The sequence below is a fragment of the Monodelphis domestica genome, chromosome 4 (genome assembly GCF_027887165.1).
Source record: "Monodelphis domestica isolate mMonDom1 chromosome 4, mMonDom1.pri, whole genome shotgun sequence".
Lineage (NCBI taxonomy): Eukaryota > Metazoa > Chordata > Mammalia > Didelphimorphia > Didelphidae > Monodelphis > Monodelphis domestica.
This window is the reverse complement of record NC_077230.1, coordinates 173,198,660-173,270,748: the sequence shown is the minus strand read 5'-3', so window position 1 is coordinate 173,270,748 and position 72,089 is coordinate 173,198,660. Positions and strand designations below refer to the sequence as shown.

At 35.4% G+C, this 72,089-nt stretch overlaps 1 protein-coding gene across 1 annotated transcript; it reads left to right on the top strand.

The window, feature by feature from the left end:
- Positions 1 to 18,994: 18,994 nt before the first annotated feature.
- Positions 18,995 to 62,668, top strand: LOC100022969 (putative sodium-coupled neutral amino acid transporter 11; the record flags this gene model as incomplete). Its single annotated transcript, XM_007494923.3, has 7 exons — positions 18,995 to 19,111; positions 23,134 to 23,213; positions 43,003 to 43,073; positions 43,593 to 43,754; positions 46,344 to 46,456; positions 51,444 to 51,575; positions 62,018 to 62,668. Coding segments are annotated over 7 exons (969 nt in total), but the record flags the coding sequence as incomplete, so codon positions are not given.
- Positions 62,669 to 72,089: the final 9,421 nt, after the last annotated feature.

Genomic DNA, 72,089 nt, shown 5'->3' with positions numbered 1-72,089 from the left:
CACACCACTTCCTTACTCCATTGCAAAGTGCTGCTCTCAAATGTACACTCATCACTGCCTTTTGCTGGCAGAATAGCAAATGAAGCATGTGGTGAAGACTAAACTGAGGATAGGATTAAGGGGAGAAAGGAACCTTCAAACAGCCAGGCCCATGTCCTAAGACCTCTCAGCTCATCATAATGAATCTTTTGCTTTGGAGTCCAATTTCATTTATGTGGCTTCCAGAACTTGGTGTTTCTTGAGTTTAATCTTAAAGACTTTACTGAAATGCTGAATTCATTTAGTCTCTCCCATCCAATACCCTAAATGATTCCCTCTAGTGATTTTTAATTTCTGGTTTCCCAGTCCATTTGTGCTGTCAACTAATTAAATTCTTTCCAGATATATTTACTCCTGGCTTTATCTGAGGACATTGAAACATTGTGTTCAGAACAAGCACACCTTGGAAAGGTCAGATGGTCCATACATTCAGGCTGTTCATTCACTTTATAGAGGAGTCAGAAGATCCTTGTAAAATGAATTAAACCAACATCAAAAAGGCTTAGTTGAAACTATTGGCAATTCCACCAAGATGCCCTATATATTTTTATAGTAGTAACTAAAAGAAATAAAAATGGATGAAATAGCATTTTCTGATTTTTCTGATTTTACTTACTGAGAGACACTGTAAATAGATGTTAAAAAAGCAATGGAAAGAGCACCAGGCGCAAAGTCATAAGACCTGAGCATGACTTACCACTTTTCCCTTAAACACTAGAAGGAATTATATCTACATCTTCCAGCTCAATTCCCTCATTTTGCAGATGAGAAAATTGAAGCCCATGAAGGTGAATTAACCTTCTCAAAGCCATATAGCTGATGAGAGGCAGAAGATCTGTGTCTCCTTAATCCAAGTCTATTACAACTCTGTTTACTATACCATGCCCATCTTAAGCAAGTCACTTACACTTTCTGAGTCTCAGAGTTTTCATCTGTAATATGAGGGAAATGATGCTTCTGCTACCTCCCTTCTAAGATTCTTATTGGGGAAAAGTTTTGTAATTTTTCAAGTGCTATAGAAATGTCAATTATGATTGCTCTGGACTCTGACCCAAAAGATTGACCACTGGCTTTTTTATAAATTCAAGATTAAAGCGAAGAAGAGCAGGGCCTATTAGATAGAAGGACAACCTTGGAGGCAAAAAGACCTAGATCTAAAAACAGCATCTTACACATAGTAGTTATATGACCATGTGCAAGTCACTTACCTTTTCAATTACCAAAATCCTTTTTTTCTTAACCCCTTACTTTCTCTCTTAGTATTAATTCTAAGACAGAAGAGCAGTAAGGGCTAGGCTATTGGGACTTGCCCAAGACCACACAGACAAGATCTAAACTCAAGTCTCCTTAACTCCAAGCCCAGTGCTCTGCATTGTATCACTTAGCTGACTCGTCTATATCTCTCACCTACTGGATTTGTGTAGTTGATTTAAAAAAATTAAAAATCTAATGCTATTTTTGGCACTATTAATGTCATCTGATGTGTTCAATCATCAAAGTAAACACTGAGGCATTTTTGGATTTCAGTACTGTTATCTATTGTATTAGCCATACCTCTCAGCCCATGTTACCCAAATGTTTCATATACACATTTTCTGTGCCTCCGTCTAAGGTATTGATATGAATGAGTAGCACTCACTAAGAAATCCCTTCCAAGTTCACATCAGTCTAATGCTCATCAATTTCTAGGGCCAGTCATTAATTGGTTTCAAGTCCATTTAAATGTATTTTCATCCAGTCCATGTCACTTATATTATGTACATATAAGCATATCAGGACAGACTTCAATTATTTCCTGACTGAAATCATGACATTAATAAATTTATGACAGCACAAATTCACATTACTTTTGGAATTCATGATCCAATTTCTGCTTCTGGCTAGGGAATCTATAACATAATAACTCTATTATTGCTTTAGTTTCTCCCTGTATTTATCCTCACTCTAATGTCTTTCATCATGTTGTCCTTATTTGTCCCTTGGCTTTCCAAACAGCGTCATAATTTCTTGTTATTCAGAGCTACTTTATATTGAAGAAATGTTACTCTCCTAACTAGAGTTCTTAAAGACAAGTCTGAAAGTAGGGATTGTACATCTCTTCTCATTTTAACTTCAAGTTCTAATTTGGCTGATGGTTTGCTTCCACACTTGCTTAGTCTATTTTAATTCTTTAATGAGGCATGTTCAGTCAGACTAGTGCTTTGTCTCTGCCTAATCTTCTGTTCATGATATGTTACAGGCTTTATTTAAAGGTAAAAATAGATGTTGATGATTTTTCCATCATGCAATTTGATTATTTGAATGTTTTCACTTGTTTGTGGATTATATCAAAAAGGGTCTATAACCTCAATGCATACATAATGACTGAAGTAACCATTTTCTGGATAAGTAACAGTGAATGTGGTTACATACATTCATGAGCACATTAAAAATGAAATCATAATGAAATATAGATTGAAATGTTAATATTAAAACTTCTAAATGAATTTTATTTATTTTCAAACCTGAATAACTTCAGAGGACCTGGGTTCTCATCACTGGCAGTCCTCCTTCCTTGGACCCCAATTATAAACTCATGCTTTTAGAACATGATTTCAATATGTTCCTGTGGATTACATATATGTGTGTATCTCTGTGTACACATACATGTACATATGTAGTTGCATTTCTGTGTGTCGCTAGTGGCCAGGCTTCTGGTGATGATGAATCAGTCTTTCCTAATTTAGGTAAACTAATGCTTTCATAACTGGCATATAGTACACTGATATCTTCAATTCAGAGATACAAGGGACATTAGAAATCATTTAATCCAGGGGAGAGCTGAATAGCTTAGTGGACTGATTCAGACCCAGAGACAGGAGGTCTTGGGTTCAAATTGGCCTCAGTCTTCCTAATTGCATGACCCTGGGCAAGTCACTTAACCCCCATTGTGAATCCAAATGCTTTCCTTAGTCCCAGGCTGCCTTGTCTTACCTACCTTCTCAGCTCATAGATTTTCAGAACTTATATCCTATTGGTATGACCTTTCAGAACCTACAATCACCTCCATGCTAGGACCAGTGAGTCAGTTAGTAGAGGAATTCACTTCATGCATATGTCACTAACACTTGTCTTCCTTTAGAACCAAGGACATGGTAAATTTAATAGTTTAAAAATACGTTAACATTTTTATTCAGAAACACATTTAATAATTTGGAAAATTGGAATAACTACAAAAATCAAAGGTGAAAACATTTGCATTCTATATTTTTCATTCCATATTAATCCCCTCAGATTGTATCAACAAGCTCTAAATACACGTGTTATTGAAATGTTTTCTTGTGCTTACTTAATAACTCTGATACAGAGTTGCTGGGGTTTCCCTTTCTTCTGTGAGGAAAATTGTATATTTTTCCTAGTTATATTTTGTGCTGTTAACCTTGAAGGGGAAAAAATATAGGAACAATGTTGCATGGATTCCTTTCTTTTTAACTTAGTTATCATTTAATCTTGCTTAGCTACATAGTTAAAGTGAGGAAATGAGTCAGATAGTCATCAAAGAATTTTCTAAAATTTCAGATAATCCATGTAAGAAATGAAAATTGAATTCTTGACACTCACTTCAGAGTCCTAACTTCTGTTCCAGTCAATGAACTAATTCTTTGAGCCTATTTGTCTCTAGGATGGAAAAAGCTAATGAAAAACAACAGCAATAAATACTCATGGCATCCTAAAAAGAATGAGCCATTTAACATTGTTGTTGTTATCTCACCTCTAAAATGGCAGCTTGATTTAGCATTTTCCTTGAGCTTAATGTAGACTTAAATAAAAAAAAAATCTTTGCATTCAGTATATATTCTCAGCACAGCCTGTTTGTTTTCTTAACAGACTTTTCACTTATTTTATTGATAAAAGGAGGAATCCTTTCTGGAACACATAGCTATCAGGCTTTGGTCCGCAAAACATTTGGTCTTCCAGGGTATCTACTCCTCTCGTTGCTTCAATTTTTGTATCCTTTCATTGGTAAGACCACTGTAAAGTTCAATATTACAATTATTTTCATGAATGTGACAATTATCTCAAATAAATATAGTTTAAAATGAAGGTTTTAGATAGTCTATATATTGGAAAGGATTAGTAAAGAAATTGTTTAGCTATTTATTTTATAAAGTAAGAAATTTAAGAGAGCATATAAGAACACTTTCATGTTGTTTCTCTTTTTGTCCATTTTGCCTTCTTCTCTGATTTAAAGCCCAATCTTTAAGAAGTTGGTCTTCGAGCTTCTTCAGACCTTATTCCAGGTTATGTATTCTCTTCAGTTAGTTCTGGCCAGAGTAGCAATGCTGATGACATTGTGTGCCTTCATGTAGAGGATGTAGAGGAAAGCATAGCACCAACGTCAACATGTCAGACATTATCTCTTTCATGGTCTGATTCAGAAAGTAATCCCACAGAGATCATGCTAAAGGGAACTCAGACGGTGAAATTCAAAGAAATACAATAGTCTGGTTCTTGCTCCTTTCCCATTTAATTTTTATGAGAATGTGCTTAGGCTAAAATGAGATTATTATAGGGACATAAGTATCTTCTCTTGAACCTTAGAATGAGAAGTCAAATCAACAAGCATTTATTAAGCAGCTAAAATGTGATAAATGCTGTGCTAAATTCTGGATGTGCCAAGATTTACGGATGGCTAAAGAAGAAGTAAAAACAAGAGAATCAAATAGTTAAAGACTGAACAGCATTTCTGTAAACCTAAAGGCTCATGAAAAATCATTTGTAAGCCTTATAGTTCATTTATATTTCTGTGGTTTTTCTCTTTTGCAACTTACAGTAAATCTTCCTTACCATGTGTAGCATCATAATAAAAAGGTAAATGTTGAATTACAGAATCATTTTACCATAGATATTTGGCCCAAATTGATTGAATTCATTAAAAATTTACTGAGATTGATAGTAGTTTTTTAATTGCTTTCATAACTAATTTAATTGGTGATTTTAATTCATATCATATTGGCCATCTTTTAAGTTGTAAGCTGGCTGTCAATCTCACTAGAACATTCAAGGATTATATGTAATATTTCTAGGAAAAGTCTTTCTTGCTTTTGCAGATGAGGTAATGACTTAGAAATTCTTCCCCTTTTTGCTATTTTAACTCATTAAGTGAGCTTTTCAACAGAGTGATATAGGTTATACATCTGTGATTTCAATTATTTTAAGGGTGATAGAAGAAGAAACTACTTATAAATAATCCTAGGGTCAATTCCTTTGTACAGTTGAATTTTATTTTCACAATATAAATAATTACTTTTATGTCTTCTGACTTGAGATTTTTAAATTGTGGGTTATCTTGAATATTGGGCAGACAATTAAATTCATATTTTAGTTGAACAGAATAAAGAATGTCCACATTAGAGAAGCGACCTCAGACTATTCTTTATATTATTTAAGATAAAAATTTAATTTCAGAAAAAGTAGAGATGATAAGTCTCTGGAAATCAATTTTATTTTTGCTCAGTCATGCATAGCGTGTTTACAAAAATTGGCCATATATTGGGGCATTAAAACCTTACAAACAAATGCAGAAAAGAAAAATATTGCACAATTTTTATTAGCTGCAGTGCTACAAAATTATATATTCAATAAAGGGTCACAGAAGAAATTACCTAAAATTAATTGGAGATTAATCTAATGCTAAAAATTAGTGAGCAAAGCAAGTTTTGGAAAGAATTTTAAAAATGACAGTAAAACAACATACCAAAACATTTTGGAATGCTCCTGAATCGGTCTTTAGGGGGGAAAAGTATAACTCTATATACTTTCATAAACAAAAGAGAAAAAAGAAAATAAATGAATTTTGTATGCAACTTAACAAAAAAATGAGAAAAGAGACAAATCAATCTCATGAGAGAAGAAATTCTGAAAATTGAAGAAGAGATTCACAAACTTGAAAGCAAAGAAAAATACATCTATTAAAATTACAGATATAACTTGAAGCTTTTTAATTGGAGGAACAACTCAGGATTAAATGTATGATTGACAATTATCATTGATGTTAAACTATGTTATCTATATTTTGTTTCTAGCTATGACAAGCTATAACATAATAATAGGAGACACTTTCGGTAAAGTTTTTCAAAGAATTCCTGGAGGTAAGTCCTTATGAAAGATTTTTTATACTATTGACTACTTTTATACCATTTCTTTATTTTATATTTGGAGTTTTTATGAAGAAAAACTATCATTAAATAGAAATTTTTATCCACCATACAACCATGCTTACTAATAGTAATATTCATCTTCATTATATGCATTCCTTTTATCTTTATACATTTATATGCAAATTTAGTTCCCTGTAAACAAAGTTGAAGTTATGTAGAAGCCTCCTATTTTGTCCATATACTTCTTCATAGTTGAACATAACAAACAAAGTAAATATGATCTGATCAATGAAGAGAAGAGGAGAATTATTACATCCCTCCTGCTGGTACAATGTTTCTATTCAGCTTACAATTACATTTGGTATTTTGGCAGTGACTCCCCATGCTTGAGTTATATTGAACTTTCAAATCTTGATATGCTTTTCACAAAACTGGTCTCTCAAATCCCATATTTGGGGAATTGATTCTTTGAACCCTAAGTATAGTACTTCACATTTGCCCCATAAATTCCAATTTACAACTTTGACTCCATTTCCCCCATACTACTAAAATTTCTGTGTCTTCTGATTCAGTCATCAAAGCTATAAACTATGCCATGTATTTCTTTGGATTATCCCCCAGTGTTGATAAGCATATCATAGATCTTCAAATCATTTATTGAACATATTGAGGACAGGCCAAGGACAGTTTTATAGCATCATCACTAGAAACCTTTCTCAGATTGACATCAATCTTTTAATCTATGTGGATGCATTTGTTTAAAGTAAAGAACTGATTTCAGAGTTAGGAATACCTGTGTTCAAGACTCACCTCTTACATATATTTCTGTGTGATTCTGGGCAAGTCAGTAAAACTACTCTCAATTCCCAAGGCAACTAGGAGAGCTGAGAGTATAAATTCAGAGATAGTGCCATTCTCTATTGGTAGAGGGAATGTTCTCATCAAGTTCCCAATACCAAAGAAATGATATAGTTCTGATATCAGTAGCACGAGTGACTGTCACATCTCTTATGGACATCAATATCCAGGAACATCTTAAAGTGATTTTAACATGCATTTCAGAATTAAATAATAGCTAACTTTAAGTAGTATTTTATAAAATATTTAACCAATCACTTTCTGGGGTAATAAGAAAATAGTACTCTATATTATAGATGAGGAAGCTAAGGTAGCTATCACACAACTTTGCTTAGTTTGCTTAGTGTGCCTGGCCCACAGTAAGCATTTAATAAGTGTTTGTTGGTTCATTGATTGATTGACCTTGATGAGAAGACATTTTCACTATATAATTACTGAACCCCTTCTCTAAACCCAAGCCCAGGGATCAATAATGTATATTTATTTTAAACCCTTACTTTCTGTTTTAGAATGAATACATTGTATTGGTTCTAAGGCAGAAGAATGACAACTAGACAATGGTGGTTAAATGACTTGCCCAGGGTCACATGTCTAGGAAATGTCTGAAAACATATTTGAACCCAAGACCTCCCTTCCCTGGGCCCAGTTCTCAATCCACTGAGTTACCTAACTGTCCCCAACAATCTCCTTTGACTCCAGGGCCACTCATTAGTGATATTAGGTTGCAGTTGTCAGTTCTGATGATTAAGACTCTCTTATCTGAAGCATGTGAAAATGGGGAAATTTTCTGACAAAATTAAGGGAGGCAAAGTCTAAGTACATTTTTGTTTATTGATTTAAAGAGCTTGAAAGGACCTAGGATTAACAAAGAGGAATCTGACCCTACTCTTTCAAAGAAGTAAAGCAACTAATGACTGCCCCTGCTATCAGTCTCAGCATTAAAGGGATGCAAGTGGGGCAGTTAGGTTGGTGGTTCATTGGATAGAGAACCAGGTCTTGAGCCAGGAGGACCTGGGTTCAAATCTGGAATCAGATACTTAGTAGCTGTGTGTTCCCAGGCTAGTTATTTAATCCCAATTGCCTAGCCTAGCCCCTCTTCCTCCTTGGAACCAATACTTAATAAGTGAAGGGTTTAAAAAAAGGTGCTGGGATGACAGGGACACTGGAATCCATTGCAGGAGGTTGACTATGAATACATCAGTTCTATTACTGGTGTTCAGAATGGCTTCATTATAGCTTGAGGACCTTTTCAGCCTACTTGAAGCATCCAAACACTATCTAAGTTTCATTCTTTCTCAGTCAGTCATTCTCTCCTTGCGCACAGTTATCAAGTCAGTGTCTCAGTACCATTTAATGATTGAATACCTGCCATGCCAGGCAAGCTAAGCTCAAATTTGACCTCAGACACTTATAGCTATATGGCTAAGCAAGTCACTAAACCTACTATTGCCTCGGTTTCCTTATTGGAAAAATGGGGATCATAATAGCATCATCCACCCATCGCTGTTGTGAGGATCAAATGACATAATAATTGTAAGACACTTAGCACAATGCCTGGCACATAAAAATTACCTATTAGCTATTATTATTTCTTCTATGTTCATGAACCACTGATGTGATGACTTTTAATCACAGTTAAACTTTAAGGCTCAATGCTTCCTGGTTTCCATATCTTCACTCATAATCACAGGAGAGAAATAATGGAGACACAGGGATGACTTTAATGTCCTACAGAGGTAGCAGGGTTTCCAGTGGGATAATTTGGATACCAAGGCTTGTACTTACTGAAGTGCCAACCAGAAACTATTTTACCTCCTCAGGAGCATTGTAATGGTTAAATTTTAGCCTGACTTTAGACTATAAGCTCCTTGAGGGCAGAGACTGTCTTGCTTCTTTTTGCATCCCCAGCACTTAACAAATGTTGATTGATTGAATGACTATCAGCTGCAGGTGCACAAGGGTTGATCATACCTTTGACTTGCCTGATAGAAAACTGTATCTCCCATATTAGTGGGAACTTGCGTATTTGAAGTTTCCTTTGGTGATAAGAATTATTGGTCATCAGCACAGGCATGGTCTATTTAGAGTCAGTCAAATGAATAACTTGTTTATATGTGACTCTATTTTGTGGTGCCTATGGAATTAAAATGTAGACTATCAAAAATCCTCCCCTTCCTTCCAAACTTCTTGTTTAATGGTATGCATCTGGAATTAGTACAGCTCTAAGGAGGGGATGCTGGTGGAGAGATCATACAGGTTAGACCTGGATGAGACCTCAGACATAAACACTCCTCTAGAATCAATATGGTTTCCGGGGCCTAATTATGCCTGTTTCTCCTAAAGCAGGGAGGTCTCCCATGGATGCTACCCCTTAGAATATTTAAAGTATGGTTGAGAGAATGTTGGACTTGTAGTCAGGACATACATTGGTTAGAATTCCACCTCGAACTTTTTAGTAAACACAAGCAAATCATTATGTTTCTCTGAACTTGTTTCCTCATCTCTAAAATGAAAACAATGCCTGCCATATCTACCTAAATTGGTGGTTGTTGGGATCAGATTAGTTATTGTACATTAAGCACTTTGCAAACTCTATGGCATGATATCTAAGTTCTGCCATTGTTATAAGTTTCCCATGTTCTTTGCCCAAAACAAACCATTTGTTTTTTTTTCTTTTAGTAACATAGGTACAAAAACAAGATATATGATCAAAGAATGCTTTGCCATTAATAAATTATCTTCCCCAACATTAAGCATGACATGTCTAATGCTTAGTTCTTTGAGTTTCTTAGGCAGAAGCCAAAAGCAGAGCCCAGAGTATTTTCAATACTAGTTATTACAAAAATATTTTTTTTCAGGGCTCCCCACAATGCCAGTGTTTTCAGAAGTATATTTGGAAATTAACCATGTTTTAGAAGAAATCAAAGCAATAGTTCTTGAAGCACACCTGATAAAGTATGCCTTCCTTGAAAGTATTTTTTTTCATAGCTGTTTCTCAAGATCATGAAGAATTGTATATGACTCCTTTTCCAGATGCATGAAAAATAGTTTATTTTTAATCAATTTTCATTGCATATTTGGCTGAAGGGCATTGGTGGGGGTTTGGAGGAAAGAAAAAGCATTTATTAAGGACCTACGATGTATCAGGCATTTTGCTAAGTGCTTTAGAAATATTCCTTATGATCTGTTATTGGTAATAGACCCAAGTGGAAATAACTAGTGAGATGCATATAATTAGGCCATAGAGTGACTAACCATAGCATTCAATTTAAATATTCACTCAAGACCCCAAAGATTCTTTAATGTAACACACCAGGAAATATGAAATTTCTTGAGCATATATTTGTCTATTATGGAAATAGAACTAGGGAATGAAGTCTATCATCCACATAATTTGAGTCAATGATTTCCGAATATCTAGGTAAATGAAAGCCTTTAGAGGTAGCTTGGGATGTGGCTTATCTGTATCATCATCATCCTTTTTTTTTTTGGTTTGAGATTTAAAAGACTCAACTTAAATGAATAAATTCAAGATTCATACTTACTTTTTTTCTGTATATATTGTAAATTTGCCTTCGAAGTAGGTAGATGGCAAAGTGGATAGAGCAATAATCCAGTAATCAAGAAGATGTGAGATCAAATCCCAAATTAAGGAGCTTTCTACATTGTGACCCTGGGCAAGTCACTTAATTTTTGCCTCAGTTTTTTAAATTATATAATGAAGATAATAATAGTAGCTGTCTCACAGGGCTGTTAGGACTTTCAAATGTGAAAATATTTACAAAGCACTTAGCACAGGACCTGGACATGTAAGTAATCTGTAAATGCTTATTGTCTTTCCTTCCTTCTCCCCACCTTACCTGCGAATTCTGTCAATTTGGTTTATTTCTTTCTTTTTTTAATTAGACTGACTAGTACTTCATCTATTTTATTTGTTTTTTTCAAAGTACCACCTTCTAGTCTTATTTATTAAATCAATAGTTCTTTGATTTTCAATTTTATTAATTTCTCCTTTGAGTTTTAGGATCTCTAATTTAGTCTTCATCTGATTATTTTTAATTTGTTCACTTTCTAATTCTTTAATTTGCATGCCCAATTCATTGACCTCTGCCCTTCTTAATTTGTTAATATATAAACTCAAGGATATAAATTTCCGCCTGAGTACTGCTTTGGCTGCATCCCATAGGGTTTGAAAGGATATCTCATCATTGTCATTTTCTTCAATGAAGTTATTAATTGTTTCTATGATTTGTTCTTTAACTAACTGGTTTTGGAGAATTGTATTGTTTAATTTCCAATTAATTTTCGATTTACCTCTCCATGTTCCCTTACTAATTATTATTTTCATTGCATTATGATCTGAGAAAGTTGCATTTATTATTTCTGCTCTTTTGCACTTGTTTGCAATTTTTTTATGCCCTAATACATGGTCAATTTTTGTGAATGTACCATGTGCTGCAGAAAAGAAGGTGTATTCCTTTTTGTCCCTATTTATTTTTCTCCACATCTACTAACTCTAATTTTTCTAAGATTTTATTCACTTCCTTACCTCTTTCTTATTTATTTTTTGGTTTGATTTATCTGGTTTGGATAGAGGAAGGTTCAGGTCTCCCACTAGTATAGTTTTTCTATCTATTTTGTTTTTGAGCTCCTCTAGTTTCTCCTTTAGAAATTTGGAAGCTATGTCATTTGGTGCATACATATTGAATACAGATATTTCCTCACTGTCTATACTGCCTTTTATCAGGATGTAATTACCTTCCCTATCTCTTTTAACTAGATTTATTTTTACTTTGGCTTTGTCGGATATCATGATTGTGACTCCTGCCTTCTTTTTGTCAGTTGATGCCCAATAGATTTGGCTCCACCCTCTTACTTTCACCCTATGTGTATCTACTTTTCTCATATGTGTTTCTTGTAGACGGCATATGGTAGGATTTTGGACTCTAATCCACTCTGGTATTCGCTTGCGTTTTATGGGTGAATTCAATCCATTTGCATTCAGAGTTATGCTTACTAGCTGTGTATTTCCTAGCATTTTGATTTCTGCTCCTTTACCTGCCTTTTCTTCTTTCACTATTTCCTTCTACACCAATGTTTGCTTTTGAACAGTCCCCCTTGTTCCCACCCTTATTTTACTTCCCTTTCTACCCCCTCCCTATTTATCCCCCCCTTATTTTCCCTGTAGTCTTTCTAAAATTAACCCCCCACTCCCTCCCTCTCTTGTACTGCTTCCCTCCCCACCAGACCGTTTGTTACTCTTCTACTTCCCTATAGGGTGCAAATCTATTCTCTGCCCCCAATGGATTGGATTGTTTTTCCCTCTTTGAGTCACATTCAAAGCATGTAAAAGTTGAGTATTTCCTGTCTCTGACCTCTTTACCCTTCCAGTGTATTGATGTTCTCTCCCTCCCACCATGAGCTTCTTTATGACATATAAATTTACCCCCAAATTTTTTCTTTTCCCATTTCTTTTAATATTAACCAATTTTTAAGCTCTAGTTATATATATATATATATATGTACATATATATATATATATGCATACTCATGCATATGTATTTTTGCATGCATATATCTCTATATATATCTATATACCTATTTATGTCTTGTCCTTTCATCCTATACAGTTTGTTGCTGTTCCCTCTAAGAATATTTCTTTTTGCTGCCCAGGTAATAACAACAGTTTTTAAGAGTTACCAATGACCTCTTTTCTTATAGGGATTCATATCACTTTAAGTTATTGAGTCTCTTAAAATTTTTTTTGTTTTTGTTTTTCTTTCTCCCCTCTTTCTTAATTACCTTTTGATGATTCTCTTGAGTTCTGTGCTTGGACATCAAATTTTCTGTTCAGGTCTGGTCTTTTCTTTACGAATTCTTGAAATTCTTCTATTTTGTTAAATGACCATACTTTCCCCTGTAAGAATATAGTCAGTTTTTCTGGGTAGTTGATTCTTGGTTGTAGACCCATTTCCCTTGCTTTCTGGAATATCATATTCCATGCTTTTCTTTTTTTCAGTGTGGATGCAGCCAGATCCTGTGTTATCCTCACTGTGGTTGCATGGTATCTGAATGACTTCTTGTCAGCTTGTAATATCTTTTCTTTGGTCTGATAGTTCTTGAATTTGGCTATAACATTCCTGGGTGTTGTCAGTTGGGGATTAAGTACAGGAGGTGATCTGTGGATTCCTTCAATCTCGACTTTTCCCTCTTGTTCTAGGATATCAGGGCAGTTTTCTTTAATAATTTCCTGTAATATAATGTCCAGGATTTTTCTTTTGTCATGGTCTTCTGGTAGACCAATGATTTTTAAATTGTCTCTCCTTGAACGATTTTCTAAATCCTCTGTTTTGTGAATGAGATGCTTCATATTTTCCTCAATTTTTTCATTCTTTTGGTTTTCTTTTATAGTGTCCTGCTGCCTTGTGAGGTTGCTCGATCCTAGTTGTTGTATTCTGGTTCTTAAAGACTGGATTTCATCCTTAGTTTTTTGGTCGTCCTTTTCCTTTTGGTCAGATTTTCTTTGGAGGTCATCTTTCATCTTCTTCACCTCATCTTTCATCTGCTTTGCCTCATCTTTCATCTCCTTTGCCTCATTTTCCAGCTGGTTGATTTTGGCTTTCAAGACACTATTTTCTGTTTCCAGATGACTTATCTTAGTTTTTAAGTTCTTTTCCCAATTGTCTTCAGCTTCTCTTAATTGTGTTTTGAATTGCATTTTGAGTTCTTCCAAAGCCTGTATCCAATTCACTGGGATTTCTGATTTTTCCTTTGCTGGGTCCTCCCCCTCTGTTTCATTCGCTCTTTGCTCATTACCTGTGCAGAAGCTGTCTATTGTAATTTCTTTCTTCTTTTTCTGTTGTTTGCTCGAGTTTACCCCTTCTTTGCTCCCCATATTTGGCTGTACTCTTGCTCCTCTCATTTTGTTTTGGTTTTGGGGCTGTCAGTCTCCCCTCTTGGAGCTTTGTCAGATCTCTTGGTACAGTCTCTGGGGGAGGAATGTTAGCTTCCCTGTCCTCTGGAGGCTTTTGATTGGATTGAGTTCAACTGGACTGGGCTGTATGTGGTATGAAGCTCTGAGGCTCTGAAGACTCCTGGAAGGCTGGGCCGCCCAGGCTCTCTCCAGTTCTCTCCAGCTGCTTCTCTGCTGTCCGCAAGTGTCTTTGCCTGCCTCCCTAAAGTCTGAGGAGTTCTGATGGGATTAGATTTAACTGGATTGGTCTGGATGTGCCCTGAGGCAATGGTGAGACTGGAGCCCAATGGAGGGACTCAGCCACTGCCCGTTTCTCCCTGGCTTCCTCCCCACTGTCCAAGCTGGATGCTCTAAGCCTGGCGCCCTGCTGCTCACAAGGTAGACCCTGCAAACCAGCACCTTTGCCCGCTCAGAGTTCCTGCTGCTGCTTGGGGCTCAGGCCTCTGGGTTGTGGGGGAGGGGTCCTGGGACCTACCCTCTGCCTTCCCCTTAGCCCTGAGTATTCTCAGATTCCGGCTTTTGGGGGGCATACCTTTTGATTTGATTCCAGAAGGAGGCTTCCCCGCTTCTGTCCTGTTGTTCAGCTTGGATTTCGGTGCCCTAGGAGCATTCAGTCTGTATCGGGTAAGGAAGGGTCTTCCAAGAGGTCTGAACTTTTGCTGCTTGCTAAGCTGCCATCTTGACTCCGCCCAAAAACACTGATATTATTGTGATATCAGAATGTTTCTCATGTTATCTCAGGACATAACAGTATCTATGGCTATTATCCCATGAAGTTCGCCCATGGCCAATGCAGGTCTTCCATCTTCTCTTGTGGAAAAAATTGATATATTTATTTTTCCCAGGAAGGATGCAAAGATATAAATATGATGTGTTTCTTAATCTAAACATTTTGTGTTTAAAATTAGATAAAGGTCAAAAACTACTCATACTTTGGTTTGAAATATTAGGACATTAAACTAGAGATTTAGCTTTAAGATACTGTGTACATTTGTTAGAGTTTTAACTTAATTTGCACTTTTTTTTTCCCGTGTGGTTACTATACAGCCTTTCTCTTATCTTTGTTACTATTTGAGAAATGCTTTCTTTAACTTCTGCATCTAGCTGTTTCACTTTTTTCTGCCTGTCTCTTGATTTATTGACTTTGCTATCACTCACAGATTCACTTTCTTATGTTAAATTTTCACCATTTCTTCTCTTTTTTCTCCTGTTAATTCTAGCAGTCTCTTTTTCACTATTTCTTCTATCTCCATGTACCAAAGTACATATGGAAGCATAGATTTACATTGGATGAATTTGTTATCAAAGACTTTAATATCAAGTAATAGTTGAGAACTGAAACAGGTTATCCATATCTCTCAACCTTCAAACTAAACAATCTCTACTGGGGGAAGGAAGAGAGGGAGGGTATACCTCATAGTTTCAGATACCTCACAAGAAACAACAATGTGATCATGTCATCAATGAAGATACATACAATTGACATCTGATGAAAGAAAAAACTTCCTAGTCATAAGAAGCAACACGAATAGCCATAGAAGAAATCAATAACAGTCCCTATGAATGAAAGCCTGTGAATGGAAAACAAAAGAAAACACACAAGACTATAGTATCAACAGGAAGTACAGACAAGAGAGCATTGCCCATGTTAAAATGATAACAGGAAAGCACCCCTGAAGCAAATAGAAAAGTTTCAGAAAGAAATACAGCCAGTAATAAAGACAAAAAGGAAAACATAAATTTAAATTTTTAACTCCAAAGAAAAACCTCTACATTTTATACAAAGTCTCTGCTAACCATAGTAACCGAAAAAAAGAAATAAAATTATTTGAAATGGATACATAACTCCATGACCAAGTAAAATACATTATATTCAAATTCTATCTCCAAGACATAGCTAAAGTCAACATAAAAAAAATCTCCTTGTGAAAAATACAAACATCAAAAAGATAAGAAAACTTCAAATTCACCTTCTTAACAAAATTCTTAGAACTTATACTCTACTGCTTACACCCACCCATGAAGATTAACATATGTAAAGTTTACACCCACCCATGAAGATGAACACATGTAAAGCTTATTTCCACACATGAAGATGAACACATGTAATGCTTACTTCTACACGTGAAAAATAACTAATGCATTCTGACAAGCACTCATGAAGAATGCATAGCTTAGTTCCATGCACAATGAAAATTTCAATCTCACATACATGCACATGTAAAAACCTTACATACATGCATGTTCCTGATTGTTCCAGTATGTTCCTGATTGTTCCAGTTGTTCCTGAATTGAAGAACACAGGACTACAATCAAGATCAACAGCAGGCAAGAGTGACATGCTGACCAGATGACGAAGGACACACAGTTTCTACAATCAACATCAAAGGACATGGAGGGACTTTGAAAGTTTAGACTTGTGATTATAAGGTTATGTAAGAATGCAATGTACATGTTAACATCACATATATACATATACATGCTAGATAGAAATATAATATAGGAAGATATCTCATGGAATCGGTAAATATACAACATATACATAGTTGTAAAACACTAAAGTCGCACTGATATATACATTTCTGTGGAAAATTCAAACAGACAAAGATATTTCTTATTTGCATGAGTTTGCACAGAAATAAAGAACAATGTATATGGATGTACATATGTAAATCTGTATAAATACAATGTATGTACACATGTAAATACTAATGTACTAACAAGCTAACCCTATTAGAATAATTTATTAATGTTCTAATGACTAACTATAGGGACAGCTTAGAAAATTTGTTCAAAGACTTAGGGAAATAGGGGCAGACATAAAACCTACTTAAATATAGAAGTTAGATTAGATTACATTATAATTGTAGGTTAGCAATTGTTAGTAATAGAAAATTTTACTTAGTTGAATTTATAGACATTAAGAGATAAGACAGGTACATATTCAAAATGCTGTTGAAATTGTTGAAATTGTTTAAAATTTTTATATGAGTTATTATGTCAAACCAGTTTTATATAAATCCCTATTACCTAAACCGCTTTTCCTACACCCAAACCTTAGCATAGAACTAGATAGAATAGCTAAGATAAGTTTAGGATTTGTTAGTTTGGGAGGGAAAAGGAATATTTAAGATAGTACAGGGTTAAGAATTAGTTAGAAATATGACAAAATATGTCCAAAAGGTAAGTATCATTAAAAAATGCTGGGTACGTTTTTAAAAGACAAAAAGGGAGGAATTGTGGAAGAGGCATGCATGCAAAAGGCAAGAAGCTGGAGATGGATCAGCTGTCAATCAAATGAAAATTCTATTTGGAATGTTACCAGAAAAACAGTTTGGAACCAAGCCAACAGTGACTGTTTTTTTTTTTTTTATTCCCCTGGGCTTTTGGCTGATGCTGGCTTTGAAGCAAGAATCTGGGTTTATCTCTGGGACTTGGGATAATCAAGTTGGAATTGGCCTGGCTGATTTGAAGGCAGAAGAAGGACAATAGTCCATATATCTCTCTCTGATTGGCTCTGTTTCATGATAGTGACTGAATGGCCATTTCTCTCAATATCCTCCAACCCAAGACTCACTGTAGATAATTGGGAAATTTCCACCCTTCTTACCTTATCCTCTATCTTTTCTGTTTTCCCCCAATAAACCCTTACTTGTGATAAAGAAAATAACAGTATTTCCTCTGAAACATCATAGCTCACCTTGAATGACTTAAAAGGAGGTGGAAGAAGAAGGAGGAAGGGAAATTGATAGGAAGAAGAGGGGAAAAAGGGAGGTTGGAAGAGGGAGGAAGGGAGGCATAAAGGGAGGAGGGTAGACAAAAGAAGATAACTACCTGATCTATTATACCCTCCAATATCATCTATTACAAGTTTTAAGTGTTTGACATGCTTTCATGAGAATTATCTCTTCCTGAAATATTTGTGATATGGCTTGTATTTTAATATACTGAGCTTTAAAAAAATAAGTGGTGATAGATTATATTGGCTAGGGGAGTAGTCTTGGAATCAAAGACATGCATATGATCGAAAGAATACTGGAATTTAAGAGTCTGGTTTCAACTCCTGCTCCTGAATATTACTGTGTGACCTAGAAAATATTGCTTAACCTCCCTTAGTGTCAGATTCCTCAGGTGAAATGAAATGAAAGAGCTGAGATCCCTCCTGACTGTAGATTTATAGTGCTATGATCCTGTGATCTGGAGCTCAGATTCTGCCTCTGACATGTGCATATGTAGGTACATACACATATGTGTTTGTGGCTTTGATTTATTTCTGTCATGTATGACTTCATGACCACATTTTGGGATTTTCTTGGCAAAGACACTAGATTGGTTTGATATTTCCTTTTCCAGCTCCTTTCATAGGATGAGGAACTGAGGCAGAGATATGGAACTTGCCCAGGGTCACATAAAGAGAGAGGATTTGAATCTAGAAGGATGCGTCTTCCTGATCCTAAGCCCAGTACTCTGTCCTCTGGGCCACCTCACTGTCCCATGTATAGATATAAATATAGTCATAGATATAGATATGGATATGGAAAAATATATAAATATATACACGGATATAGATATAGCTAAGTGGCATTGGGGATGTCACATCAATGCATGTTACCTCAATGTCCCACCCCAGATTTCTAAAATTATCCATTAGAGACATGGTGCGCTTTTGAAATCCCAAATATGGAGGGGAAAATATGTTCTGTTGCTTGAATATATTCTCTTCATGAGAGAAAATGGCATAGAGGATGCAGACCAGAAAACTAGTGCTCAAATTCTATTTCTGATCCACAATGTCTGGGAGATGCACTCAGTGTTGCCCCCATGATCTTTCATACTCTCAGATGCAGAGAGTGTGTCAACCAGCATTGGGAGAAAGACTTCCTGACACCAGGAAAATCATGCGTCTGGTTGAACAAAATCAAAGTTCTATATAATGATGTGTATGTGCACTTGTTATGTATACCTCTAAACATATAATTTTCTTTTTATTTTAGTTGATCCTGGGAACTTTTTCATCAGCCGCCACTTCATTATTGGGGTCGCCACAGTTCTCTTTTCGCTTCCTTTATCCTTGTTCCGTGACATAGCAAAGCTGGGAAAGGTAATCTCCACAATTAAAATAGAAGCAGAAATGTTCTTTGTCTACTGAAGTAATTGTGCCATTATATTTATAACTAGAACATTCTTCAGTGCAGAGGTTTTAATTGTAGTGTTTATCTGCAAAGCCAAATGATTTATGATTATCCTAAAGTAAACTGTAGTTGAGTCATTAGATGGGTCTTTAAGGATCAGTGATTAAACATGAAATCAGAGTGTGAACTAAATGTGCCCTTTTTTTCTGGTTAAAAGCAGGTACTATTGCAAGGCACAAGCTTGATACCTTAAGAGCAGAAACGAAAAATGCTGCATGCAAGTGACATTTATTAAAAATGTTTTCCAGCCTTTTTATGTAGCTAAACCAATAGCAAGATTTAAATCTGTGACATTATTAGCAAAAAGTCAGCATGATATATTGATTAGATTTCAACATCTATAATAAGGAAAGTTTTTTGAAGATAATGCATTTAGTAATCAGTATAACACTTCAAGAAAGCCAGACATGCCAGAATACCTCCAGAAGACAGCGAAAGAAAGGTAAGACTAGAAAAGATTTCCAGTGAGTCTGCATAAAAAGAACTAGGGCTTTGGAGCATGGAGAAGACAAGGCTTGGAGGGGCAAGGGAGAAGGGGAAGGGAACAAGCTGAAATTTAATCAACTTTATCTCAGAGGACAGAACAAGAAGAAATGAGGTTTTTTAAATGTAGAGGAAAATGTAACAATTTGAGCTGTGGAAAAGTGAAATGAGCTTCCTTGGGAAATAATAGTTTTCGTTTGCTGGGATTTAAAAGCAAAGGTTAGATGACCACTTGTTAAAGCATGTGCCATATGGCCTCACAGGAATAATCTAAATCAAATTGCTTGCCTTCTCAGCAGGGCAGGAAGCATGGGCAGAAGGGATTTGGAATTTGAAAGTTTTTTAAATGGTTCTTAAAATTTATTACATATGAGTAGAAAATAATGAAATAAATAAAAATAATTTTAAGAAATAAAGTATATGCTGTAGAGGAGATTCTGGTTCTAGTTTGGGTTAGACCAGGTAGCCTCTGAGATCCCTTACAACTTTGAGATGCTAGAATCCCTTTTTGTCCATTTTTACATTAATAAAATATCATTGATTGCAAACTACTATTCATGTGACTAATACCTTTTGCAGTTTGATAAAATTTTAAATGATTTTTACTGCAGATAATAACAGTAGCTAACATATAGGATTTCAACTCATGGAAAGGTTTTCACAAGGAATAATGCCTCGTCTCTCTTCGCATTAGAAAAATCAATTCTTTGCACTTTGAAATAAATGGTGCAACTGTAGCCTTTATGTATTACTATGCTTTTATTCAAGTATGACTCTTGGATCACACATTTTATTGTCTCAAACATATTTGCATTAAGTATTATTGTTCTGAGCCTGAAGTAGGAGGTACAGGGGAGGGGGGGAATCAGAGAAGCTGGGGTCAAATGCCAGTTCAGCTATTCAATCCTTATATGCTCTTTGGCAAGTCATTTAAACTCTGGGCCTCCGTTTCTTCATGTATTAAATTATTGTGTTGGATTAGTTGACCTCTAGGTTCCCTCAAAACTCTAAAGTCATGATTTTACTTAACATAACAACAAACATTCTGATGAGAAATGAAATCTTGTCATTCATTAGTAATTTCTTAATAATTGGTTAAATTTTAAACTTTACTTGTCTAGCATACTTCCACATATAGAGGGTTCTACAAGCAACATAAAGTGTAGAGTTAGACAGTGAGGTGATGCAATAGATAAAACACAGGGCCTGAACTCAGGAAGACCTGAGTTCAAATTCAGCCCCCGACACTTATAACTATGTGAACCTGAGCAAATCATGTAACCCTATTTTCCTCAGTTCCTTATTTGTACAATGATCTGGAGAATAAAATAACCAACCACTCCAGGATCTTTGTCAAGAAAAACTCAAATAGGGTCACGAAGAATCAGACACAACTGAAAAAGATGGAACAACAGCAAAGGATAATGATGCACATCATTTTGGCTCTGCTCTCTTTCTCCCAGACTTTCCACATGAAATATCCTGGTTTTGTCCAAAGGACCATTTTGCTTCAATTATCTAAGATTAATTTTTATAAAAGTTTTCCATTTAATAGTAGAGTGTAAACATAGCCTGCCTGACTGAATGTGTCCTTTCTTTCATTTCATTCCAGTTTTTTTCTCATATGTATGTTTTTATGTTTTTAAAAAAATTTCCATTGTATTCAACATTTTTAACATTCTTCTTGGTTTTCCTTTTAATTCCAGTAAATCAACAAACTTATGAAATGCCTGTGTTCCTGTGTTTTATATGCTCACTATCCTAAGTAAATATAATGGATTAAGCAACTCTCACTTAAAATTCTTTTATATATATTTAATATATAGAAAAACTATAGGAAGACTGTCAATAATAGATTTCAAATTCAAGGAAATAAAAAGAATTCCTAGAAGAAGTATGTGAATCTGGCATACTAGGTAACTCTATCAGCTTGAACAAAGCATCAAGTTTTAGATATTTCTTGCAGCTAGAATGGTGTGGGTTCATGGCCCACTTCTGACATATACTAGCTGTATGACCATGGGTGAGTCACTTAACTTCCTGGTGCTCCAGGAAATTCACTAAAGTCAAAAGTTGCAGAGAAGGTGCTGATCTGTAATGGTAGAGGGAGTTTTCTCACAAGGGAGTGTCTTAAGCTATTGAACTCATAGGTTCAATCCCAATTCTTAGCCTTTATAACCAGGGGTATGCTGATAAAGTTTTAATGACTGACTGCTGAAAAAAGAAATGTATGCCTGTCACATTTTAAGTTTAATCTACATTAAAACTTTCCCCCATAACATTCTTAAGTCTACGCAATCAACCAAACAATGAAGCAAATCTTGATTTATAGTGTTTGCCAATTTCAGAATATAATTAATTATATTGAAACTTTAATAATTGGCCCTTGAGAGCTGATAAAAGCTGACTGAAGCAAACCATTGCTTATAGCATGTGAGATATTTTATATGCTGAAACTACCAACTAAAGTATATATTAATCAATGATCAGATGAATTCCTTCATAAAACATTTTCTCTCCCATATATCTATGAAAAAATACACCAAATGTTTTACAGATCTGTTTTCAGAATTAGGAACAAAAACCATAAAACATATGTGTATAATTTATATACATTTATAGGTAAAATTTAAATTTAATATTGATTCTCTGACTTAGCAATTAAAAGAGAAATAAAAAATGAAAATGGAGGAATGAGGAAGAAAAAGGCAAAGAGAAAGATTTTTTGTTCATGCAACTTTATTAAAGAAAGATAAATCAATTACTAGAAGAGCTATTAATTGATCACTCATCCATTGAAAGAAAAAAAGAGAAACACAGGCACAGAAACACACACACACACATACACACAAACACAAGAAATAGAAATAGAAATATCTACTTCAATTCAGACACTTACCAAGACACACCCATTACCAATTTATGGCCCTCCATCAAAATCCACTAACAGCTTTCAGATCTGGGTGTGGTTTTGCAGAAGCAGACATATGTGGCAACATTATGGTTCAGTACCTACTCAGGGTACTTGATGATGAGTAAAGTCAATGATAATTTATTTTCTAATATCTGTGAGGCATTGCACTAAGTATTAGAGATACAAAAAAAGCAAACAAATAGATAAATGAATAAATGAAATCCCCACCCCTGGTCTTAAGGAGTTTATAGTCTAATGGAAGAGACAACATGTAAAGACAATGGACAAGAGTATCTATAAAGTAAATTAGAAATCATTTTAAAGGTGTGGAACTGATACAAAGTCAAAGATCAAATCTGATCTGTTAGGCTGGAGTTCTTCTTATCCCTATCTAGAGCAGTAAGTAGAAATAATTAGAAATTCTGAGAATATTAATTAATCAGAAAAATCAAATTGGATTGAAGGAATGAAGTAACATTAAAATTTAAATATCTATATCAATGAACTGATAACCTTTTGTATTTTCTCTTGCAGGTATCCCTTATTTCTGCAGTTTTAACTTCAGTGATCCTGATATTTGTAATTATTAGAGCATTTACCCTTGGTCCATACATGTAAGTCTTTTTGTTAATAATTTGGTCTTGAACTATAGTCATCATATATGTGTTAAAAATGAAAATATACCTATTAAAAAGAAGAGTTGCATGGTGGCTGTGTTAATATAAGCAAGTTATTTCATGCTTAGTGGCATAGCATATCGACTGCTACACTTGGAATCAAAAAGACTAGAGTTCAAATTTTGACTCAAACACTTACTCTGTGTCCATGGACAAGTTACTTAACTTCTCTGTTTCTCAGTTTCCTCATATGTAAAATAGAGATACCACCTACCTCACCTATACACCTACTTCATGCACCTATCCATACCTACCTCATGAGGGTGACATGAGGGTTAAATGTTATAACTCATGTAAAGAGCTTTGCAAACTTAAAGTGCTACCTCAATGCTGCCTGTTATTATTTTCCTCACCTATAAAATGTGAATGATAATATATATACCACTCACCTCAAAAATTTTTTCTGAGAAGAAAGGCAGGAAGGCAGGAAAGAAGGAGATAGGGAAGGAAAAGGAAGGAAAGACAGGAAAGCAGCAGGAAAGAAGGAAGAAAGAGGAAGTAAAGAAACAGGCATTTATTAAGTGCATATTAAATGCCAGTCATTGTTAAACACTTTACAAATATCTCATTTGATTCCTCCAACAACCCTGAGATGTATGTGTTATGATTATCCCCATTTTATAGTTGAGGAAATGGAGGCAGCTTACATTAAATGATATGTCACATAGCTATTGAGTTTTTGAGGCCAATTGTGAACTCAGTTCTTCCTAACCAAAGGGTATGCACTCGATTCATTACATAGGTATTCTAGAAAAAGAACAGTGTTTTGTAAACAGAGGGCATTTAATAAATGTATGTTGCTGACTTAATTTTAGAAAACAGTTTTTAAATTCTAAAGTACTATGCATTATAGTATTATCTTTTTCTTATTCTCCTCTTCCTCCTCTTTCTATTGTTTACCAGAATGGGAGGAAAATCACGAATGAACTTTTCTATGGAAGTTTGTACTGCAAACAGGATTAACATTATTGGTCACTTGTAATTTTAAGGGAAAAACCTGAGCAGTGGTTTCAGTTCCTTGTAATAGGAATTCTAAAAGTTTGGGGAGCAAAGACAGCATGGTCCCAAATGTCAAGAGATGGAAGAAACTACTGTTTCTCCTCCATAACAGTATTCATTTAAGACATCAAAAAATAATGAATAAAGTTATTACTTCTAGAATATCTCCCTCCAAAACACCCAAGTTACTTTATCAGCTTTATTTCAGTTGCTAAATTTACATTTTCCACTTCTAGGAAAGGAGATAAAGAAACATAAATATAGTGGGGAGCTTCAGCCAAACATATTAATTTTATACTTGGTGATAACCAGAGTTTTAATTAATAAATCACATTTTGTCTTAAACTACTGTGATTATTCAAGTCACAAGAGTTTATTAAGTTGTGTTCAAAAACCAGATGAAATTAGTTCAAGGAAATAGTTGAATGAAGCTTAGTTTGCATCAAATAATTTGTACATTTTCATGCCACCATTACTGTGGTCTATGTGTGTTTGTTCAGTCTTCAGTACTTGGATGGGTCAGTGTCCTCCTCAAAGCAGATATTCCCTCCTCATTGAAGACTGCAGTGCCTTGTCTTCTTCTGTGTGATTCTTATCCATGTTCTTCCAGGGAGCCTCTCCATGAATATACTCAGTGTACTTATAGACCCTCTTCCAGGACTTTTTACATTTTGAGGGTACCAATGGAGCATTTGGCACATCCATCTGCTTTTTCTTGCTTCCAGGGTCACACACTAGGTTGTGAATTACAAATGGCCCACATTCTACTTTTGTATGGTTTATGAGATGAGTAGTTTCCACATTTTTAAATAAAGTTGTAAAGATTTTAAATGTCAAAAACCATTCTCAATTTGTGGGCTATACAAAAATAGGTCCTTGTTTCCCAAACTGTATTATACAACTTCTTGAGCATATGTCGTTACTCAAAGTGTGAAGTAGCTCACCATGAGTGTCTCTATTTCCCTTTTAGACACATGGAATTTGTTTTCTCAAAGCCTGAGATTTTATCAGATTCAAAATGATAGGTAGCAGTGACTGGAGAACTTTTCTGTTGAAAATATGAATAAATGAACCTTTATTATCAAGGAGTAATTATTAAAATCATTAAATTGGATTTTGGAATCCTTAATCATTGGAATCATTAAAAAGCATTGTGGTTCTTTCTGCTGTTCAGTCTGTGTCCAATTTATCCACCCACAATGTCAATCCTAAACATAGATATTGATGCACTAACTGCCCTGGACTGACCATCTAATACTATGTTCTAAAATAGATGAAAGTCATTTTTCATCCAATTCACCCTTCTATGAATCTTTTGAATTACCATAAATCTCATTTAAGGAGAGGAAAGGAAAGAAAGAAACAAGCATTTATTAAGTACCTGCTATATACCAGCTACTGTGCTGAATGCTTCACAAATATTATCTCATTTGATCCTCAAACAGTCCTTCAAGATTGGTGCTATTATTATCCTCATTTTATAATGGAGCAAATTAAGGAAAATAGAGGTTAAATCACTTGTTCAGGGTCTTTCAGCTAGCAAGTGTTTGAGGTCCAATTTGTACTCATCTTCCTGACTCTGGGCCCAATAGTCTATCTACCTGTTGTTTCAATACCAATCAGCTCAATAGAGAAAACTTAAAAATACTTTCAGTTCATTTGGAGTGGTGTGAGCTTTTTAGCCTTTTTCTTTTTTGTTGGAAAAATCAGTAACCTTTAAAAGATGTATGTTAATTTATAGCTATTAATATTTGATGTTTTAATAATGTTAGCCTATACTGTTCTGTGCAATATTTTTATTTTCCATCTATATTCAATAAAATTTCTATTTCTGTATCTATGCACATAGGCACACTAAGGCAAAATAAACAATGGTGATAACAACTTAATATGGAACTTTGGTGTCCAAACTGATTTGCTGACAAACATACTTAAAAGTAATTAGAAACATTATTAAAGTTATCATCTGCTTTATAAAATGGTGAGAAAGGTAAGACTCAGGGAAGTCATGTGACTTGTCAATTCCTAACAAATAGATTTAACTCTCAGTCCTAATTTAAAGTCTTCTGTATATTTAACTTGGGTGATATAGGTGGCACAATGGATAGATCACCAGACCTGGAGTCAGGAAGACCTGAGTTCAAATCAAGCCCAAGATATTTACTGTGTGACTATGGGAAAGTCACTTAATGCTGTTTGCTTCAGTTTTTTTTATCTATTAAATGAACCAAAGAAGTAAATGACAAACCAGTCTAGTATCTTTGCCAAGAACACCCTAAATGGGATCACAGAGATGCAACTGCCACAAAACAAGTATATCTGTTCCTTACCTATTTATTATGTTTGATGAAGCAAAACCAGGATACGGTAAAAAATTAGGTAAAAAAGTGACAAGAATATTTTACAATATATATTACAAGACACCCATGAGAGGAAAATATGGGGAAAAATAAACATTTGGTAGTCGCTTTTCATAGTCCTCAAAGAGATGAGTACAACTGAAACCTTTAGTCTGAGATTTCTGTTCAAAGAAAATTACAGAGCCTGATATCTCACCTCAGTCTTTTTTTCCTCTGATTCTGCTCAACTATCCAACAGTTTTTTTTCCCTTTTAGTTCTTTACCCTGTGGTACAATTCTTTCCAGCTCAGTCTGACTCCAGAGCTGGTTTGGGGACCCCTTTTCTCTATTGGTGCTGCTGATTTGTTCTTTGAGTCCTTACTAGTTTCTCTGTGACTGCTCTCAAAGATTGTGACTGTGCATATCTCTTTTTTTACATTCTAGGTTTTAATAATTAAAAAATTTAATAATGGACCCATTTCAATTCCAGCATTTGTCATTTTGATTAACTATTCATTTTTTTTTAATTTTTATATAATTAGTCAATTTAAAATATTTTTCCTTGGTTACAAGAATCATGTTTGGGTAGGATTGTCATTTTTATTATGTTAGCTCTTCCTACACATGAGCAATTAATGTTTCTCCAGTTATTTAGATTTAGTTTTAATGGGGAGGAACACATTTTGTAGTTGTGCTCATATAGTTCCTGTGTTTGTTTTGGCAAATAGATTTCTAAGTATTTTATATTCTCTAGGGTGATGTTAAATGGTATTTCTCTTTCTAATTCTTGCTGATGATATGTGTTGAAAGTATTTAGAAATGCTGATGCCTTGTGAGGGTTTATTTTGTATACTGCAACTTTGCTAAAGTTTACTAGCTTTTTAGCTAATTCTCAAGGATTCTTTAGGTTGATCATCATATCATCTGCAAAATAGCTTGGTCTCTTCATTGCCTATTTTAATACCGTCAATTCCGTTTTCTTCTTTAATTGCTATTGCTAGAGTTTCTAGCACAATGTTAAATAATTGAGGTGATAATGGGCATCACTGTTTCACTACTGATCTTATTGGGAAAGCTTCTAGTTTATCCCCATTGCAGATTGTGTATGCTGATGGTTTTAGATATTTACTGTTTATTATTTTAATAAAGGTACTTCTATGTAGTCCTTTGCTTTCTAGTGTTTTCAATAGGATTGGGTGTTTTATTTTGTGAAAGGCATTTTCTGAAAATATTGAGTTACTGTGATTTTTCTTGGAATGCTTATTAATTGGTCAGTTATGTGGATGGTTTTCCTAATATTGAACCATCCTTGCATTCCTGGTACTAATCCTATCTGGTCATAATGAACAACCCTTGTGATCACTTGCTGGAATCTTTTTGCTAGTATTCTATTAAGATTTTTGCATCTATGTTCATTAAGGAGATTGGTCTATAGTTTTCTTTATTTGTTTTTGACCTGCCTGACTTTGGAATCAGTACCATATTTGGGTCATAAAAGGAATTTGGTAGAACTTCTTTCTTGCTTATTCTTTCAAATATTTTGTATAATATTGGGATTAGTTGTTCTTTAAATGTTTGATGGAATTCACTTGTGAATCCATCTGGTCCTGGGGATTTTTTCTTAGGGACTTCTTTGATGGCTTGTTCAATTTCATTTTCTGATGTGGGTTTCTTTAGGTAGTCTGTTTCTTCCTCTGTTAGTCTAGGCAATTTATATTTTTGTAAATATTCATCCATATCACCTAGATTGCCATATTTATTGCCATATAATTGGGCATAATAATTTTTAATGATTGCCTTAATTTCCTCTTCATTAGAGGTGAGGTCTCCCTTTTCATCTTGTATACTGTCAATTTGGTTTTCTTCTTTTCTTTTTTTAATTAGATAGACCAGTATTTTGTCTATTTTATTTGTTTTTTCAAAGTACCATCTTCCAGTCTTATTTATTACATCAATAGTTCTTTTACTTTCAATTTTATTCATTTCTCCAATTTTTAGGATCTTTTATTTATTTTTCATATGAAGATTTTTAATTTGTTCACTTTCTATATTTATAATTTGCATGCCCAAATAATTCAACTCTGCCCTCCCTAATTTGTTAATATTTGAACTCAAGCATATAAATGAGTAGTGCTTTGACTACATCCCTTAGATGCCTCATCATTGTCATTTTCTTCAATTAAATTATTAATTGTTTCTATGATTTGTTCTTTAACTATTTGTTCTTTAACAAATTTGAGAATCATATTATTTAATTTCCAATTAATTTTATTTGCCTCTCCATGTAAACTTATTAATTATTATTTTATTGCATTATGATCTGTAAAGGTTGTATTTATTATTTCTGATCTTTTGTACTTGTTTTCAATGCTTTTATGCCATACTACATAATCAATCTTTGTGAATATACCATGTGCTGCTGAAAAGGTGTAATCCTTTTTATTTCTATTTTTCTCCACATATATTCTAATTCTAATTTTTCTAAGATTTCATTCACTTCTTTTACCTCTTTCTTGTTTAGTTTTTGGTTTGATTTATCTAGTTCTGATAGAGGAAGATTCAGGTCTCCCACTAGTATACTTTTCCTATATATGTCATCCTTGAGATCCACTAGTTTCTCCTTTAGAAACTTGTATGCTATGCCATTTGGTGCATACCTGTTGAGTACTGATATTTTCTCATCATCTATACTGTCTTTTATCAGGATGTAAGTACCTACCATATCTCTTTTAAATAGATCTATTTTTACTTTGATTTCATTAGATATCATGATTGTGACTCCTGCCTTATTTTTCTCAGTTGATACCCAATAGATTTTGCTTCATCTGCTTACCTTTACCCTATATGTGTCTACTTTCCTCATGTGTGTTTCTTGTAGACAATATATTATAGGATTTTGGTTTCTACTCCAGTCTGCTATTTGCTTGCATTTTATGGGTGAGTTCATTCCATTCACATTCAGAGTTATGATTACCAGATGTGTATTCCCTAAAATTTTGATTTCCATTCCTAATCCTGCCCTTTCTTATTTCACTATTACCTTCTATACAAGTGTTTTGTTTTTAATCAGTCCACCTAATTCCCACCATTATTTTATTTCCCCTTCTCCCCCCCCCCCTTCCTTATTCTCCTTTTATTTTCTTTATGGTCTTTTAAAATACACCCCTCCCTTGTATTGATTCCCTCCCCACCACTCTGTTTTTTACCATCCTAATTCTCTATATGGTACAAATCAATTCTCTGCCTGAATGGATAGGATTGTCCTTACCTCTTTGAATCAATTTCAATGTACCTAAGTATTAAGTATTTCCTGTCTCCAACCTCTTTACACTTCCAGTGTACTGGTGTTCTCCCCCACTACCATCATGCACCATGCACTTTTTTATGTCATATATATTTACCCATTTTGTCTCTTTTCCTGCTTTTCATAATATTAGCCTCTTTAATTACCTCTAGTTATCTATATATTTATGCATTCATACATACATATATACATATATATGTATATGTGTATGTGTATATATGTATATATATGTGTATGTGTGTGTGTGTGTGTGTGTATGTGTGTATATATATATATATATATATATATATATATATATATATATAGGCTTTTCATCCAATACAATTTGTCACTGTTACTTCTAAGTATAATTCTTCTAGCTACCCAGGTGATAATAATAATTTTTAAGAGTAACCAATATCCTCTTTTCGTTTAGGGATATCAATCATTTAAACTTATTGGATCCCTTTTAAAACGTTTTTTTTGTTGTTGTTGATTTTTTTTTGTTTCTTCCCCTTTCTTAATTACCTTTTGGTGATTCTCTTGAGTTCTGTGTTTGGGTATCAAATTATCTGTTCAAGTCATCTTTTCTTTATGAATTCTTGGAAGTCTTCTATTTTATTAAATGATCATACTTTCCCCTGCAAGAATATAGTAAGTTTTGCTGGGTAGTTAATTCTTCATTGTAGATGTAATTTCCTTGCTTTCTGGAATATTATATTCCATGCCTTTTGGTCCTTCAGTGTAAATGCAGCCAGATCCTTAGTTATCATAACTGTGTTTCTATGGTATCTGAATGACTTCTTCTTAGCAGGTTATAATATTTTTCCTTGATCTGGAAGTTCTTGAATTAGGCTATAACATTTCTGGGCATTGACAATTCAGAATTAAATATAGGAGGTGATCTTCCACAGGCAAGGTCCAGCCTCACTCGCAACTCCAGGGGTTCCAAACAGATGGGGAACAATCAGTCAAGAAAATAACAAATGGTAGACAGATATATCTTTATGGCCATGGGAATGCTTTGCATCTGATAGCTGCTCCACCATCCCCAGGCTTGATATTTATTTTTTAAACAGTATTTTATTTGGTCATTTCAAAGCATTATTCATTGGAGACAGAGATAATTTTCTTTTCCTCCCCCCCAATAGCCAACGCACGATTCCACTGGGTTTCACATGCATTCTTGATTCTAACCAATTTCCATGTTGTTGGTATTTGCATTAGAGTGTTCATTTAGAGTCTCTCCTCAGACATGTCCCCTTAACTCCTGTGGTCAAGCAGTTGCTTTTCCTCAGTGTTTTTACTCCCACAGTTTGTCCTCTGCTTGTGGATAGTGTTTTTTCTCCTGGATCCATGCAGATGGTTCAGGGACATTGCACTGACACTAATGGAGAATTCCATTACGTTCGATTGTACCACAGTGTATCAGTCTCTGTGTACAATGTTTTCCTGGTTCTGCTCCTTTCACTCTGCATCACTTCCTGGAGGTTGTTCCAGTCTCCATGGAATTCCTCCACTTTATTATTCCTTTGAGCACAATAGTATTCCATCACCAACATACACCACAATTTGTTCAGCCATTCTCCAATTGAAGGGCATCCCCTCATTTTCCAATTTTTGGCCACCACAAAGAGTGCAGCTATGAATATTCTTGTACATGTCTTTTTCCTTATTATCTCTTTGGGGTACAAACCCAGCAGTGCTATGGCTGGATGAAAGGGCAGACAGTCTTTTATAGCCCTTTGGGCATAGTTCTAAATTGCCCTCCAGAATGGCTGGATCAATTCACAACCCCACCAGCAATGAATTAATCTCCCTACTTTGCCACATCCCCTCCAGCATTCACTACTTTCTTTTGCTTTCATGTTAGCCAATCTGCTAGGTGTGAGGTGATACCTCAGAGGTGTTTTGATTTGCATCTCTCTGATTATAAGAGATTTAGAACACTTTTTCATGTGCTTATTTTTAATAGTTTTGATTTCTTTATCTGAAAACTTCCTATTCATATCCCTTGCCCATTTGTCAATTGGAGAATGGCTTGATTTTTTGTATAATTGATTTAGCTCTTTGTAAATTTGAATAATTAAACCTTTGTCAGAGGTTTCTATGAAGAATGTTTCCCAATTTGTTGCTTCCCTTCTGATTTTAGTTACATTGTTTTTGTTTGTACAAAAGCTTTTTAATTTGATGTAATCAAAATTATTGATTTTACATTTTGTGACTCTAAGTCTTGCTTGGTTTTAAAGTCTTTCCCTTCCCAAAGGTCTGACATGTATACTATTCTGTGTTTGCCTAATTTACTTATAGTTTCCTTCTTTATGTTCATGTCAGTCACCCATTTTGAATTTATCTTGGTGTAGGGTGTGAGGTGTTGAACCAAACCTAATCTCTCCCACACTGCCTTCCAATTTTCCCAGCAGTTTTTAACAAATAGTGGATTTTTGTTCTAAAAGCTGGGATCTTTGTGTTTATCATATACTGTCTTGCTGAGGTCATTTGCCCCAAGTCTATTCCACTGATCTTCCTTTCTGTCTCTTAGCCAGTACCAAATTGTTTTGATGACTGCTAATTTGTAATATAGTTTGAGATCTGGGACTGCGAGGCCCCCTTCCTTTGTATTTTTTTTTCATTATTTCCCTGGATATCCTTGATCCTTTGTTCTTCCAAATGAACTTTGTTATGTTTTTTTTCTAAATGAGTAAAGAAATTTTTTGGAAGTTCAATGGGTATGGCACTAAATAGATAAATAAGTTTGGGTTGATGTTTATTTTTAAACCCATTTTCTTGGCACACAGACACATTAACCCTAAGATACATGTCTAAATGGAGATAATTAGAAAAGTGATACATTAACTTTTAACAAATGACTTGATTAACATTCTATATTCTTTTATTGTGATTACAGATAGCATAAAGTTTTCACACAAGATAAATGATTTTGTCATGGGTCACTTAATTTTCTCATTACCCTGTGAGCAGTTTTGAGCTCACAAAAAATCAAGGAAAATTACTTATTTCTTTTAATAAAAGGAAATAATCAATCAGAAGTTCTTAAAGACAATTCAACAATCATACCATTGAGGTTGAGAGATGCTGGGAACACAATTCAGATTAAATATTAGACTGGTCATTTTTCAGGTTTTACTAGGGAGTTTCTGAGTTACTGGTTTGTGAAATCGAGTCACTAAGGCATATTGAAGCTTAGTGTACCTGTAGTATACCTGTACGTATTGTATGGGCCTTTATTATTGATTTGTGTACTAGCTTCATTAAAATCAGTTTCTGTGAGTGGGTAAGTTCTGAGTTTGGCCTCTAGCTGTGATTTTACTGGGAATTATATACCTAAGTAGAAGTTAACCCATGATAGTCTTTTGGGGGTTGGGTTTGAGGGTCTGATCTTTTGGTGATGTTTTGGGGAATTGGGGTACAGGTATTTTGCTTTTGCATTATTCCTTCTGAGACTAGGGGGAATGATAGTCATGTCAATTCCATAGGTAAGGAACATTGATGAGAGAGGTCACGCAAAGGGCATAGAGTGAGCAAACACATCTTGCCAAGGGCCACTCTGTGGCCTCCTTAGCTACCACACATGACTGTCAAGGCATCCTGGCCTGATGGCTCACAGCAGTGACCTTTGGAATCTTTCATTCTCTACTTTTCCCTCTTGTTCTAGAATGTTGGGGCAGTTTTCTTGGAAAATTTCCTTTAGAATGATGTCCAGATTTTTCCTTTTGTTGTGATCTTCCAGTAGTCCAATAATTCTTAAATTATCTCTACTGGCTCTGATTTCAAGGTCTGTCATTTTGCGAATAAGGTGTTTTATGTTTTCCTTTTTTTTTTGTTTTCCTTCCTTTGATTTTATATTATAGAGTCTTGCTGCCTTGTGAAGTCATTGGGTTCTAGTTGTTGGATTCTAGTTTTTAAAGTCTGAATTTCATCCCTGGCTTTTTGGTCATCCTTCTTCTGATCTTTCATCTTCTTTGCTTCATTTTCAAGCTGGTTAATTTTGGCTTTCAAGACACTGTTTTCTCATTTTAGTTTAAGTGCCTCTGTTTCCAGATGGCTTGTCTTGCTTTTTAAGTTCTTTTCCCAGTTTTCTTCAGCCTTTCTTAATTGTTTTTTGAATTGTATTTTGAGTTCTTCCAAAGACTGTGTACAATTTGCTGGAGTTTCTGTGTTTTTGCTTGGCATTCCTTGGTCTTCCTCTGTTCCATTTGTTCTTTGTTCATTCCCTGGATAGAAGCTGTTGATTGTAATGTCCTTTTTAATTTTTCTGTTGTTTAGCCATATTTTCTCCTTCTTTCCCCCCTGTAATTGTCTGTAATCTTGCTCCATTGATTATGTGATCTGTGAGTTTGGGCTATTCTGTACTGAAGGGGCTTCTGTTCTGCTCTGCTGATTGGCCAGGTTGCATTGATGGTATTGATGAGCCCTGATTTCAGATCTTCCCCAGCTGGCAGCAGGAGCTTAAAAGGCTTCCCACCCTGTCATCAAAATTGTAGCCTGTATTGGTTGCAGCCTCCACCCTTGGAGCTTAGTCAGCAAGATTCTCAGAGCAATCTGGGGAAGGGTATTGGAGCTTCAGCTTCTTTGCCCTCTGAAGGCTTCTCATCTGCCCTATTGACAACATTGTGCCATGGCAGAATTGATCTGCAAAGCTGGATGTGCCTTGAGGCCAAAACCTCCTGAGAAAGGGGGTGGTGTGGGGGTAATATGAAGTATCTTGGCTACAACTAGGTTGCCTTCTCTGCTGCATTCCCTGAGCTTTTCCTCCAACTGCCTTCCTGCTGCCTATTTTCAATGCCCCAAGCCTGGCACTACTGTGCTTGCAAGGTACTCCCTCTGGACTAGCACCCTTGCCCACACAGAGAGTCCAGCCATTGCAAGACACTTAGCACTGTAGGTGGGGGAGGGATCCTGGGACCTTCTTTCTTCCTTCCCCTTAAACCTGAGTGTCCTACAATTCGGGCTTGGGGGTAGCATACCTTTAAAGTTGAGTCCAGTAGGAGGTTTTCCTAGTTTGTCCTTTTTTAGAGTTGATTTTCAATCCCCTTGAAACATTGTGTTTTTATGATCTCTGAGGAAGGGTTGTGCAGAGTTCTGAAGTTTTGCTTCCTCTAAGCAGCTATTTTGACTCTGCCTCTGTGCATGTCTATTTTAAAACTCCAGGTTATGACTTCAAAAAAATCCAAACCAATTTTAGGACTGTATGTTATTATTAATCCTTCTGAATTATAATTCCTAGAATGCCAGTCAGTTTTGAAACTCCAATTACATTTTTAAAAGTTGACTTTTTTTTACATAATGATGTCCAGCTTGGAAAAAGAGGGAGAGAAAAGGATAAGAAAGGATTGAAGGCAGCCAGTAGAGACAGAAAGATACAGAGGAGTAGAGTTAATGATTTAATTTTAAGACTCCAATTTGTGTTCTTATTTGTTTTAAAAAGGAAATTAAAGAAAATATATGACATGAAGAATGTCTGTTGCCCAAATTATGATATGCAAATATTGGGTTTGCCTGTGTGTGTTTGCATATGTGAGTAAGCACATTTACATGTGATTATATGAATTTGATACTATAAATGGAGTGGACCCAGAATTAAACTAGAGGAAATTCTTGGATAAATTCCTCTTGGGAATCTGTAGTTCCTTTAATGACCCCAGACTTCTGCAAGAAACAAATATTCACCTTTTTAATAACAGTAGTCTACTGATAATATAGTAATGGTTGTGAGTTATAGAACACTATAATCTACTATAAAGGTAAACCAGTTAAGTGATTTTCCTATTTAATAGAAAGTAAAATGTAGAAGAATGATTTGGTGGTTGTTGCTTAATTGTTTTTGATAGTGTTCAAATCTTCATACTTGTTTTGGTGCTTTTCTTGAAAAATACATTTTTATCAGATGAGGAAACTGAGCTAAACAGGGTTTATTGACTTGTTCAGGGTCATACAGTTAGGAAGTGTCTGAGGTCAAATTTGGATTCAGGTCTTCCTGACCATGCTGTATTGGGTAATTGATTTAAGGGTTATGGTGACTAAGAGATCAGACCTTCCTCAATCCTCCCTTATCCTTCCTTTCTCCCTCCCCTCCCATTAGTTGGTTTCTTCAGTTGGTGACAGTGGAAGACAACTCTGAGTGAGTTTCCTGATAAATCCAACGAATAACACTCTCCTTGAATAGTTTAAACAAAGAGGTTTGTTTAGGAAAAAGGGAAGCACAGGGAAGTTTGATGGAGAGAGGGTTTAGATTTTTCTTAATCTAAAATACTCCTAAATTGAAGAATAGTAGAATAGAGTCTTGAATTGAGGGATATGGCTAACAGGTCAATGATTTTAGTCACTTTGTCCAGTAGAGAGAAATCAGTAAGAGAAGGATTTTCTCAATCCTTACTCCTTTCTGTCTCGAGAGCAAGAGAACACTTTCTCACAGCTTGGCTGTTCCTTTCAACCATCTTCCCTGGTCACCATTCCATTCCAGAATGCTTCTTGAGTGACAGCTTTCTGCAAATCTTACTCCTTTGGTTCTCCTGCAGGTTTTCTCCAATTTTCTCATTCACAATGCATATTGCTCTAGTCACTGTGCCAACCTAGCTACCCAGAGAGATAATAAATTGAGCTATTTACAGCATATAATGAAGAGAGAATTTTGAAGAACTAGAGTAATAGATATTATTAGATGTATAGTTGAAAAATCACATGGTGAGAATGAAGGATAACAGAAAGGATTTCTCCAGACTCAACAAGTGTCCTAATAAAGTCTACAGAACAAGGAGATTTCTAAGAGGATAGATGGACATCCCCCCTCCTCAAACTCATGGGAAGGCGTGAACTGGAACTACCTAATGGGCAGGTATACATAGTATATACTGCTAGAGGACAGGGTTTCATAAAAGCTGGTGTTCTTGAGCCCACACATTGTCACATTCAGCTACATTGATGAGCTTGAGGCTGCCTTAACAAGTTTATGAATGTTATAGTTGATCTATTAATTTTTACCCTGCAAGATCCAGCTTTATGAAATGGTAGCTGTGGTAACTGGAGGGATGTGTGGTATAGGAGAGAATACCCCTCGCACCCATCTACGCAATGTAGAAAATCCCATTTCTTGCCCCTTCCTTCATATCAGAGAAGTTTGATTTTTTTTTCTTTTATGTGATCCTTACAGCATTTTACTGTAAAATTTCAGTTAAGTATTTGGTCATAGACTATATGTAGGTCAATATTAGCATTTCTAACCTTGTTTTTCATCTGCTGGCTTTCTTGTTCTTTTCATTTTATTTATTTTATTTTATTTATTTATTTTTATATTATTTATTTTACTTTAAAAAAGAAATGTTTTATATTTATGGTATTAAAAATCAAATATGTTGATATTTTACAATACCATACATGTGTTTCTAAACATTTTCTGTATTATCTGATGGCCTTCTTGTATCATCTGCAGCTTTCACAGAACTTCCAAAAATTTCCTATAAATTTCTTATGCCAATCTACAAGGAGGTCATGGTATGCATGGGTTGCCTATAGATAATGAATCCATTGGTTGACTTGAGTGTTACAACAAAACAAGATTACTGTAAGACTAGGGATGGAAGCAATTGACTGATAGGTAGACATGGGAAGGTTCTAAGGCATTGGACATTTTAGCTTCAGACAGTGAGACAATAGGATAGGCTATATTCTATGCTAGTTGGGATTGCTACAATTGTTATAACGTAGATATTACCCTCATGAGCTGGTGGTTTTAATATTCCCTTTGCTGTTACAGATAGCCCTCCATATTGTGATAGAGGAATAATCCAGATACTTTTAATGACAGAACCTGAAAGAAATGAAAAGGTCTCCATTCACAGAGGGTGATAGTTGAAAAAGCTTGGAATCTTGAGGAAAGAGCAGATTCCAAGGAGAGGCAGTTGATCACTCTCTCTATCTTGAGACAGCAAAGGTGAAGGTCTGATTAGAGATAGTCTCCTGAGCTATACAAAATCCCTGATTGAACTTAATTCACCATTCCCCCCCCCCCAAAGATACCAAGAAGTATGGCAGAAAAATGAGAAGAATAAGAATAGCCTAACAAGATCTCACACAGCTCTTCTGACACCCTTGGTGTGGACATTGGCTCTGCTGTGATAAAGACCAGGGATCATAAACCTGAACCTCTCAGAGACCAGGCTGGCAAGCTTGAGTCTCTCAGTTTTGGAGGGAGGGAAAGGGAGATTTTAGACAGACAGGGATTTCCTTTCCCCTCTTTCCTATAGACCCTAACCTTCAGAGATCTTTCTTATTATTACCCTAACCACAATTGTTAGAATAAAGTTGTCAGGTATCCTAAATAGACTTCTTTGTCATAGTGGAAGAGGGAGAAAGCTCATTTCTCTCTCTTTCCCTAAGGGAAAAGTTTCACCTATTAAATCAGTTATTAGACGGGAGTAAAGGCAGGGTGGAGAAACATATTTGAAGAAGACCGAAGGGGGGAATCCATCTGACCCTTCTTCTACCTTCTGGGCATTTATCATCAACTTTTTTTTCCCCATTATACCCCAACCAACCCACTAATACAATATTGAAATGCCATATGCAGCTCTCATCCATTATTTTTCATGAGTCCTCCATGCATGAGGGAGATTGTTCTTTCCTTAAAAAAAAAAAAAAACACATTTTTAGTATACCACTGTATAATTTGGGTTGTCTATCTACTGCCTCTCATCGGACTTCCTCACTAGATTATCTCCTTTTTTCAATCATGGATATCCTCAATGCTTTTTTCTTCCAACATAAAGAGGTTATAATGTTATAGATCCACTAAACAAAACACTCAGAGTTAAAGAATAAATAACAGGCTTTTCTTCTAGGGAGGGGTAACATAATTGAATTGTCTGGAGAGGAAGCACCTATTTTGCTTGAGGGAATAATGCTATGCTTGAGGGAACCTGCAGATGTTAATAGAGGAAAGATCATCCAGAAAGGGTCAGAGAAAGAGGCAGGTAGTGGTGGTTGGACACTCCTGATGGATACTACCAAGCCATCTCATTGTTAACCTGATCTTAACAAGAGAGAAGATGCTTGGTTTCATGGGGCATGTGTCTGAGATACTAAAGGAAAGTTTCTTGTGACTTGGCAAACTTCAATCTACTTTAAAGGATTCACTTGAAACCAAATGATAAAGTCAGAAGGAACCTAAAAAGCCATGCTAGATATAAAAGTGCAAAAGAAGTCCTTGAGAAATGTTTACTGGGAAGATGCCAAAGTGACTCTCATTATAGGAACAAAGCAAAAAAGGATAAGTCCAAGAGAAAAGTGTCTAAAGAAAATGTCATCTATTCTATTGTCTAGTATGTCCTTATCTGTTCTTCAAAGGTAATTTCTACCAGTTAGACAGTGAGGTAATACAGGGATTAGAGCTCTATATCTGGCACCAGGAAGACTACATAACAAATGCAGCCTCAGATACTTACTAGTTACATGATCCTGGGCAAGGCATTTAACCTCTGTCTCAGTTTTCTAATTTACAAAAATGGGAATAATCACCACTCATATCCCCTAGGGTTGTTGTGAGGTTCAAATGAGATAATATTTATAAAACACTTTGCAAACTTTAAAATGCTATGTAAATGCTAAGTAGTATTATTATTTGATATTATCCACACATCCTCAGGTATCCATATCTCTATAGTAAAAGAGAAGATAGAGGTCACAATTATCTTTTCATTGGAATAGATAGCTACTCAGTGAGGAAATTCCTTTATCCAATACAAGGCATTGAATTCTCTACAACACACAGCCTTAACTGCCCCTGAGAGGTTAAATTGCTTTTTAAAGTTCACATAGATATACATGTCAGAGTTGGGACTTGAACTTCAGTTTTCCTGAAAATCAAGGATTGCTCTTTATCTATTTCACTATGCTACCTACCATTTATAAAGAGCAGTGAGTAAAAAGAAGGTTTATAATATTTGAAGCTTAGAAGGGATCTTGAAGTCCATGTAGTCTAAACTCCAAGTGAGGAAATAAATATATGTAGGAAATTTGAATGAGTTGCCATTGGGTTCCTCCACCAGCCTCATCTTCCAGTGGATAATTTCAAAGCATAGATGATTTAATGAATAAACGACTTGCACTTGAAAGTTATCCAGAGTCTAATATGTAAGGTCCTAAAAATTGCCTGTATGTTGTTTTCATTGGGGGAAACCCAGCATACTCAACACTTTGTGCTTCTTCCCTGAGCTTGGCCATATGAATGCTATATACCTTCACTGGTGTGTTTTTCCTTCTTTTTCCCTACTTTTGTCCAAATTGGACAGAAACAGGAAAGAAGGTTTTATTATTTTTTTTGGATGATATGAAAGTCAAAGAAAGGGAGGAGGAGAATGGAAAATGACCTCCCAATTTCTGAGGCCAAAACTTTGAAAAGTGGGTGATTGTCAGACTCCCTCAGAAAAGCAGAGATTTCAAATGCAGGCAACTGACAGGAAGAGAAAACTCATATCAAAGGTATTGGAAAGCCTGGGAACTTTTGAGGCAGAGAGTTGTCAGTTGGTTGTAGCAGAGCTGAGTCATCATCAGGAATGGTGACAGTTTTTTAAATTATATATGTGTGTGTGTGTGTGTATTTGCTGTCTCCATTAGTAGGGAAAGTTGACAGGTATGCCAGTTTGTTCATTCTTAGTGGAGCAGGAATGATGAAGGCAGCAGGTGGCAGCATCTCCCACTCAAAAAGTTGTGGGAGCCAGTTAATTAGTAGCAGACAGCAGGCAGAGACCCAGGCTTCCTCTTTAAAGCTCTCTTGTATCTGTGAGAACCATCTCACTTTTCTGGAGTAATGGCCCACTAAGTTGGAGAGAAGAATAGCTTCTACCATTAGGACTGAAAAAGGTGTTTTCTAGCTCTGCTCCAGCCCCATTATGAAAACCAAATGTGAAACTGATCCCCTACTTCCTCATCTATGAAGAAATGGCCTGAACTAGATCAGGGGATTTTAATCTGAGGGCCACGAACTTGTTTTTTAAAAATATTTTAATAACTAATCAATATAATTTCTTTCCTTTGTGATCCTATATGTTTTATGCATTCAAAAGCATCATTCTGAGAAGGGACCTTTAGATTTCATTAGACACACATATACACACACATTAATAACCCCATATTAAAATTATCTTTAAGGCATCATCCCAGTCTAATATTTTATGATTCTATAAATTTATGTCCTATAAGAACTATATGATCAAAAAAGATGAATTGATAACATGGTGATATGGATATAAAAGACATCCCAGGTGCTCTCTGGGCATCTAAAAGATGCTAAGAGAAATTTGGGAAGGTCCCAAGCATTTAGGTTGATTTTCTGTGATACGATTTGGGGAGGACATGAAGAATTGCTGCACAGGATGGCTAGATATGGATAGGTTACAATCTGTATCAGAGATATCATAGGACCACTTGAGTTTAAATCTATAATCACTGAAGGGTAAGCCACTGGAGACCAGAAACTCTCAATTTTGTCTTTGTATCCCCAGCTCATTGCATAGCATGTGGTATGGGAGGCATTTAGTAAATGCTTATCGAGTCAGTTGAATTAAATGAATATATTTATGCTGACAAATTTTGTCTTCAAAATTAATCTCAGAGTTTTTTTTTATTTTTTTATTTTTTTGGTATCACAGACCCCTTATCCAGTCTGGTTAAGCCTTTGCACTCCTTTTCTGAAGGTTTTTAAGTGTACAAATTAATTACAAAGGATTAAAAAGGAATCAAATCATATTGAGACACATTCTCCAAACTATTTAACAACAAAAGCCAAAAAAGTCTGTGGACCCCAATTTTAAGAACTCCTAAGTCTAATCTTTCAAGTCTCCTTATGCTGACCAAGACACTAATTCCTGTGAAGCCTTGTTCAAGCCTGCCTTTTTGGAGCATCACTTCATGATCCAAACTTTTTGCTAGTTTCTCCCTTTCAGCAAACTTCCCCATTCTGTGACTTGTTCCAGTGCAATCAAGCTCTCTCATTAAAAAGAGTTTGGACAATAATGGTTTCATCTAATCATCTATTAAAAGCATTAACTAGTTGCCACTATTTGTTATTTTGGGCTATCTTTCCTCCCAAACATAATGCCTTAACCATTTAAAATTCATAGTTCCCTTAACAGTAGACCCAAGGGTAGAGACTTCTATCTTGTCTATATTCTTTATCACTTTTTACATCACTCTGTGATATGATTGAAACAGCACTGGATTTGACGTCAAAGGATCTGGGTTCAAATCATCTCTCTGTCTCTGTTTTTCCCATTTCCCCTACTTTCCCTTTTTCCCTTCCACCTTTTCCTTTTTCTCTCTCCCCTACTTATTATTAGCATGACTTTGGACAAAATCATTAGCAAAGACTTTTGTCTTTCAGGTCCATGTTTTCCTCATCTATAAAATGAGGGAGTTAGTCTAGATAACCTTGAAGGTTATTTCCAGTTCTAAATCTACCTTTGTACACACACACACACAAACACACACACACACACAGACACTTCAAAAAATTAGGAAGCCTTGTGGAATCCATACAGGGCCAATTTGCCAGTATAACTTGGGGAAAAACAAACATAATATTAGAGGAGAGAAAAGGACCATTTTTTTATTAATCATCTATCTATGAAAATAATATCAAATGAAATAATAGTTATAAATCATTTGGCACAGTGCCTGACACAAAGTAGGCACTTAACAAATACTTTATTAATTACCATATATAATAATACAAAATTATTGCAATACAATTATTATCCCCTTCCCCATAATATAAAATGTATGAAATACACTGTTTTCCAAAGAAGTATAAAGAAAGCATGGGTGTTATGGGCCTACAGTGGAAGATGGAAGGGAAGGAAGAGGGAGAATATTATCAGGATTTCCTATATCTCACCTTTCCTTTATATTTTTGTTTATTTTGAAGTTAATAAAGGGTACAGGAGTCTTTTCTGATGCGGTGTCTTATCAATATAAAATTTAAATTCATAAGACAACCCAAGCAATCTCTGTTGATCTTGTTCATTTTTATCACTTTTAATCATACAAAACTGTTTAATAGTTGTAATATTAAAATTATTTTCCTTCCTAGAACAAGAACAGAAGATGCCTTGGTTTTTGCAAAGCCCAGTGCACTTCAAGCAGTTGGTGTTATGTCATTTAGTAAGCAAGTAATTCTGTCTGGTCTTTCATCCTTGAACATGTCTGGTGTAAAAGTACTTTGGTTCATTTTTAGATGCTTTTTTAGCTTTTCTATTAGTGAGTGAATAAGTAAAATAAGCTATTTACCATACCCATTAATCACTAAAGTCTCAGTTTATGCATAAATAAATCTTTCTAAAGCCCAATAATTTCTTATTACAATTATATTTCTTAGATTGGAAATTGAACAGGTGTCATGATCTTCTTCCAAGATTTGGGGTGATACTTGTTATTAACTGCATGATATTTTAAAACAGCTCTATTATTTGTACCTAAGATTATCCAAGGAGACTGACAAGTAGAGGGATGAATTTTCAACTTCCCATCAAAGGGAATGTTTTTTGTCAGAAATGCCATGAGGCTATCAGACAGTCCTGGTCTGAGTAGGGAGAAAATCTTAAACTTTTATGGAATAAAGAAGAAAATTTGGATCAAATGTGGAGTGTGTTTTAATAATGTTCTCCTTATTTTCTATGATAGCATTCATTTGCCACCATACAAGCTTCTTAGTTTATAGCTCCCTGAAGGAACCCACAGTGGCTAAATGGTCTCGAGTCATTCACATAGCAGTCGTGATTTCTACATTTATCAGTATCCTATTTGCTACCTCTGGATATCTGACATTTACTGGCCTTACACAAGGTATAGTGAGAGATTCATTTTTGTATTTCATTGTGTATCTGGTAGCATTTTTCGTATTTTCTTATTTTTAATTTAATCACTCCTCCCATGTACCTCTATGTCTATCTTCTCCTTCCCTCATGTCTCAGGGAAAGAAGCATTAACTCCTCCATGCCGGCAGCCTAAAAACTCAACTTAACACTAAACTCTTCCTATCCCTTCACTAATCTATCTCTCCCTGACAGTTGTACATTTTTCTCAGTGGTTTTATTCTCCATTTTTCTTCACTTCCTTTTTGCAATCTCCCACATTTAGGTACCAGGTCCTGTTGCTTATTCTCCTTTCCATGACCACTGTCATCTCCCTAGTTAAGGATGCTCTTGCTTCATAGCTAGCCTCTTAGCTGATTTCTCTGATTTTGGACTGTCCTTACCACCAATTCATTCTGTACTTTGTGGAATTAAACTTTCCAAAATCCAGTTACCTTCATTTCAATTCCGTACTCAGAAACCTTCCATGTTTCTCATTGCCCATTGGATAAAAAATCAACCCCAAACCACCATAATAAACTTATGCCCCTCTCTCCACCTTCATGAACCATCCAGTAGAACCATATAGGTCTATTTACTGTTCATCAAATACACCGTACTCATTCTTATCCTGGTACCATTGCTCATGTGGAAAACCTAATGTAAATAACTTTCATCTTTTCACTGGTAATAATAAAAATAGGGTCTATCATTCATTGATATAGGGAACACAAGGATGAAAAAAATCCTGTATCAGTTCTAATCAGCCTCTTTGCTGCATCTTAGAATCTTAGAGTGGGCAGCTACATGGTATAGTGTAGGACTCTAGACCTGAAGCTAGGAAGACCTGAATTCAAATATCACCTCAGATACTAGTAGTGTGGCCTTGGGCAAGTCACTTAAGCCCTATTTGATTCAGGTTCCTCATCTTTAAAGTGAGATGGAGAAGAAATGCAAACCACTCCAGAATTTTGCCAAGAAAAATCTAAACAGAGTCACAGAGTCAGATACAACTGAAAGAACAGAACAACAAGAAAATAATCTTTGAACGTTTCCTAGAGAACTAAGAGGTTAAGTGACTTGCCCATGATCATATAACCAGCACGTGGAAGAGAGAACTCAAACTCAAGTCATCCTGGCTTTGAGGCCAGCTCTCTATCTATACCACACTACTTTCATAATAATAATAATGTTAAATAGAATCATAATACATGTACAACACAATACATGTAAATAGAATACTAATACATGTACAAAAAAACTAGTTTATTTGTAATTCAGCCATTGACAGTATCATGTGGACACAAAACCATCATTGCCACTCTTGAACTACAGATGAATGCTGCTAAAAGTATGTTTAAGATACCACAAGCACCAGATTTCAAAACAAGAAAAGAATTCAAATGACATCTTATCCCATCCATGCCTGGAACAAAGAATCTCCTCTCTCACACACCCAAGAAGTGAATATCCAGCTTTTCTTTGAAGGTTTCCATGGAGAAGTAACTCATTACCCCTAGAGGAAACATATTCCATTTTTTTGAATTCCACTCAAATTATTAAGATCTCTTTGTAGCTTGTATGCACTTTCCATTGAAGCTAAATGGAATAAGTTGAACCCCTCTACCCCTTGAAAGTTTTATAATATCTGAAAGAAACTATCATGATATGAATTAAAGGAATCATGCATTATATTCATAAGTAGGTTTGGCATTTGAAAGAAAAAAATACAGAGTATGTTTTTCCTTCTTTTCCTTTTGTATTAGCTAAGTAGTGTCTGTGTTTTTAATCTAGTCTTCCAACTGGATTTATTAAAACAAATTGGTCAAATAATTTAAAAGAATCCCCAAAATGAAATCTTCAAGAAATATCAGAGCCAAAATCCAAACCTCCCCAAATCCAGAGCTCTGAGGTCAAAGGAAAAATATTGCAAGTGGCCAGAAATAACTCCAAAACAGCGTTCAAAAGTAATTTGTAGTCAGGCCACCAAAAATGAATGGTGAGAATACCTAGTTATTACTAATTAGTGATATTTCAGTTCTGAGAGAGAGCAACTAACTCATGTTACAATAAACAACTTGGTACTTTGTTTTTTTCTTAGACCTCTGAAATGAGCAAGTCACATTCCAAATTCTTTTTAAAAAATAGATTGAAACTTGACCTTTTACATAATATCTTACTCACTTTAAAAATTATATATTTTTATTTTTTTCCATGAAAAAGACATTTTTCTACCACCTACCTCCCCTACCCCACTAGGAAAAAAATACAAAACATTTGTATTAGGATAAATATAGTTAAACAAAACAAATTTTCATACTGACCATATCCAAAAATGTGTGTCTCATCCTTAACATTCCTCTGTCCTGAGAAGAACAATATTCTTCACCACCCATCCTCTAGAATCATGTTTATCATTGCATCAGAATTCTTAAGTCTTCCAAAATGGTTCATTTGTTATAATATTAATGGTATAGTATAAATTTTCTTCTGATTCTGATCATTTTACTTTTTGACAGTTCATACAAGTCTTCTCCTGTTTACTGATTTATTAAATACTTAAACTTATTTTATTCCCCAGGAGATTTGTTTGAAAATTATTGCAGAAATGATGACCTAATTAATGTTGGACGATTTCTTTTTGGGATCACTGTCATTTTGAGTTATCCCATGGAATGTTTTGTGACCAGAGAGGTGAGTACTTACAATTCATTTTCCAGTTATAAGTTTTATACATATATTTATCTGCTGACATATTATAAGAATGTTGTTGTTCAGTCATTCAGTTTGTGCCCAATGCTTACTGATCCCATTTTTGGGGTTTGGTTGGTAAAAATATTGGAGTAATTTGCCATTTCTCTCTCCAGCCCATTTTACAAATGGAGAAACTGAGGCAAACAGTGTTAAGTGACTTGCCCAGGGTCACATAATTAATAAGTGTCTGAGGCCATATTTGAACTCAGGAAGATGAGCTTCCTTACTCCAGACTCTAATACTATATCTTTGAAGTCTCCTAGCTGCCTGATATATGACTAATGTTTGTAAATATATGAGTTCAAAATAGTCACTATTAGTCATTATATTTTCTAATAACTGTAAACTGTGGACAGTAAAAGAAAATATCTCACTCTTGAAATTCTAGAGCTGAAAAGGACCTTAAAAGTCATCAGTACCAGCTCCCTCATTTCATAAAGACATTAAAGCCCTAAAGATTTAATAGCTTGTCCAAGGTTAGTAATTTATAGGTTTGGAACTAGAATTTCCATACTCTGACTTCTAAAACAGTTTACATTCCACTGCCCATCCAATTCTGCTGCCCATTCAGAGATTTATGAGGAATTTTCATAAGCAGAATTTATAAATCATTGTTAGGCTTGTGTTTATATTAAAATCTGGTCAAATATTAATATAAGTGCATTCCTTTGTTTTTCCTGGCATTTGGTACAGCCCAACCAAATTTAAAAAACAACATCCATATCCACCATTTTGGTCCATTTAAAATTTCTTTCATGTCTTTTGCTACTGAGAATTTTAACCTTGGTCAACTCTATTTGAACTAAAAGCAGTATGGGACAGAATCCCCTCATTACAGTTAGTTTAATTTAATATATATATATATATATATATATATATATATATGTAAACTGGCAATATCATGTTCTTACTTAAATGCTTAAATTTAAAACTTAAGTCTTTTTATATGCACCCATAAAAAGGCTATTCTTTCCTCCATATAAAAAGTAACATGTATATTTCAATAGTATTAGCCTAGAAAATATCTGATGGCAACCACTCTGAAATCTCTACCAATGATGAGGGAGAGGGCAGAAAGTATTTTGATTTTTGCCATATGGAAGTAAAATAAGGTGGTTTTCTGATGGCCTTTCATGCAATTCATTAAAAATTAAATTCACTTTTTCCATTCATAGTTTAATATGACTGATCCACAGTGAGCTTTTCAGAAGTCACACTGAGAAGACCCCAAGACTTAAGAGCCTTATCCTAGAGATAATTTATACAATGTAGTATGGATATGTTTAATATATTAAGTGAATATCCTGAAGCTTATCCAGAACATTCAAGTAAGTGTATATCAGAAAGCAAGAAGATATTTTGGAGGGGGTTAGAATGGATTGATCCAGATCAATGATTTCATTAGAAAAGGAAATTCTAAGTGGGAAAATTCCCCCCCCAACTATGTAGATTGGCAACTTGCCCAGCGTCACACATGATTAGGAGGCACATATGATATAATCATCTCTCCACTATACCATTCTCTCTCTCGAGCAAGTACCTGCCTAGTGCCAGTCATGGGCCATTACAGCTTGAACAAGTAATCAAAATATTACTTATATTCTTTTTGCTTTATTTTATTTTCCATTTAAGTATTCTCTCCTCACTCTTTGCCCCATCTTAAAAAATAAAGAAATTGTGTATTAAAAAAAAAGGCATTGCCAATCAAAACAGAAATCTCCATTGTCATTTTCCAAAATGATGTTCTCATTCTGCATCATGAGTCTCATCTCCATCAGGAGGTGAGTCCGGTAAATCTTCCACAATTGTGGTTGGTCATTGCATTGACCAGGTATTATCTTTAAAAGTTGCTTGTCTTTAAAATGTTATTGTTCTCATAAAATTGTACTCCCACTTATTCTTACTTGACTCTGCATTAGTAAATACATTTTTTCTAGGTTTCTTTGAACCCATTCTTTTCATCATTTCTTAGGGCATAATAGTATTATTTATCTTCCTATACTATAATTTATTGAGCCGTTACCAATTAATGGGCACTCCCTTACTTAGTTTTTCAGCTCTTTGCCTCTAGAAAAAAGACCTGCCTGAAATATTTTTGAAAATATTGAACTTTTTCTTCTTTCTTTAATTTTTTGGGGGTATAGGCCTAGGAGATGTATCATTGGGTCAAAAGGAAGGCACATTTTAGTGACTTTTTGTGCATCATTCTAACCTGATTTCCAAAATAACTGGACTAAGCTCACACCTTTTATTCTTTATACATACTAATCACGGACCAGTTTTTGTGAGGTTGTGAATGCTCCAATTCAGAGATTTAATATGAGTTTCGTGTCAGAAGAGGAAAGAACTGTGAGTTCATTTCAACATCAGCAGGGAAGGTGTAGGAATCTTCTGTTTTAATTTTTCTGTTCATTTCAACATCAGCAGGGAAGGTGTAGGAATCTTCTGTTTTAATTTTTCTCCAGACCTTCTTAGGTCCAAATCATGTCTTCACATCAGAACTGATACAATGTGCAGATGCTGAACATCAATTGTCAGAATTATTCCACTTTCAAGTTTGCATCTTGCAGTACTCAGATTTGAATATTTATTTTTTCTGTTTCCAAATGCCATGATCTGGTAGGGTGATTAAATTAAAAACTCTCCTATGGGAGTAGTGATTAGATAAAAGATACCCTCATTTATATCTCTTTCCCCTTTCCCCTTTCTTTTTTATTTTTCCTTCAAGGCATACACAAGGAAATACAAATAAACACACACACACACACTCAGTATATAGCATATGTTCAAAAAAGGCTCTTCAGAGGCAGAGTAGAGCACATACAGTGTATTAAGGTCTACCAGTCCCAAAATAACTCCTTTAACACTGTTATAATTTTTAACTTCCTATCAGTATACTTATACCTTAAAGGCCTTCCAAAGATGTGCACTTTAATTGTGTTTAGACACTGTGTAGGTTTTTTGTTTGGTTTAATTTGGAACAGGCCTATGACTTCATCTACTTGGGGAACTCATGGTGTGGAAACTCCTTCCATTGGTGCATGTTGCAAACACATACATAAATTACAGTCTCAAAGCAATTTCCTGGGTCATGGAGAGACTGAGACTTTCCCAGAGTCACTTATCCAGTATGTATCACAGAGAGAACTTAGGTGTCTTTATCCATAAGACTATGCTATATTATGTCACCCGGGAGACATGACTTATCTAGATAACACAGGAAAAATCATTAGCTTCTTTTAAGCATTCTATAATCCAGTACCACCCTACTGTTCCGCGATTGTTGTATTTTATCTATGCAATTCAACTAGAATTTGTTACATACCTTCCATAAAACACTGTGCTAGATCCTGAACAGCCAAAGATAAAACAAAACATTCCCAGCTCACTAGAACTTTATATACTACTGCATAGGATACAAGAGGTCAACAGATAATTAAATATAATCCAATTTAAGTAGGAATCTCAATGAAAGCTTTATAGAAAAGGTCCCACTTTGAACCCTGAAAGAAGGTCAGAATTCTAAGAGACACAAGTACAGAGGGGGTACATTGGAAGAGTAGTGGCAAGCCTGTGTGAAAGCACAAATAAACAAAGTTAGAGGAACAATTAGTAAACAGTGTAACTGAAGCACTCAATATGTGAAGGGGAACACTATGATATACGACAAAAAAAGTAGAGAGTGGTCAGATTGGGATGGGCATTAAAGGAAAACCTGAAGAATATGAAAAAAAAAGTGCCCTCATCTGTAAAATAAGGAGCTTGGATTAGGTATTCTCTAATGATTTAGCTTAATGATGATTAGGTCAAGGTCTCTAATGATTTTGGATCTTGATAATCACCTGAATAAAGGATCCCTCCCAGCCCTGTGAATTAACTAGGTTTCAGATGTAGCTGTCTAGGAGCCTTTGACTACATTCACTCTGATCTCTCTGTTTCTTGAATACACCAATAATGTAGCATGGTCATTCTTGACTCTATATCTCTGTTTATGCTCTTATTATCCTCCTGGAGTGTCCTAATCCCCTCTGCAACAACACACAAGCCTATTTGCTTCAAATACTAGCTCAACTAGCTTCTTCCCAAAGATTTCTGTGTCTATTCTAGTCTACACTATATGAATACATAGTAAAGTCTGTGGTGGACAGCTTTCTGGCAGTGAATACAGTGCCAGGCCCAGAGTTAGGGAGACTCACCTTCCTGAGTACTAATCTGTCTTTGACACTTACTAGCTATGTGACCTTGGGCAAGTCACTTAACCCCATTTGCCTCAGTTTTATCATCTGTAAAATGAACTAGAGAAGGAAACGGCAAACCATTCCAATACCTTTGCAAGAAAACTCCAAAAAATGTGGTCACAAAGAGTCAGACATAACTGAAAACAACTGAACAGCAACAGTAATATCAAGCACTCTCTCCATTAAAGTATTCAGGAAGAACCTCTATGAGCATTTGCCGATGGAAGGTATTTCTATACAATAAGAGACTAGATTATTTCCAAGGTTTCCTTGCAATTCTAAATTCTGTTATTCTATAAACTATCCACAAATTCCTAATATACTGAGAGTGAGCATCAGAGAGTCAGTCAGTTTTGTTTCTCAAGGGCCTCCTATATGCCAGGTACTTGTTAGCACTTCCTTGTTAATTTTGCAGTTAGTTTTATTTTCCAAGATTGATTGCAAGGTTTGAAGAGCAAGGATTCCATGCATGATACGTTTTATGTATTCTCTACAGTACCTGGCAGTGGAATAAATAGTAAGTGATCAATAAAAGCTTGTTAATTGAGCTGATTGTTTTATAGATAATGATGCTGAATTTCTCTCTATCATCACTGAGAAAAAGAATAATGTGTCAAAAAGCACATATAAAGAAAATATATTAACATGAATTGGATGCTTAGTTTTCTAAATATTATATTTTTTTACAGGTAGTTGCTAATGTTTTCTTTCGTGAGAACCTTTCAAAAAGATACCATGCTATAGTGACAACAGTCATCGTTATTATGGCTACAGCATTGTCAATGATTGTTGATTGTCTTGGGATCGTGCTGGACCTCAGTGTAAGTATAATTAATTTGTTTTCTTCCTTTTTTTTTTTTACCCTTACCTCCTGTCTTGGAATCAATACACAGTATTGATTCCAAGGAAGAAGAGTTGTAAGGGATAGGCAATGAGGGTTAAGTGACTTGCCCATGGTCACACAGCTGGGAATTATCTGAGGCCAGATTTAAACCTAGGACCTCCAATCTCTAGGCCTGGCTCTCAATTCACTGAGCGACCCAGCTGCCCCTGCCTTCTTCCTTTCTGAAGCACAGAACAGGTTTACATTTAGCAAAGGATGATCAGCATTAAGAATATATATTTTGAAATTTCAATGGAAACCATTCTGTAAAATATATTGATTCCATGATTAATGAAATACATATATATGAGTGTATGATATTTATAGTATTCGTGTACCATTAATGGATTTATCTTACAGATTTTGAATTTTCTTTAACAAGCAAAAAAACATTCGAAGAGATTCACCTATCCCTCATATCTAGTCAATTGACAGATGTTTTCATCTTTCTACTTACCAGATACTTCCTTAGTTCAGACCCTCATCCCCTCTAACCTGGACTTTTACAATAACCTCTGCATTTATTCCTTGCTTCATGTCCCGTCTCCAAATCATCCACACCACATAATTACCAAAGTGATTTTCCCAACGTTACCCATCTTTCTCTTGCTGAGTAGATTCCAGTATCTCTTTTTCACCATTAGAATCAAATATGGGCTCATCTGTTAAGCTTTTAAGGGCTTTCACATAACTAGATTCTATTCTACTTTTCCAATCTCATGCCTTTTTATGTGTGTGTTGTAGAATGTCAGCTCCTTAAAGGCAGGAGCTATTTTATCTTTGTCTCTGTATCCCCAGTTCCTAATGCATAGTGAGTACTTAACATATTTCTTCTTGGTGGATTGATTATAATAGCTATAAAAGATAAATATCCATCTATATCACAGATGAAGCTGTCATTGAGCCTTGACCATTCATTCTTCTTACAAATCTTCTTTTTCTTTATAAATTATAAATTTGTTTTCTTGTTAACATCTTTTCTCTTCAATCTAACTGCTACCACTTTAATACAAGGTCTTCACTACCATGTGTCTTTTTAAACAAGAACCTTCTAGCTATTCTCCCTGATTTCACATTATTCTTCTCTAATCAATTTAACTCACTACTACCATTTTAATTTTTTAATTACTGTTTTCATCATGCCACTCTACTACTCAAAAACTTACTTCCAACTGCAATAAAGGTAAATTCTTCAATTACTTATGCCCACTGCTTAAAACAAAGACAAAAGAGGACATTTCTATGTCTGAAAATGTTTACATGTTCTTAGGGTATCACAAGTACACAGATAAGTATGATATAAAGTAGAGAATGCAAGGAGCAAAGAAGAGATCAGTGTCCTAGGAAAATTTGATGAGAAAAGCAAAATCAGAGAAGATGACACCTTAGCTGAGAATTAGAAAAAGATATAGGATATGGAAAATAGCAATTCATTAATTTTGCTTTCATTAAGTATCAACTGTCCACCAAATACTGTGTTAGGCATAAAAGTACAAAGAAAAAAAGGAAACAATTCCTATCCTCAAGATGCTTAAATTCTAAGTAGGCAAAATACAGATACAGGTAAGTAAATAGGAAATGTAGGTAGTGTGGAAAAGGTAAATGCATAGCAACTGTAGAATGTTATGGAGAAATCATAGGGAAAGCAGGAAGTACTAAGGTAGAGGCAGAGAGAGAATTCCAGAACCCTGGAGAGACTGACTCTGGAGGAGCAGTTGGTGGAATTACTCTCTGGAGGAGGAGACTGTGACCTTTCCTCCAAGCAAGTTTCACCTTCTCCGAAGTGTTTGAGATTGGTTTAAACTCCACAGGTGGACTTTGTGAGTTAAACCTTTCTTATTGGATCTGTGTCTGTTCCTGTGTGTTCCTGCTGCTGGTGTGATTTTTACTAGGATTCCTACCAGACTCCAGAGAACAATTGTCAGTGAGACTTTTCCTTTGAGCCCTGTTCCTGCTACCTTCAATTTTTGCCACTTTTATATATAAACTAAAGGGGTTTAATTTAGTTAGTTGTAGGAATTAGATTTGTAGATAGAGAACTATTAAATTGTGTAGGTTATCAACTTGAGTTGGGGTGAAGGGTTATTTATAGTTTTTAGATAGATCATCCCAATTCCCTTCCCTTATCTTAAAATAAATAATTATTTTAGTTATATTTATTTATATATTATTTCAGGTTACTTATTTCAGGAAGGAGAGCACTAACAATTGAGAAGATCAGGAAAGTTCTTGAATAAAGGTGTAATGATTTGGACCATGAAGAAATCTAGGAATTCCAAGAGGCAAATGTGACAAAAGAGAGCATTTCAGGTGTGAGGATGAGCCAATGCAAAAGTAGAGAAAGAGAGAGAAGAGATAGAATGCCATGTTTAGAGAACAGCAAGTTGATGAGTTAGGTCAGAAAGTAGTGTATAATAATGGAACCATCTTTTGTCACAATAGCTGTTGTGGGAAGCTTCACACTCTATAGCACTTTAGAATGTGAGTTATTATCCACAGGCCATAGTATACTACATATTCAGTCTTTGCAATATTTATTTTATGGTGGTATTTCTTCTGATTGTGTCCCATCTAGGATAAAAAATCACAGAAAATTCAGAGTCAGATATGCTGTGCATGAAAGAGTAGTGAATTCAAATTCATGATAACAGAAAATGAAAAGCAGAATTTGGAGGCCATTTTGATTGAGTCTTACATAGAATATATAAAGGAGAATATTATGAAAGGCTGGAAAATTAGGCTGAATCCAATTTAAGTAGAGCTCTAAATGCCAAGCTAATGGGTTTGTTCTTTATCCCAGAGGCAATAATGATCTGATTAAAGTTTCTTAGCAAGGTAATGGCACAGTCAGGCCCTCACTTTAGAAAATTTCTTTTGGCAGAAATGAAAGATAGATTGAACAGGGGGAGAGGCTGGAGGAAAAGAGAACAATATAAGAGCTATTAAACTGGTCCAGATGTTGTAATGATAAATTAACAAGAGCATGAGCTTGGTTGGTGGTAGAGTGAGTAAGGAGAAGAGGTTATGAAGATAGATGTTATAAAGGTTGAATCCAAATGACCTCACAGTGACTTCAATGCTGGGGATGAGAGAGACAGAAGTATCATTGATGACTTCACGCTTATAAATCTGAATGACTAACAAGGTCCAATGTGCAACCTATAGAAATAACGAAGTATATTGGACACATTGGGTATGAAGGACCAGCAACCACATCTAAGTGGAGATGACTATCTCTCATAGATGAGAGCATGGAGTCATCCTATGTGTGGCTCACCCTATCTATGAAAATTTATTTCCCACTACTTTTCAGTATGTGCTGAAAGCCATGTTTGTCTCCTCCTGTGCCAGAACTATGACAGCAGTGAATCTTCAGTGAGGTTGGAAGGATTGCCTTTCTTCCCATAACTGATCTCAATCAAAATCCTGCTTCAAGGCTCACTTCAAGTTCTAGCTTTACTTTACTCTACTTTGGTTCCTATGAATCCCCTACATCCTTCTCTAAATTAATATCACCCTTTAAATCTCTACCACACAATTTAACATGTATTCATTTTCTACTATCAAGTTCAGAACCTTTTGGGGGTAATAGTGTAGAATCCAGAATCTCAGAGTTGGGATAACCTCAGAAGCTTATCTGGTCTAACTCATAGTAGAACAGGCATCTCCCCCTTTGATACCCTAGAAAAGTGATTCTCCAGTCTATGCCTGAAAAAATCCAAATGAGGAGGAAACCCACTGCCTCTTCAAAGAACCCATGCTACTTTTAGACAGTGCTACTTTTTTTGTAATTTACTTGGGTTTGTTTTTATTTAATAATAAAAAGCACATATTCTCTATGGTCAAAGGACTGAATTCAAACTCTACCTTTGATTTTTTCCATAAATAAAGATATATATATATGTGTGTGTATATATACATGATCTTGGGCAAATAAATCACTGAAAATTCAATTTCCTCATAAAATTAGGGTGTTGTTTTAGAGGGTCTCTGAGATCCTTCCTATGTTTACTATTTAAAAAACATTTGCCTCCTGTCTTAGCATCAATTCTAAGTCAAAGAACAGCAAAAACTAGGCAGTTTGGGTTAAGTGACTAGCCCAGAGTCACACATCTAGGAAATGTCTGTGGCTGTATTTGAACCCAGGACTTCCAAACTCTAGGCCTGGTGCTCTATCCACTGTGCTGCCACGCTGCCTTCATGACTTTTTTTTGGGTTTAGGAACCTAGACTTGGAGTCAAGAAGACCTAGTTTCAAATCCCATCCCAGCTAATAGCTAGGAGATACTAAGCAAGTATCTTATCCTCTCTGTGACTCACTTTCTTCCCCTGTAAAACAAAGAGATTAGATTTTCTGGACTCTTAGCTCCCTTATAGCTCTAAATAGAAGACCTCAAAATGGCTCTATCAAAACTGAAACCCTCCTTTTTGCAGCTTCCACTCCTTACTCCCCATTCTACCATCTGGAACCAAGCAACATAAATCTGACCACTCCACTACATTAAAGTCTTAAATATTTAAAGTAAACAATCAAATATCTGCCCCAACTCAAATAGAGGTAGCTAAAGAGCCCCAGTTCTTTTAGCAGATCCTCTTAGGGGGTAGAATACATAATCCAGGATTGTATTCGCTATTCTCATTGCCATTTGCATGCTGACTCACATGGAGCCTTTACTAAGCCAGGCCCCCTTTATCTTTTCCACACAAGCTGCTATCTAGCCAAACCATTCTTATCAGGAATCTGTGAAACAAGTTTCTGAACCCAAATGTAGGAGTTTCCATACTCCTCTTACATTTCTGCATTTTGATGAGAACAGGCTGGCTCTTGGTCATCACCATTTCCTATTGGAAACACCTACATACCATCCCTTAAAATACATTCTAGAAGTCTGCCAGGGGTTCATATCAGGTTCCCTTATGTTCAGGTTATAAAATCTACTGTCTTCCCTCTTTTGGAAAATCAGTATGGCATTTGCCCTGCCTAAGTCCTAAGGCACTGATCTCATTTTCTATCATTTTCCAAAGGTCACTGATGGTGGTGCACACTGTCTCATTTACTGGTTCTTTGGTAATATTGGTCTTTAGTTTATGAGGACCCCTCAATTTACCCAAGCAACATTAACCCACCTTCTCCAATACCCAAAGATGGAGGAGAAGAGAACACCCAGGCTACATACCCACATCTCCAAGCTGTGGATGGAGTAAATAACCTGACACACTAACAAATGGATAGTTCAGGACATAGGAGGGAAACATGCCTCAAAAATGGTGTTTATGGCAATAGAAAGAGGGTAGATCTGTCCTGAGGATAGTTCCTTCAGAAAATTCAGGAAAGGCATCATCTCTTTTTATTCACCCCACCTGGTAGTTCTAAAAAAAGTAGATGACGTCTGAGATCCTCAGTCAGAGCTCCTCCAAAATCAAGTTGAAGACTAAACACAGAAGAGCCTCTCCACAGGAAGTTCTTGGTGTTTTTAAAGACCATATATTTTTGTCACTTCCTGTGACTTCCTTCTATTTTACATGTACCAATTACAGCTAAAGCTTTGCTTAGGACTGCACAGGGGAGTGTCAGCCGATTCTGATTCGCCACCCACTATCTCACACAGGGTCACAGAACTCCTCCACTCAAGTGTAAGTGTGGTGTATACAGTTTTGGTGATTAAATCTAAAAATGGACAGGGGATAGTTAATTGAATCTTCACAATTATGGGAGAGTTAAGTTCATTTTCACAATCAGGGGAGACTTAATATATAATATTCACAGTAGTAAAGTAGTAGTCTCCCCTTGTGTTTTTTTTTTCCTAACATTTATTATTACTTCAAAGCATGGTGTCCACATACCATAAAGATTATACCCTTAATTTTATTGATCTGAAGAAAATGTGAGCAACTCAGGAAAAGTTTTCAGATCATGAAAAGGAGATTGCATATTTTGTTTTTAGAGAACTAACCAGTTATTATACTTAAAAGTAGAAGGTACGTCAAATGGAGAAATTTAAATGATCAGTTCTGGAGAAAATGATATGCAACACATCTAGAATGTGGTACAATGTCAAAGAGACCTAGGGTAAAGGCAGATTGATGGAATTTTTTAATCAATGTGGTTACTTTGAAGTGAACACAAATACCAGTTCAGTTCCCTTTGCAAGGAATCCTGAAACAAGAAGTGGGTCTGGATCTTCCCTCACTATAGAATGGTGATGTATACTCTCTAGCCTTTTCTTTAGGTTTCTCCATGTTTGAAAAAAAATGCTGAAATTATTTGGAACCAAGAGACTTAGTAATGGACTCCAATTCTTTGTCCTGATTTCTTTCTTAAACAAAGGATTATATATATTTGGAAAGGAACTTAGTCATAGGATCATAGATTTTGGAGTTGGAAGGAGATTTAGAGGTCCAGTCTGATCATTTTTAAGAACAGGAAAGGGAGGCGTAGAATCATGCAGCAGGTAAATATCTGATGGAGATTTGAACACAAATCCTCTCAATGCAAATCCACTCATACTGCCTCCAGTTCTTTTGTGGGATCATCTTTGGAAAGTATGAAACAACAAAAGAAGTCAGGAAAACTAAACATAAAAAACATTTCGTTTACTAACAAAAAAGAGTCTCATTTAAACAACCTTTTAAAAGTAATACCTAGAAGAAGTAATTTAACTCTGAGTGAGTGTGAAACACTGAGCTTATTTTTGGTACATGTGGTAAAATTGAAGAGAACCAAGAGGAAAAAACAAGTAATAGGATTAAAAGAATCAGGGAGACTGAACTTAGGGTGAGATTATATTACTTAACTGTCTAACAACCAGAATTGGATTAATAACCATTATAAGAAAAGAATTATTTGGCTCAGTGTGAGGAATTAAAGGATAAAATTAGAAAAAATAATTTGAGCTTGAATGGTAGTTGGGGGAAAATGACTCATAAGCATTCATTATATTAGTAGTAGACAATATGAAGTGGTGGAAACTTTACTTGCCATGTATAAAAATCAGGGCATACAGCAAATGTGTTAGCAGTTTAGTTGATGGTAAAATATTAGACCTTTACAGACTTTTCCTTATTTATCCATGGTATAACAAATAATGGCATGCTTTCAAAAGGAGGCACAATATCCTCAATTTAAAAGAGTACAATTTTCCAAAGCAAAGAAAATAATAATGTATATGTTGTCAATGTTGACATGCATCATCAGACATCCACCATTTGGGTGGAATTCTCAGGGCAAACTGCTGATGACTACATGCATTCAGGCAGAACACCTGGTCAGACTTTTTCCAGTTAAAACATTAGTTTTCTTTCTAATGATTAGATTTCTTCCTAGTAACTTCTTTCTCAATTGTGAGATGCATAAAATAAATAGAATGTTCACTGGTTTGCCCTGCTGAACACATTGGCTTTGGAATGGTCCCAGAATTCTAGATGGTGATAGCTCTTTAAGAGGAACTCTTGGCAGGTTTAAGCCTGTAGAGTTTCCACACCTCTGTGGTACTGGGTGAATAAGCTTTACATATGTTTATCCCTGCCCAAAAAATTTGTACTTGAAGAGTACAGTATAGTCTTTCTACATTTGCATTTGAGTGATTTACTGACATATTTAAAGCCCTTTATTTTAAAGTAATAGACCAGTAACACTTATTTCATAGAAACACGACTTCAATCAGTTTTAAGAATCTTTTATAATACCCCAAAGTATAGTTAGTCAGCTCCTCACTGTGGGGCCAAAGTCTGCACAGTTCACTGACACATTCAAACCTGGTTCAGCTGAAAACAAATCTTTTTTGCTCTCCATGTCAGTTGCCAGTCATCCCTTTTACAAAGTCTTTCTATATGGAAAATTTATAGAGACTCCAGGTCTTTTTTTCCACTAACTGGAATTTTGACTAACTGTGTGTTTTTACTGTTTTATGATGTTATATTATTCCCAAACAGGATTATTAAATCCTATTCAATGCTTTTTCTAATCTGTCGCTTTCTTTCCCAAACTGCAGGAAGCAGCTAGATGGTATACTGGATAGAGCACTTGGCCCATCCTGAATCCAAATCCAGCCTCAGATACTTAACTAGCTTTGTGACTCTGAGCAAGTCATTGAACCTGTGTCTGCCTCAGTTTCATCAACTTTAAAATGAGGTTAATAATAAAACCTACTTCCCAAAGTTGAAGAATAACTTGGTGGTATAGTGGGTAGAGTCCCAGACCTGAAAAATCTCATCTTCCTGAATACACATTTAGCCTTAGATGATTACTAGCTGTGTGACCCTGGGCAAGTTATTTAAACTAGTTTACCTGAGTTTCTTTATCTGTAAATTGATGTGGAGAATAAATGACAAACCACACCTATATCTTTGCCAACAAAACCTCAAATGGAGTCAAGAAGAGTAGGACACAACTAAAATGGCAACAATAACAACAACAAACTCAAGGTTGTCATGAGAATCAAGTAAATACAAAGCCTGGCACTTTATAGGCACTACATAAATGCTTATTTCCTTTCTTTCTTCCTTCATCGTGCTTTAATTCAAGTCAGCATCCCTAGGAACCAGGGCTACTAAGAAAAAATATGATTTCAACCGTCAAGGAGACTGAAATCTTCTAGATTGAATTCTTTCATCAGGCTTAAGTCTACCAAAAACCTTCTGATTTAAGGACTGCAGGCATTATCTCCATCCTACCCAGGAGGCTCAGTGAGGTTGGATAACTTTAACTGCTGTTCAACTTCTAGGAAGTATCAAAGGCAGGATCTGGATCAAGATGTTCATGACCAACAGCAGCATTATACTCTAATGTCTTTCTTATTCATAATCTCTCAAATCCTAAAACCTTTACCAAATTCCCTCTGTAGTTTCTGTTCCCTTTTGCCATTTATCAATTGCTATTATTGCCAATGACATAATTTGTAAACTATAACTGCTCTTTTCATTGGGGTTTTCCAAGTATAGGGGTAAATGGAAGCAAAATGCCTGGTGACTTATGACTGAACCTGGAAGCAGTTTTCTAATTGGATGCCCACTGGGCCGTATGCTTCCATCAAAGCTACTCTGGAACTGTCTTCTGTTCTTTTTCATATTCAGAAGATTTGCTTTTATCAAAGGCAAAGAATAGCAGTACCAAAAAATAAAGCAAACCCTAAAAATGAAAAATATTGCCTTTATGAAAAATGTAATCTCTGAATCCAATCAAATCCACCAACCTTCTATATGAGCAATATTCCCATGTTCTGTAAGGTAACCCTGCTATCAAGCCTTTAAGTCAAAAGCTTCTCTCATATCTTTAATATACTACAAAGGATAGTCAAAATCAGCCATAGTGGGAGTGGGGAGGATGTTGATAATAGGTAGAAGGGACAAGTCCCCCTTTCTTAGTTATATATATTTACCTCCTAATCTCTGTATTAAATAAATCTGGTATTTTCCCTTTGCTTATGTTTATCCATATGCTAATACAGGATGGTGAGTTAAGCCTTCATGTCTATTTGCAAAGGAAATTAGTATGTTTGATTTTACTCAAAGGTGGGGTTAGACGTGTTATTTATTGCTAAGCACATTTAGAGTTTTATTTTTCCTGTTTTATTTACAAGGATATAAACTTAAATTTACACTAAAATTCCCAGGTGAAAAGAGGAGGTCTGCTTCCCAGAAAGTCCAAACTCATACAAACAAGGATTTAAGAACTTTATATTTGACAGTCTGCCAAGATTATAGAAAAGGAATGAACTAACATATAACCAAAAATAAAAAATTCTAGAATTTGTCCAAATACATCTTTGTAACTTTTTTATTGACTTTGTGAATTATGTTTTAGTTTGATAAATAGGATATTTGAACAAACTGTGCATTTCTTAAAACTATTCAAACATGCATTTACAAAAAAATAAAAATAAAAGTATGTTATGATATCCAGGAGAAATATTCTTAAACATATGTTGAAATCATAAGTTTAGAAAGCTGTTTGTTTACCTACATTATGATTTTGTTTTTATATTTTAAAGTCTTGGAAGTAGAAAGAACACTGGACTTTGGGAGTCAGGATGCCTGGGTTATAGGTAGCATTCTGCCCATCTCTCTGATCTTGGGTAGATCACTTTACACCTCTTGACTTCAGTCCAAAGAAGGGACTGACCAAGATTGCCTCGGAGTCCTTTCTAGTCCTAATATTCTTCAGTTCCATGTTTGGAAAATCCTCTAAATATAAGTTTACTTTGAGAAGGGTAAAACATAACTCCTAAATCCCTTGATATTTTCTCCCCCTTTCTGATTCAATCACAAGTTATTAAATAAATTTTAAAGAATAATTACAACTTTTTGGTTTGGTAACTGTCAGAAAAAGAAAAAAAACTGTTCTGCCAAATTACCTTATTTTCTTCTCATTTCCTCCTTACAGGGTGTCCTCTGTGCTGTTCCACTTATTTTTATTATCCCATCAGTTTGTTATCTGAAACTCTCTGAAGAAAGATGGTACCACCCAGATAAGATAATGTCCACTGTGACTCTTTTAAATGGTGTGGTTGTGATGATAGTTGGATTTGTCTCCATAATTCTATATCCTGATGACTGCAGCCATGGACAGGAAATGGCCTATTGTTTATCCACAAATGCCTCTTTCTTCAATAACTCATTCTCTTCTTTTGAACCAACAATACAGCCATCTGTTTTGAATACAAGTACTGTCCAGTAATCTAGTTGCTAAAATAAAAATATGATATATTTTATGTGACCTATAAGATTTGACAATATATGTAATTATATTTCTCTCTGTTGCCTTATCTTGTGTTCAGGAGATCCCTTTTTGTACCCTGGCCTTTACTCATATTTCAGTGTCTTTTATATTGTGTATCACTTCCTCTCTTTTGAATAAAGAAGTAGATTTGCCTGAATTTTGATTTTGCAGTAGGACATGTCTTTGAATGATTGTTAAAAATAGTGTGAGAACTGGAGTCTTTAAAAAAATCTACTAGCTCCCCCAAATGATCATTTATTCCACTAATCTTTGAACTAGCATATTGTTCTCTGAAATAAAGAATGGAAAGTATGATTTCAAATTCTTTTGTCTTCATTTAAAATTTTCAAGACCAAGTCTTAGAAGAAAAGAAAAGACAAAGTAAAGGCCAACAAAAATATCTACACTGCAGGTTAGATGGAAACACCACTTATTCTAATGCCCGGGGATTTACCTCCTTTTGAGTAAAATGATAAAAATAAACTACTCTGTTCTATTTTGTGGATTTCTAGCTCAAGTGTATCCTTTCTGCCAAACCCTCCCTGACTTTCGACTTCCCTATTAAATATCAAGGTTAGTTGTCCAAGTAACTCAAATTTGAAACCTGGGTGTCATCCTCCTTTGACTCCTCACTTTCTCTCACTCCTGACCTGATCTATTGTGAAGTATTGTAATTTTAGCTTTGTAACATCTCTTGCCTTTTCTCTCCTCTTACACTTGTCTGTTGTAGGTTCTCATCATCTTTTGCCTGGATTATTGCAATAGCCTTCTGGTATATTTGTCCTGCCTCAAGTCTTTCTCCACTACAGTCTACCCCCTACTCAGTCACTAAAATGACCTAACGGGCAGATCTGATCATGGTACCTCCTCCCTTATCAAATTCCAAGTGGCTCCCTATTACATCCAGAATCAAAAAATCAAATCCTCTTTTTGGTATCCAAAATCTTTAATAGCCTCCTCCCCCTCACACCTTGACCTTTGCAATCTTGTAATACCTTAGTTCCCACCAAATAAATATGGGGTGATACACTAGCATTGGCCCCTTCTTGTTTCTAGAACTAAGGTCTCTCTACACATTCATTGCTTTTTCTTGTGACTTGAATTCTCTCCCTCATCATCTCTTGTTGTTTATTTCAAACCTCCACTAAAATCCCATTTTCTACTAGAAACCTTTCCTTATTCCCCTTAAAGAGAATGCCTTCCTTCTGTGAATTATTTCCAATTTATCCTGTTTATACATAATTATCTATATGATGTCTCCATCATAGGACTGTGAGTTACTTGAAATCAGTGCTACCTTTTTTCCTTTTTTGTATTCCCAGAGTTTAGTACACTGTCTGGCACACATTATGTGCTTAATGAATGTTTATTGACTGAATATCCAAGGAATATTAACTCCAAAAAAATGCACTAGCAACTAATCTATGCTATTACTCTATTTTTAATACTTCAAACTAGCTGTTTCTTTTCCCTCATATGTTATAGTGTCTTCCACCCACATGCCTTTGTTACCTTATCTTAAATGCTGCTTACTCCTTCTCTCTCCTTTCCTTCCCCCTTTCTCTCCCCACCTCCCCTTTCCTCTCTGTCTCTGTCTCTCCCTTTCCCCTTCCCCCTTCCTCTCCTTTCTGTCTCTCTCTCTCTCCCCACCCTACCCCTCTGTCTAAGACTCTGTCTGTCTCTCCCTCCCTTTCTCCCACCTCCCTCTCCCATTAACCTCCTCTCTGCTCTCTCTCTCTCTCTCTCTCTCTCTCTCTCTCTCTCTCTCTCTCTCTCTCTCTCTCTCTCTCTCTCTCTCCCTATCTCTCTCTCTTTCTCTCTCCCTATTGCTCTCTTTCTCTCTCTCTCCCTATCTCTCTCTCTTTCTCTCTCCCTCTCTGTCTCTTTCTCTCTCTCCCCTCCATCTAACTGTCTTTATGTCTCTCATGCTCTCTCTCTTTCATTCTTACTCTTACACTCTCTCTCATGAGCTTTCCTATTATTTCCTCATGTGTTTTCTGTGAAACCATAGCTAATGATTTCATTTCTCTCCCCCAGAGCTCTGAACCTAGTTAGTTTGTACTATACATTATAGCATTTTATTATGTTTTCTGCCATATCAAACAATAATCAAGCATTTATTATTAAGTCCATACTATGTGCCAAAGACTGTGCTAAATGCTGGGAATGCAAGCACAAAGAATAACTCAATCTCTATTTTCAAGAAGTTTATATCTCTCTGTTTTTCCTTTCTTGTTACTATTGATTCATGTACATTTTCCCTCTTCTCTATCAGCCCCACCTTCTCTTATCAATCCTTCCCTTCCGACTTTTCTATAGGGTAAGACAGATTTCTATATTTTATTGATTTTGTATGTTCTTCCCTCTTTGAGTCACTTCTGATGAGAGTAAGGTATACATGTTCCCCTCCTGCCACCTCCATCTTCCCCTCCACTAAAAAAGCTCTTTCATGACTCTTTTATGTGAGATAATTTCCCCCCATTCCATTTGTCCTTCCCCATCCTCCCAATGTATTCCTCTTTTTCATGTTTTCATTTAATCTTTTATATCATCCCATCATATTCCATTTACACCCTTTCCCTCTGTCAAAGTATTCTCCTTGTAACTTCCCTCAAAATTATGACATTCTTTGGTGTTACAAAAATCATTGACTCGTGTAGGAATAGACACAGTTTAACCTAATTGAATGTCTTTTTAATTCTTTTTTTGATTTACCGTTTTATGCTTCTCTTGGGTCTTATATTTGAGAGTCAACTTTTCTATTCAACTCTGGGATTTTCTTTGGGAATGTTTGAAAGCCCTCTATTTCACTGAACATTCATTTTTCCCTTAAATGATTATGTTCACCTTTGTTGGCCAAGTAATTCCTGTTTGAAGTTCTAGCTCCTTTGCCCTCTGGAATATTATATTCCAGGACCTTGAATTTTTTAATGTAGAATCTACTACATCTTGTGTTATCTTGACTATGGCTGTGAATTGTTTATTTTTGGCTGCTTATAATATTTTCACCTTAATCAGGGAGTTCTGGAATTTGGCTATAATACTTCTGGGAGTTATCTTTTTGGGATCTCTTTCAGGAGATGATCAATAGATTTTTTAAATTTCTATTTTGCCCTCTGGTTCTAGAATATCAGAGCAGTTTTCCTTGATAATTTCTTGAAAGATGATGTATAGATTCTTTTTTTTATTTTGGCTTTCAGGTAGATCAATAATTATTAGATTATTTCTCCTGGACATCTTTTCCAGGTCAGTTGTTTTTCCTGAGATATTTTACATTTTCTTCCATTTCTTCATTTTTTTGATTTTGTTATTGTTTCTTGATGTTTCATGGTGTTATTAGCTTCTACTCAACCAATTCTAATTTTTAAAGTAAGATTTTCTTCAGTTAGCTTTTGTATCTCCTTTTCCATTTGGCCAGTTCTACTTTGTAAAGACTTCTTTTCCTCAGTGAATTTGTGTACCTCTTTTTCTAAATTGATGAAATTCTTCCTCTTCGGGAATTTTCTTCATTGGATTTTTTTTGAACCTCTTTTACCAATTGGTCAGTTCTGGTTTTTAAAATATTAATTTCCTCAGTATTTTTGTGCCTCTTTTACAAAGCTGGTGGTACTTTTTTATGATTTTCCTGGATCACTCTCATTTCTTTTACCAATTTTTCTTCCACCTGTCTTATTTGATGTTTAAAATCTTTTTTGAGTTCTCATTCTTTCTTTTGGGGCTTGTGAACAATTAATATTTTTCTTGGATGTTTTAGATGAGGCAGCATAGACCTTGTTTGTCTTCTCTATCACAAAAATAACTTTCTGTGTTGTTTCTTTTTTTTTCCTCTGCTCATTTCTACCTTTATTTTTCTTTTAATTAAAAAAACTGTTAAAGTTGGACTCTGTAACTATGGTGAAGGGAGAACATGGTTCTAAACTTCAGGTTCTTTGTGTAACTGCCTTCAAAGCTGGTTCTGAGTATCTATAAACTTTCAGTTCTTTCAAGGTGGTATGATATAAGAAGAGGTGTGTTTAATACTCTTCCAGCTGTGCTTTGGTCATTGAATAGCCACAAGCATTCTATTAGCCCTTGGAATTCTGACTAGGATTTCCTCTTCCCCTGTGACCACAAGCACTTATATGTACTAGTGTTTCTCCTCATCCTGAAACCATGACCCAATTCTGCTACCTGGATCTATGTATGAGCAATGCAATAAGAGTCTCATGCCCAGAGCCAAAAAAAGAGATACCTCTAATATTCTTTTGAGCAGATATCTGACCCCACACCATGTACCATCTGATTGAGAGCTTGAGAAGTCTTCACTGATGATTCAGCTGTGCCCAGGGCCCATTGCCATAGTGAGGCCTGCTTTGGCATGCTGCTTTATGCTCTAAATCCACTCTACTAAAATAGAACTTTTATGTTGGCCTTCTAAACTGGTTTTGGCCTGAAAAATTATTTCATTCCATCTTTTTGTAGATTGTGCTCCTCGAGAATTCATTCTGAGACATTATATCATACTTTTTGGAAGGTAATTTGGTAGAGATCAAATAAGTATATGTATCTTCTCCATCATCTTGGCTCTGTCCTGTCCCTACCATGATTTTTTACAAGATTTCATCAAGTTCCTTTTTCTTTCTCCTGCATCTTTTTCTTAGCATTTATTCATCAGCATTAATATTTGAATCTTTTTTTATAAACTTTGTAAAGCACTTTTTTATACTAAATTACTTGACTGGCACCAATTTTCACAGTTTCAGAAAATAGTAACTTATTTTCTTGTACATTTTACACAGGTTTCTCCTATTAAAAGATTTTGGACCAAGATTTGTTTAGACAAGTCTCTGTTTACACTAGTAAGGCTGAGCTACCTCTCCAAGGTAGGCCAGGTATGCTCAGACACTCAGCTGACTTACCAGTAGTGGCAAACTAGTGCCCCTTCTCTTCCCTTTAAAAACATAAAAGCACAAGTTATAACAGTAAACAAGTATCTCATTATTGACAGGTTAATTATATTGATAAAAAGGACAATTAGTGTCCTGACTATAGGCAATGTTCTGAGGAATGCCCCACCACTCTTCCTATAGAAGTACACAGATTTGTTGTACTTAAAAGTACAAAGCATATTTTTTCTTTCCCTTTTATTTTCTCTTTTCTTTACATGCTTCGTTCTATCAGGATTGCCTTATTTGTTTCTTTGCTTGCACTTTGGTGAGACTCTTGTGAATTCAGATATTAGTTATATAATTTATTTACATATATACATGTATATAAAAATTTGTTTATTCACACACCTTATATATTCACATGTACATTTTAGAATAGGATAGAATAGAGAGAACCTTGTTGTTCATCCTCCCTTTTGAAGAGGACTATTGACATCATGAGGCAAATGTCTTAACTTTCACATGAATTGTATTTAAGTGAGGTAAGGTTGTCCAAAGTCCCCCACTTCATTCTCTCCTCCAGAGTCATCAAAGTCCAGTGGTGATGCAGAAGTCGAGATGACTAGTGATAACCCAAAAAACACTGGATAACCATGGTGTCTTCAATGACTAACTAAGATTTAAGTTCCACAGTCCCTGCTTCAGCCATCTTAATGTCATTGGAGCAGATTGTTTTCATCTATCAATTCCTTCTAGAGGAGTCTTTATATGCTTGGGATAGACACCTTATCAACTAACCAATGGGTTTAAGAGATGTTTGATATACTCAATCTAGGTCAGCCTGCCTGCTAAGATGGTTTTACCAAGGTATCTTCAAAGAGGTTTAGTTCACTTATTCCAGGTTCTGGTAGAATCAATATCTGCCACATAGGCTAGAATGATTTCTCCTTTAAATGTATTGAAAGCACTTTAAAAATGTATGTGGCTCAGAAGACTAAGTGCTGGGCCTTTGATGTAAATGCAGCTTCCTAGTGTCCTAAATTTAAAAAAGCCACTTTGTGAGAATCAAGGAGTTGCTCTCTTCCTTTAGGCCTCTAGCTAACAGACCAACATGGCCAAGACAAAAGCAAGGAAGTTGAACTCATCTGAATCAATACTGTAGCCTTGGTCAGTATCTTTTCTAAGATATGGCTATGGAAAACTTCCTTTTGTTTAGATGATCCATGAGTGCCTCATTTTGTCTCAATTTTGAACCTAATGCATAAGACCAATGTAAGTCAAGCCTCACCTACCACATAATCATAATTCAATCTCATACGGGATCTTAATATGCTTTATTATAAACTGGGTATCCTTCCTGTAGTCTTTTCTTGAAACAATACACCACCACCAGATTAATATTCTTAGAGTACTATTCACATCATACAATTCTGCTACGCAGAAACCTTCCATGTGTCTCCACTTTCCAATTGGATCAAATTGAAACTCTCCAACATGGCATTCATAATCCAAATTAAATTATTCCTGGAAACTAACTGTGCCACTAAATATTACATAGCATGTGTATACATATATACATATGTGTGTGTGCATGAAGATGAGGAATTCCTATATATTCCTATATGGTTATTTTACAAGAAAGAAAGGAGGGAAGCAAGGGAAGAAGGAAGGAGGGGAGAAAGGAAGGAAGGAAGGAAGGAAGGAAGGAAGGAAGGAAGGAAGGAAGGAAGGAAGGAAGGAAGGAAGGAAGGAAAAAATTATAACAGCTAGGGGAAGAGAGAGAGATCAGAAGTATCAGTGACTTATTTTATAATGGCAACACACTGTTCCCTTAAAAATGCATATATATATATATATATATATATATATATATATATATATATATATATATATAATTTCCTATTCACATAGGGATGTTTTATTACCTATTAAGCAACTCTGACTTCCTAGTAAAGTTCTTAATACTTTCTTTGATCTAATGTACATGAGAGAAAAGGCACCTTGGCTCTCAGGAAATATTCATCAGTCATCATTGTTACTACTACCTTTGACTCTACCTTGACTAGCACTCTCACAGTGAGTGAGAGAACACATATTCCAATTTAGACATGCCATTTGTAAAGCAAAACCTTTATTACTATGAGCCACCTGATAACATAAAAAACCATTAATATGGTGCAATTAACATAGAGGCAGATTTTCTAGGCAGTATGTTACTAAGGTGAGAGAGAGAGACAGAGACAGAGAGACAACAACAGAGAGAGGATGACAGAGAAAGAGAAAGAGAAAAAATGGAAATGTCAAGGCTTAGAAGTGGAAAAAAAAAAGAATAGTGGAGAAGGTACACAAATCTACTTGATATCTAACAAATTACCCTACCAAAAAAAAAAAACTATGAGAATGATTTTTGGAAGAACACAAACACACTTAAAAATACTTAAAAGGCCAGCACAAAAAAATCTATTGCACCAGGGTGGAAGTGGAACATAAAGCTTCAAGCCAAAGCAATCCCCACCATGACAATATGCCTCAAGGGCAGCTGAATCAGCAGCAAAGGCTTCTGGAGCTTTCAACCACAAATGGCAAAAAGGGGTCACAAAACTGCTCAAAAGATTAGAGGAGTCCCTTTTCTGGTTTTCAGCACAAGACTCTTGTGGCACTGCCCATACATAGATCTAGGTAGCAAAACTAGGTCATGGTTTCAGAAGGAGGAGGAGCTCTAGCATACATTGGTGTTTATGGCCACAGGAGAATGGGGGACTCTGGTCATAGTTCCAAGGTAAATCAGTGCTTGTGGTTACTCATAGACCAGAGCACACGTTGAGAGAGTATTAAACACACCTCTCCTTGCATCATATAACCTTGGAAGAACTGAAAGCTTATGGAATCCCAGAGCCAGCTTTGAAGGCACACAGAGAATGTGAAGCTTGGAATATGTACCCTTCACCACAATTACAAAGTCCAACTTTTATTGTTTTTTAAGTTAAAAGAAAAAGGTGGAGAAATAAGCAAACAAGAAAAAAAAGAAACAACATAGAAAGTTATTTTGGTGTCAGAAAAAGCACAAACTTGTAAGAGGACAATAAAGTCAATACTACTGAATCCAAAATATCTGAGAATAATGTTAATTGCTCTCTAGCCCCAAAAGAAAAATAATTGACTAACTCAAAAAGAATTTTAGAAGTCAAATAAAAGAGGTAGTAGAAACAGTGTGAAAAGAAATAAGTGTGATAAGAAATAAGAGTGATTCCAGAAAATCATGAAAAAAGTCAACAGCTTGTTGGTAAAGAAGGTACAAAAAATACTGAAAAAATAAATATCTTAAAAAACAAAATGTATGAACTGATAAAAGAGGCACAAAAATTCAATAAAGATAACTTTTTTAAAAAGTGAATTGGCCATATGGAAAAAGTAGTACTTTACAAAGTAGAACTAGCTAAATGGAAAATGAGATACAAAACCCCACTCAAGAAAATCTTGGCTTAAAAATTAAAATTGGGCCAGTGGAAGCTAACAATGTTTCCATGAGACACCAAGAAAGAATCAAACAAAATGAAAAGAAAAAAAAACAATAGAAGAAAATGTGAAATATATTATTGTAAAAACAGCTGACTTTTAAATAAATCCATGAGAAATAATTTAAGAATTATTAGACAACCTAAAAACCAACATCAAAAAAGAACCTGGACATCATCTTTCAAGAAATTATCAAGGAATGAATGATATGGAAATAAGTTACAAATGATAACATTTGTACAACCCAGTGGAATTGCTTCTCAGCTCTAGGATGGGGAAGGGAAGAAGAAAAAGAAATAAAATTATTCATGTAAACATAATAAAGTATAGGTTTTTTTTTAATTTAGAAAAAAAATTTAAAAAATTATCAAGGAGGAGGCAGCTGGGTCACTCAGTAGATTGAGAGCCAGGCCTAGAGACAGGAAGTCCTACATTCAAATGTGACCTCAGACATTTCTTAGTTCTGTGAGCCAGGACAAGTTTCTTAAACCCCACTGTCTAGCCCTTAGTGCTTTCCTGCCTTGGAACCAATACACAGTATTGATTCTAAAAAAGAAGGTAAGAATTTAAAAATAAAATAAACAAAATACTTTTTAAAAGAAATTATTCAGAAAACTGCCCTGATATTAAAAAACCAGAATGAGAAAAGAGAGAGACAAAATTTGAGGCTCAAAATTCTTTTTAAAACTGTTTGAGTAATAAGACCAGTATAAACCAGGGGAATTGCTTGTCAAATCTGGGATGGAGTAGGGAAGAGAGTGTGAATTTTCTCCATCCTGCTTGGTCTTTAGAATTTTAGCAACCAAGAATGTAGACACCTCCACTTAAGGATTAACTGTGGGGAGGAAGATCTATGACCCGTGTGTGCTAGCAAGTGAAAAATCAGAAACAACTGATTGACCCCCTGGGCTGTCCAAAGCCAAGTTTAAGCCACTATTGGTACATATAAGACATAGGAAGTGACATAAAGAACTGCCTTTATATTTTGCATCACTTCCTGTGAGAGGGACTTGGAGGTGGAACTTGACTGTGGAGGAGCTTGAGCTTGAGACCACAGACTGCTTCTCTTAGACTGTCATGTGGTGCATGCAAGGCTTACTTCCCTTTCCTTGGCTTTTCTGGAGGCATAAGCCTCTGAGGAGGCCCCTCATCTTGGAGGAGGCCTTGAGTCTGGAACTGGGCTATATTTAATTTTCTGCCCCCACCTTCCTTGACTGGGGCCTCTGAAGTCCTGCCTGTTATCTCTCTCCCTTTCTGTCCTTCTTTTTTCTTTAATATCTTCTCTCTATTGTAAATGAACCACCATAAAATTCCCTTCAGACATGAGTATTTCATTGAGATTTAGAAATTAA